General features: G+C 39.9%; 2 protein-coding genes and 1 long non-coding RNA gene across 6 annotated transcripts in view; 2 read left to right on the top strand and 1 right to left on the bottom strand.

Moving 5' to 3' along the window:
• Positions 1-7881: 7881 nt before the first annotated feature.
• LOC108553383 (titin-like) lies at positions 7882-53045 on the top strand. Its single transcript, XM_017908251.1, is given in 39 exon segments — positions 7882-7974; positions 8098-8149; positions 8234-8338; positions 8603-8791; positions 8889-9102; positions 9193-9262; positions 9485-10372; positions 10785-10851; positions 11370-11423; positions 14071-22965; positions 23547-24833; positions 25028-30130; positions 30133-34734; positions 35100-35125; positions 35225-40967; positions 41412-41459; positions 41577-41690; positions 41781-41933; positions 42110-42473; positions 42709-43024; positions 43173-43461; positions 43966-44034; positions 44146-44278; positions 44405-44841; positions 44934-45203; positions 45420-45798; positions 46007-46161; positions 46351-46641; positions 46739-46880; positions 46965-47234; positions 47360-47805; positions 47898-48197; positions 48297-48451; positions 48532-48682; positions 48957-49034; positions 49132-49236; positions 50909-51106; positions 51224-51529; positions 51801-53045. Coding segments are annotated over 39 exon segments (32688 nt in total). The 5' UTR covers positions 7882-7953; the 3' UTR covers positions 52004-53045.
• An 8878-nt stretch (positions 53046-61923) lies between these two features.
• On the bottom strand, positions 61924-62856 carry LOC108553393 (uncharacterized). Its single transcript, XR_001890629.1, has 3 exons — positions 62777-62856; positions 62499-62707; positions 61924-62403 (listed from the first exon to the last, which is right to left on the bottom strand). It is a non-coding gene; the product is annotated as an uncharacterized LOC108553393 (long non-coding RNA).
• Positions 62857-64363: 1507 nt separating this feature from the next.
• The window catches only part of Prp4k (Pre-mRNA processing factor 4 kinase), a 7220-nt gene continuing 6970 nt past the window's right edge, over positions 64364-64613 (top strand). For all 4 annotated transcript variants that reach the window (XR_001890627.1, XR_001890626.1, XR_001890625.1 and 1 more), the window contains exon 1: positions 64364-64442. Coding sequence is in view for 1 of the 4 variants with exons in the window: in XM_017908252.1 (XP_017763741.1) it covers positions 64438-64442 (5 nt within the window). In the remaining 3 variants the exon portion in view is untranslated. The remainder of the gene's footprint in view (positions 64443-64613) is intronic.

Genomic DNA, 64613 nt, shown 5'->3' with positions numbered 1-64613 from the left:
ACTCTGAAACCAATAAAGAAAGAGAAGCCAGAGGAAGAAAAGCCGGAAGTTAAATTGAAACCAGTTAGACGCTTGGAAAAACCAGAAGAGGAGAAACCTGAGGAAGTTACTTTGAAACCGGTTAAACTTCTTCCTAAGGAAGAAGAGGAGAAAGAAGAAGTGACTCTGAAACCAATAAAGAAAGAGAAGCCAGAGGAAGAAAAGCCGGAAGTTAAATTGAAACCAGTTAGACGTCTGGAAAAGCCAGAAGAGGAGAAGCCTGAGGAAGTTACTTTGAAACCGGTTAAACGTCTTCCGAAGGAAGAAGAAGAAAAGGAAGAAGTTGTTTTGAAACCAATAAGGAAAGAGAAACCAGAAGAGGAGAAACCGGAAGTTAAGCTAAAACCAATCAAACGTATAGAGAAACCGGTGGAAGAAAAACCAGAGGAAGTAACATTAAAACCCGTAAAGCGTCTTCCCAAGGAAGAGGAGAAGAAAGAAGAAGTAACTCTAAAACCAGTGAAGAAAGAAAAACCAGAGGAAGAAAAACCAGAGGTTAAACTGAAACCTGTGAAGCACATAGAAAAGCCAGAGGAAGAGAAACCTGAAGAAGTGATTTTGAAACCGGTCAAACGTCTTCCTAAGGAGGAAGAAGAAAAGGAAGAAGTTACTCTAAAACCAATAAAGAAAGAGAAACCAGAAGAGGAGAAACCGGAAATCAAACTGAAACCTTTTAAACGTCTGGAGAAACCAGAAGAAGAGAAACCTGAAGAAGTCACTTTGAAACCAGTTAAGCGTCTTCCAAAGGAAGAAGAAGAAAAGGAAGAGGTTACTCTAAAGCCGATTACGAAAGAAAAGCCCGAAGAAGAGAAACCAGAAGTCAAATTGAAACCTGTCAAACGGTTGGAAAAACCACAACCCGAAAAACCAGAAGATGTAATTTTGAAACCAGTTAAGCGACTTCCCAAGGAAGAAGAAAAACCAGAAGAAGTTACTTTGAAACCTACAGAAAAGAAGAGGCCGGAAGAAGAAGAGAAACCAGAAGTTAAACTAAAACCAGTCAAGCGTCTCGAGAAACCAGAAGAGGAGAAACCGGAGGAAGTGAAATTAAAACCGGTTCCAAAGCCGGTTCCTGAAAAAGTTGAAGAGAAACCTGAAGAGGAAGAAAAACTAGAAACCTCTATATTACCATGGCGCCGTGGCAAAAAGGCGAAGAATGTCGTCGATTTCCGAGAAGAAGTTACAGTGGTACCGATCGATCAGGCGAAAGTGGTTTCAGAAGTGCACGAAGAAGAAACAACGATCGTGGAACAGAAGGTTGAAGCGAAGGAAATAACCGAAATAGAAGTGAAAGAGCTCGAAGAGAAGCCGGAAGAAGCGCCAGCACTTCCGTGGAGAAGACCCAAACCAGTCGTCAAGGAAGTCGTAAAAGAGGTAGTCGAAGAGAAGATCGAAGTGGAAGAAGTAAAACCTGAAGTAATCCACAAGGAAGACAAGGTAGTCGAAGAAGTCACCGAAACATCAGAAGTTTCCTGGAGAAAGAAACGAAAACCAAAGAAACCGGAAGAAGAGAAAGAAGTAGTCGAGTTAAAACCAGTCAGGAAAATTGAAGAAACTGTAGAGAAGATAGAAGAAGTAGTTCTTAAACCAGTGAGAAAGGAGAAGGTACCCGAAGTAGTGGAGAAAGATGAGGTCCGTCTCAAACCTGTTCCCAAGAAGCCACAGGAAGAAGAAGTACCCGAAAAGGTAACTCTGAAACCTGTTAAGGTAAAACCTGAGGAGAAACCAAAGAAGGAAGAAATACCTGAACTAAAGCCAATAAAATTAGAGAAACCCGAAGAAAAAGAAGAGAAGGAAGAGACCGCCCTTGAAATGCCATGGCGGAAGCCCAGGAGGAAACCGGAAGAGGTACCTGTGCCCGTCCCGGTAGAAAAGGAAGAAATAACTGACGAAACCGTGGTTTCCACTCAAGATATACAAATTACTAAGAAAGCAGTCAAAGTAGAGAAGGTCGCCGAAGATATAGTCGAGGTTGAGAAGAAAGTGGAAGAGGAAGTCCAAGTCGAGGATCGTAAAAGAAAACGCAAACAGCGTACTCAAGTTGACATCTCTATCACTGACAAAGATAAGAAAATCGCCCCAAGATTTATTCAAAAGCTCCAACCCGTGATCGTACAGCCGGAAACCACCGCTAAATTCACATGCGCGGTGTTTGGCAATCCATTCCCAGAAATTAGCTGGTACAGAAACGAGCAGGAACTTCATGCTACCGAGAAGTATACGATGACCATGTTCAAAACAACCGCATCGTTGGAGATAACCAATGTGAAGGAAGAAGATGCAGGCATATACTCTTGCAGAGCATCGAATCCAGCTGGAGTAGCTACGACCACCGCGAATCTCGTGATATTCGGTACTAGATCTGTGTCTTGCGATGCCTGCGTGATTGTTTTTCGTCGTCGTTTAATGGCTTATGTATTTATTATTTCTTGGTGAGATGCTTAAACGTGCCTTTTCAGTGTGTTCTTTGCTACCCGCGTGTCTTACATCATATAGGCTAATGTATATTATTGTTTCAAAAATGAAAAATGACTTTTGCAAATCCCGAGTAACTTTTGTGAAATTTTAGGGTCTCTAACACCGATTTTGGATATTGAAATTAAGAAATTTCTTCTGGGTGCCGAATTTGCCTGTCTTGTGTAAAAACAATTATTATTTTCATTAATAATTATCGATACGCAGTGAGTGTAAAAGGTATTGATACATGCAACAAGGTATGATTGCTAGAACAAGTATAATAAAAAAAATATTATTGATAAATTATATTTTAGAGGAAATAGTTTATGGTACGAATACTTTCTACACTCACTGTGCATGCAAATTATTAATAAAAATAATGGTCGAAGTGTTCCACAACTTGTAACCACACATACAGAACCAGAAGTTGCGCAGCATACAAAAGTGCCTTGCATGTAGTTTTCTCGTTGTCGCGTGACTGGTTCCACCTTGCCGATGATTATAAACTCACGACAACGTTTGGTTTAACAGAAAAAGAAGAAGAAGGCGTGGCGCCACACTTCGCGACACCCATTAAACCACTGATGGTGGAAGAGCAGAAACCAGCTCTATTGGAGTGCGTCGTGACCGGCACGCCGGTGCCGGAAGTCAAGTGGTACCGCGGCGAGGAAGAGTTGAAGCCGCAGAAGGGCAGAGAGATCACCTTCAATCCGGAAACTGGAGAAGCGAAGTTGCAGATACTGGAGCCAACGCAGGAGGACGAGACGATTTATCGTGTGCGGGCTGTAAACAAATTCGGTCGTGCCGAGTGCAGAGCGAATTTGATTATCAGTCGCGTGGTGAAGGTGAGCAAACCGGAAATCCTGAGAGCGCCGAAGATCACGAAACCTCTACCGGCCTTGGTGGCCGAGCTCGGAAAGCCACTGACACTGTCGGCTGATTTCGAGAGCAAACCGACACCGGAAGTGAAGTGGTTCCGCAATGGAACCGAGATCGTGCCGTCTGATAAGCGCGTGATAAACGTCCAGGAGAGCACGACCGAGCTGTACATTCCAGAAGTGACGAAGAAAGATGGCGGGAAATATGAAGTACGGGTGCAAAATCCCATTGGCGAGGCGAGAAGCTCGGGATCTGTTACGGTGAAAGAACGCGAGGACAAGACGGACGAAGTGAAAGCTCCGAGGTTTATCGAGCCACTGCAACCACAGATCGTAGCCGAAGGAGAGGTCGTGATCATGGAAACACGTGTTGAATCCTATCCAACAGCCTCCTTCCAGTGGTTCCACGAAACTCGTCCTCTGGAGGTATTTCAGCTTTCTACTTTCGTATTCGTTTATATTTTTATATTTCCTCCTCCATTATCTGCTATTCGAAATTTTGTTAATTTAGATCGTTGCTTATTAATATTATATATGGCAGTGTTATTTTTATATACTTTATGACAGTTTGTTTCTATCATAGACAGTATAGATGATACATTATCATTCTACAGAATAATACCTTTTATATTCTTTACTTCTTGTAATATCTTAGATTTTATAATGTTTTGTACCATTTTGTTTGACTGTTTTTAATAATTCCTCTCCTTTCATAGTTTTTCATCACACGTCTTTTTACCTTTGCAACAATTTTTTACCTTCCTATCATTTTTAGAGTTCCGACTAAATAGTTTGAAAAAGATGGCAAATATTCTTAAATCCGTTTGAATAAAATATAATTAATTGTCAAAGAATCGCGAACGTGATACGATTTCCATTTGCATTTCTTTAGTCTACGCCACAAGTGAGGATCGTGACGCAAGAGAACAGATCGATCCTCATGATCAAGGAGATCAAGTCCGAGTTCGCGGGCACGTACACCTGTCGCGCCGAAAACGTCGGCGGATCTGTTACCTGTACGGCGACGATAAATCTGCTGGAAACACCGTGGGAAGAAACAGTCCAGCTGATTTCACCGACGTTTGTCAAACGATTGTCGCCTGTCAGGGTCATGGACGGTGAAAGCGCGAACCTGACGTGCGTCGTCCAAGGAAAACCGACGCCTAGAGTCGAATGGTACCACGACAACAAGCCGATCAAAGAAGGCAAGGAGATCACTATTATGCAAGACACGGAAGGTGTCTGCAGCTTGGCCATAACCGAAGTGTTCCCAGAAGATGCTGGAGAGTACACTTGTCGTGCTGTGAATCCCGTTGGCGAGGCCATTTGCACGTCGTCGCTTATCGTGGAAGGTAATCATTCGAACTGCATTAAACCTTTGACATTAACCGAATAAAAACCAAACTATTTTACAAAAGTCAGTCGAAAGTTTTCTAATTTGTTTATTATGTATTTAGTAAGTAATTATTAAAATTATAAAAAGGTTGGCATTTTACGAAATTTAAATATACACGAATTTTGTAGAAGTTCGGTTAATAAAATAGCATGGCTTTAATTTATATTTTTTATTATATATTATTGAATAAGAAAATTTGTAAAATATGGGATTATTAACTAATTGATGACAGAATTTCATTTCGTCAAATTATTGTTATTGGATAGCTGATAGTATTTAAAAAACTTTTCAATTTTTAGCATACGAGTATGTTCCTGATTCGGAAATTGCATCCTCGATCGTCGCGACGTCTCTTACTACAGGGCAGAGTGGTTCGGAAGAGGATCTATTATCTCCCAAGGTACTCTTATAAAAAGAACAACTTACATAAATTCTATTCTAATTTCTGTGTAAATACGACCTGATTATTCCCATTTTCAAATTCTAAATTGCGTCTTTTCTATTTAGGAAACACCATTGTTCGACACAGACACAGAAGAATCCGCACCGGAGATAATAAAGAAACTTCCTCAGTTAATTCCTATTAAAGTCGGAGAATTAACCAGGTAAGAATTCGCAAGATAAGTTTCAAGAATAAAACGTTCACAATAGGGAAATAAGAAAACTTAGAAACGAAGATAAAACACGATACAACTATATAGACGATACTAATGTGAACCGAAATTAAAGAAGATTTAAATCATTTTTGAATTACGAACGCAATTATCTTCTTCGTCACAGATTGGAAGTGAAAGCGAAAGGAAAACCGAAGCCAGAAGGAAAATGGTACAAGCAAGGTACAGAAATTGTGCCGTCAGAAGAATTCCAAATCGAAGAATTCGAGGATGGCACGTCGGTGCTGACGATCGCCGAAACTTATCCCGACGACACGGGTGAGATTGTGTTCGAGGTGCACAATCCGCTCGGTGTATCGACCACGACGACATACCTGTCGGTAGAAGGTAATGACTCGTTCATCCCGAACGAAGGATCTATATTAAAAAGTAGTGGAAGCTTCGCTAATCTGCTTGATACGAGTTCTTTTCAGCTGCGCTCTTCTTCGATTGGAATCATCAGCGAAAATCTCCGAACGCTGTCCTATATAAATGTTTCCTTCCTTATAAATATTTCAAAACTCACACTGAACACTCACATCCCATCACCGACACTTTTTTTATATTCTTTTATTAAGCGCTCTACTAGCTATACGGACCCTTTGAGTCCCATTTATTGGACCTCGAATCATTGTGTGAAATGAAGCACAAACTATCTGTAATAATAATAATAATAACCAAAGGTCGAGAAAATTTTGTAGCTTTTTGATAGATTCGAGATAGATGAGAGAATGTAAAAGAAATTCTTGGAAATAAAAGTTCTGCTTGACAGAGAACTTATAATACGTGAAAATAAATATTTGAGTGTGATAGGAATGGGTATTTTCCTGCCAAAATAAATAAACTTGAATTATTTCGCGCAATGAATCGAAAGTCAATAATAAAAAGAACGCTTTGATCCAAAATAAGGTCTTAAGAGACCTTTCGCCTCGCTTGAAGGATGGGACTGAAAGGGTCGAATGGTTGCACACGTTTCTAATAATCCTCTGTCGATCAGGAATCCTCGGAACGAAGGAGTACAGGAAACCAATATGGGTCACTCAGATGGAGGAAATGCAAGAAGCTCTGAGAGGTAAGAGTCGTCAGTCGCAGGCGATCGATTGCATGCTGAGTGAAGCGGAGTGCAGCTTTTCGACGGACAGCTTGGACGATCGCGCAATCAGAGACGAAGGTTCTCAACGGGACAGTTCGACGATGATCAGTGAATTTTCGTCGACGAGGACGCTGATGAACATCGACGACGAAGGTAAGAAGTGCTTCGAAGAGGAAGACGCCGCGCCGAAAGGATTCTTCCTGTCCAGAAGATCCTCCGAGTCCTTGGAAATCGAAGAAGAGATCGCCAGCACGGAATATTCCTGGGAGATGAGCGCGAATGAAACAGCCTCTGACCGTAAAGAGATCACTTCTGTGGAAAGCGTCGAAAATATCTCTGACAAACGAGACAAATGCGAAGTGAAAAGCGAACATAGAAGCATGGACAGGAAGACGAAGACCGAGAGGGTAAGTAAAGTGACGAAGAAGAAGAAACTGGAGAGTTTGGAGGAGAGAAGCGTGACGAAGAGGTGTACGGAAACGAAATCGCTTTCGACGACCGTTTCCGCGAAAAGTAGACGAGATGGGACTGGAAGTGGCACGAGTAAATCTTCTAATATGCAGAAGGTGAAACTGGCGAAGCCTTTGGTGCTGGAAAAGTCGACCTCGCCAATAAGGGGGACAACCACGATGAACGTGAAAGCTAGGTCTCCTTCGCCGGTTGGAGCCAAGTGTTCAAAGATCAACGATTCTGTTACGAGCGAGAAGCAGAGAAAAGTGACTGGCAAATCTAACTCTCCTTCACCGACAAGGTTGGAAAAATCCAGACAAATAAAGTCCACTGACAAATTAGTCACGGCGAAACTCGTGAAGAGCGCTAGATTGACAGAAGACGCTTTCGTCGGGGGCACGAGTAACAACGATATCGCTAACGAAACAATGACAAACGTGAATAGAGTATCGATAGAAAGCGACGAGACTACGGTAGAGTTATTGAGAAGTGAGAGGAGAAAAAAGATTGTGTTGGACTTCAACGAATTTCCACCACCAAGATCGGAGAAGAAGATCCACGTCCGCTCTGATCTCTCGAACGTCTCTGAAGCTGGCTTCTATCTGTCACCGATCGAAGAGAACAGTGAAGCTTCGACCGGAAGTGGACACAGCAAACTCGTTACCGAACAGTATGGAACTGGAAAAATTATGGAAACCACGTTGGAGTACGATCATGCGAGGAAATATCACACTTATCCGAAGTCTAGAATCCCTGTAGCCAGGTGGTCGAAGGAACGCCGTTTCGGGAACTTGATGATGGACCCAAAAATGTATCCCTTGGAGCCACGAGAAATCGATTTAGAGGCGTTCCAACAACTGCATACAGCGGACAGTCAAGAGGAATTGCAGGAATTTTTGTTATTGGAAAGTCAGTGCAGTGGAAACCTTGGCTTGGCTGGAAATATGTCCACGTCCGAGGTATCGTGCAGCGAGCACCATAGTGAGGATGAAAGAGGCACCATGTCAGGTATAATCGTCGATTAAGCTACTAACAATCTGAGATTAATTCAATTGCTTTTTATAAGATTGTTTCACTGCATGAATTTCGTTTTGTATGTGTGTTTTGTTCTTTTCTCGTTTGCCTAATCAGATTACTGACATCGGGGTCACGCGAGTCGCACAATCACCAATCAAGAGATCAGGTAAATGGCTTGCCAACAATTTTTAATGTATTTGTTCTTCTTTATAAAACTTATAGTTAATCGAGTGATATACTCTGATTTTAGCCACGCAATCTGTACCACGATTCATTCAAGAGATTACCGACGTTTATGTGAGGGAAGGTGAAGCCGCAGTGTTCGAATGCTCGTACTCTGGCAATCCTGTTCCAGGTATATTGATATTTTTAAATTCTTTCATTTATTTGTATCAGTTATTATCCAATAATAAAAACTGATAATAATTCAAGCTTTTTGAAGATACATACATATATATGTATATTTCAAATCTTTTGCTATAACTTTTGTGCATCCTTTTCCTTGTTCTTAAAATTTCCGAAATTTTCATCTAGTTCCTTATTTTCCTTTTAAAGTATTTGCAATTGATGCACGAATATTCTCGATATATGTATCTTATTCTTTTCTTGCGATTTTTAGATGTTGTATGGTACAAGAACGACAAGATGATCGTGAATACCCAGAACTTGAAAATACGTATCATGGATGAGGAGAAAAAGACAGTGCTTACAATTAAACACGCGACCGAAGAAGACGACGCTACTTATGTTTGCAAAGCTACCAGTGAAATAGGTTTGGCAACGACGAAAGCTAAATTACGCGTGACAGGTACTTTTATTTCCTTAAATCCAACTGCAGTGCTAATTTTCAAATGGTACCAATTTCGTAAATAATTTAACTTGATAATATGTGACATTTCTCTCAGACGTAACGGGTGAGAGGGGATTCCTAGAGGAAGAAGAGATCATCGAAGAACAGACGATAGAAGTGAAACCTAAGGAGAAGCCACACAAGAAGAAGAAGCCCGAGTTGAAGAAAGCTAAGGAGACGAAGGAAAAAGTGAAAGGTGAACGTGTGAAGGTAGACAAGAAGGAAGTGCGCGAAGAGAAGCTTGTTTCCATGGAACAGCCAGAAGAAAAGTCAGTGAAATTATTATTTACATATACGTTCATGATAAACATTATACATACACACGAATTAGATAATTATTTTATAAATTCTTCATCCAGGAAAATGGTCGACATTGAGGAGACACAGGTACTCGAAACGACGGAAATTATTGAAGAACAACCTACAGAGGCAAGTAAAAGAAAAGAATACATTATAAAACGGTAGATAATAAGAAAAAAAAATTCCCACGCAACCTGTACCATATAACTCAAAAATTAATTTAAAGTTATAGCAACCTGGTTATACAATATTTTCATCAACCGATGGATACTCCTCACCCTCCATCCACATCTCCCCACATTTACCACCCTAATTGTCATTAAACGTAAAAACGATCATCATTGAACGCAGGTATCACGAGCGAAGAAAGTAGTGCCGATTCAGGAGCCAGTAATGACGGAAGCAGTAGCGTCGTTAAAGAAGATCGACGATCAGAAGGCACGCGAGATGGTACCGACGTCTGAGGAACATGCTGAACGCGTGGTGGAGGAACGTAAAGGAGTGGTCGTGGTGTCTGAAGTGACCACCGAAGACATGGCGCGAGATTTCACGGTGGAATCGGTGGTGGATCGTGCTGAGATCACGTCGGAAACACTGGAGACCGTCTCTGTAACCGAGATACATACGGAGGCCAGCGTGCAAGAATTGAAACGAATGGACACGAAGCAAAGGAAGGCTAAGAAGACGGTGGTAACCGAACAAGAGCTATTCGAAGAGAGACCCAGGGAGGTCGTCACCGAAGAGAAGCCGAAGAAGAAGAAGAAGGATAAAGTAAAAATAAAGGAGGAAATCACTATCGAAGAAATCGTGGAGAGACAGAGAGAGAACATCGCGAGAGAAGTGGAGGAGATCATGGAGGTGCTCCATGCCAAAGAATTCGGCCCTGGAGAAGCTCCTCTTCGAGAGTTAGCCACCATAGGTTTCTTGGTACGCCAAGGTGTCTCCGTAAACGAGATCAACGAGAGTTTGTACAGAACAGACAACTTCCCTGCGCTGAAGACACCCGAGGCTCAAAATGCGCTGGTTCAACTGGTAGAAAGGGAAGGCCATGGTCCGTTAATCACGCAAGTCCTGACAGAAGAAACCACCACAGACGAGAGTGTCGTGGCTGCTACCGTTGGCTTCCGTGCCTTCATGAGGATGATCGAGCTACAACACGTCACTGTCGAAGAGGTGCTCACCCACTTCGCTCCGGAGGACTTCCGGCCGCGTGCTTGGGAGGTTACCGAAGCTACGGAAGTAAGGATTGTTTTCCAATTTTCCTTTCTCAAGCTACATACAGTAGAGCTTAAATTGAATTATAATTGTATAAGAATTTTTATCTGAATTCTTTCATCCGTTTAGGTTAATCAGATTTTTCTTTAGACAGTTGATTACGTTCTTGTACTTTGATTTTTAGCTGCTGCTTTTAGATAGTAGGTTCCTTGAAAGACGATAAATTAAATTAATTCTTTGACTTGCTTCTTTCAATCAGGTTCTTGACTAGGTTACGATTAAGTTCTTTTACTTTAACTTTCAGTTACTATTTTTGAAATATATTTGAAATATTTAAAAAATATTTTACACAATGGCAGATCTTTTGAAAGACACGGTAAATAAAGAGACGAAATTAAATTGAAATCGGAAGTATATTAAAAGCAATTATCTGCAGGTTGAAACGGAGGAACGAGTTACGGAACGAGTGGACGTCATCCATAAAACCGAGGTCCATTTCATGGGTAAGTCAAGAATGCGGTGTGACGTGAGGTTTGAAATACGAAAAGAGACACGAGAGTCTTTGTAAACCACGGAAAATGCAATGTTACAGTACTATTGCAGAGCGTGTTTTTTCCATTTTTAATACATTAAACATCTTACGTTTTGGTGTGTGCTTGCGTGGCTGCCTATACACATAACTTGTACATTTTCTTTTTTTAAATATTAATTTTTGTATATACTTCGCGGCTTGAAGACTACATATAAGCTCGGATAAGCATGCGTTTCTTTTTCCGTTTTTCTTTTTTTTTTCTTTCTTTCTTGTACATAATTTAACCGAACGAAGAAACCAAACATTTTTCTTCGTTGTCTTTTTTTTCTGCGTTATGTATTGTACATTGGAGATATCGAATAAAAATCAATTTTTTACCACGTGCCATAATACCCTTGTGTTCCTTTTTTTAATCTTTTTTGCTCTTTGCACTGAGAACTCCTTTTCCCGAAATTCCCACGAATGGAACAATGGATTTTCTGATTGCAGAGAGGAGGGACGAAAGAAAAGCCGTCCGCACGCAGGATATTCGTGACATTAAAGGTTTGAAGCAACGAGTTTCAGTGCATGCGATACACATTCGTATAATTCGCCATTCGACTCATGAATGGACAGCGCCAATAATACTATTTAATTCTCATTTCTCTGACGCTAAAAGATTTCTGTGTCCGGACAGTCGACACCACATCGACATTTCCACGCTATTATTGTTACTTTTATTTATATTTCCGTATTATAAATTTTTCTTTGCTTTCGAAGTATACTTAAACATTCTTTATAGATTCGATTTTCCGAATCGGCTTTTGTATTTACCTTTTATATCTCTATATTTTAATCGTAAAAGATTACGTATGAAAAGAAAATATATATATAGATAAAAGACTTGCGGGCTTTCGTAGATGATTCTGAAGTAAAATCACGATTAAGTTGACAGAATGTGGTAACTCTGAACGGATACCAAATTCTTCATCGAACATTCCGCCTTGACGAATCATCTTAATTATTCAATAAAAATTCATCACGTGTTTAAAGCTCACTCGCGCTGACTAATAATATCGTGGTACATCATTTTCTACCATAGAGACTATGTCGTTGAGAGAAAGTATGCGCGTGAACGATCATACGATACGGTCTCTACGTAATGATTATATTTTTATTATTCTTTCAGATGCATGAAGCTTTACTTGATCGAATAATAGCAGTAAAATTGTTCTGCTTATGCCGCTATGCTTTCCACGCGCCGTATCCCGTCACTCTGTTTCCCAGATCCCCGTAATTTAGTCACCTAAATTAAGACTCGTAAAAAAATTATTTGAACATCACCAAACCAAGTACAGCATCGAAAGCTTCTCGTTTTGAGCCTCGCTCTGCTAACCGCTGTTTCGATGTAAGTAAAATTTGCTTCGACGCTTCGATTCATGTATTTCATATGCATTTGGTAACGAGTTCAGTCATTTCTCTGTTTAATGTCATGTTCGCGTTATTTCACGTTTTTCGTCCAGTTGTATTTAATCGGAAACTATGAAATAATTTAGCGCTAAGTAGTAATTACATTGAGTCGAATTTTAAATAGAAATTCGATGATTACGATATACTTTTGTAAATGTTTAATATGTAATTTATTACGTATTTGCAATATTTAATATGTACATATTTAGTGTATTTCATAGTTTCTATGTAAAATAGATTTATTATGTTATCTGTTTGCAAGTTTATATTTTTCTAGTAATTGGTAATTGTAATGTTAGAATGCAATTTTGCTGGTTTTATTGTACTTCTTGTTACTGTTACACATTCAAGTTACACACTCACATGAAATCTCTATATAACAGTATTATCCTACATACAAGTTGACCAGCGATTAGGCGAAAGATTGACCTTCACTCCCTTTTGTTTTTTTTTTATTTTTTCCTTTTTTCTTTTTCTTTTTCTTGTTTTAACTCTTGGCACTGTAGAAAGCAAAGCACGATGTGTAACAGACAAGTGTCTCCTTAATTTCTCTATTTCATTTTTTTTCTTTTTTTCCTGTGTTCATGTTGGTTTGACTTCTGGCCGGCCTATACTATTTCTTTTCCACTGCCACTACACGAAATTTACACACGCATCACTTGTTATTAAACAACGCATGCCCCGGTGCCTGCGATTCAGCAATACCGCACACTACTCTTAGATACCGCAAACAAACATTCCAGAGACATCGTAATTCGATCAATTATTATTCAATATTCTCGTACTATGTATTACTCTCGAATACATAAGCAGAGAAACTTTACATAGAAACACTATTCAACAATTCATCTTCATCGCGAGTTGAATTATCGTTGACTCATTCAGGGCGATATACTTTACACAAAAATTATTTATTTTCTACTAGTTACTATTGTTATATCTTGTTTCATTTTTCTTTAAAATAGATTATAGAATATACCGATAGTCTGTCATATTTATATTTTGTGAACTGAAAATAGCATAGTGAGAATTAAAATAATATTAGGTTTAATAAAAAATACATTATATCTTCGTCCGCAGTTGCAATACTTTGCAATGAAAAGTAACAGTCTGACTTATAGCACTGCGATTTTCACATTCCATAAATTATTAATTAAAATTACTCTGCAAAAATATTCTATTTAAATCAAAAAATCAAGCAAAATCTCCATTTTCTGTTTCTGCATTTAATGTTTAAATACCTTCGCTCACAAAGGGTCAATGCTTCATATCAGCACTGAAAGCACAATGAAACGAAAGTGTACGATACCTTTGGAAATCGAGTAGAATGATGTAAAACACGCTGTTCACACTCTGTCCGCTGTACTCCAACTTTTCTCCTTTTCTTTCTCTATTTTTCTGTCTGTACGTTCCTTTTACTCTTGTCGCCTTCACACAAGCTCCGTCTGGCGTGCACTGCACGTATGTAGGTTTTGTCTCACTCCTTTCTCGTATTGAAGCACGTTGAATTCTGTTGTCTGAGCAAGCAGCATCCGCATCAATGGTTCGTCGCATGAAATCTGCACAGTATAAATAAATAAACCAAAAATGAGTAAACAAATATGCAAAGAAGTAGAATGAGATTTACGTCTAACGGCAAGTGAGAGCGAGCGAACGAACGAACGAGCGAAAGGTTAACGTGAGAGAGAGGCGAACAGTCGCGTTTGTGATTGACACGAATATTCTCACATACTTTCCACAGAATACGAGGACACACGGCAGGCACACACGACACTGCGCGAACGAAAAGTAACAAAACCGAAGGAACAGATCGAGGAGAGAAAGGAAGATAGGGACGAGGGGGTTCAGGTTGTAGAGATCGAAGAGATCGTGGATACGGAAACGGAGAAGAGGAAGAGAAAGGACGTCGAAGAGATCGAGGAGGAAATCGAGACCGTTATCGTTGAAACAGACTCGAAAGGCAAACTGACTCAAAAGCAAAAGAAACGCGATGATTTAGAGAAGCAGGTAGTGGAAGAGGAAGAAGAGGTTATAGAAAAAGTGAGAAAGGAGTTGAAACCTAAACGATCACAGATTAGTCGAGATGAGGTTGAGCTGGAAGAAATCGAAGAGTTCGAAGTGAAGGAGGATAAATCTATGCCTTCTGTAGTATTGAACGTCCCTAGCCAACGCCACCAGGTGGTGCCTTTGGATCGTACCATCGAGCAAGCACCTGGTAAACCAGAGTTAGAGAAAGCTAAGCTAACAATGGATACCATAATCCCATTGACAGAACACCTGGTTCCTGTTCAGGAGAAAGAAATCGATGACATTAGTCAGATTAAACCAGTTGAACGCAAAGCATCGTTGTCTATATCGTCAGTGGAACCTTATTCCATCACAGAGACGACAGTCCAGGCCTCTACCGGCGAATTTGCTGATACTTTCAAACCCACATCCTACGAAGCGACACCGGGTGTAGTTCCATCCGAAGGTTTGGTAGTCAGTGAAACGCTGACAAACGACGCTAGAGTGTCCAGCTTGACCATAGCTAAACAGGAAGTCAGTAGAACCGCTGACGTCACCATGACTCTCCAAGAAGCGACAACTGTGTACGAGACCCTGGTAAGCCAGAAGGAAGCTCCAACGGAGGATTTCGTGTCGCCATTAACTGCCAAGGCTGAGGATACTATATTACCTCAACTAGAACTATCCGTATACGAAGTTCAGGAAGGATTTGCAGAGGATAAATTAGAACCATTGAAGACAGTACCTACTAAACCCAGAATTAACGTCACAGTTGTTGAACCACTCATCATCGAAGAAGTTCGAACGGAGGATAAACCAGGAAAGTATTACCCTGAGCAGGTAGTACCAACGGAAGTTGCCACAGAGAGTGTGATTCCGCAACGCCAACGTGTCACTGAAGAAATGAACGCACCTGAGAAGGAAGGCGAGTATGTGCCAGGAAGGCTACCTCCAAGTCAGAAAGCACAAGTTGCAGCACCGTACGGAAACGAGACTGCGATCATCCAGCAGAACGTTGTTCAGGAAAGCGAAGGGGTATTCGTATCTGAAAGAAAAACTGACACATTCGAGGCTACTCCAAACGTGACTGTACTGGAAGGAGTCTCTGTGTCTACAGTTCAAACCCAAGATACAGAGGCTGATCTGACGATCGAGGAGGCGAAGAAAGTAGTGGCTGATTTGAACATTATCGAGATCCCTTCAGCTGTGACAGTCGAAACTGTGACATCTGAGAAGGAGAAGGAATATCAACCGGGCGATAAACCATCCACAAAGACAGCCGAGACGTCGATATCGTCATTGGAAATCGGTTCTATTGCAAGCACCATCGTTCAAGAGTCTGAGGGTGTCTATCATCCGGACCAGAAACCAACGAAAATGTTAGCAGAAACTTCGATTAGGCCTGAGGAGCACGTGATGGTATCTGAAATTCAGACCGCTGACTTCCCATCGGATTTCAAGGAAGAACTGAAATACGTTCAAGAAAGTGGAACTCTGGCCGTGCAACTAACAGAAGCTAAGATGATTCAGGAGATCATGACTCACGACAGCGAGGTGAAAATGGAAGAAATCGCGAAGCCAGAAGAACGCGTTGTGGAAACTAGCTACGATGCTATTAGAAGCGTTGAGATATTCCAGACTACGTCCATAGAAAAAGAAGCAGATCTGAAGATCTTCGAGATGCCAGAATCTCATCGTGGAAAAACTGTACCTACTCATCCTGTAGTCTCGTTAGAGATCGAAATGACTCAGCCGGAAGACAACCTAGGTGAAGTCAAGAAAGAAGTTCCATCATCTGGTATAGCCAAAATAGAGTCTATCAGTCTGCAGGAAACAGTGGTAGGCGAAACCGTGGTAGCTGAGGACGTGGCACCTGTCCAGAAAGATAAAGCTCCCGAATCCAAGACTGCTGAGGTCACGATGAACGAGATCGAGAGTGTGCACACCACTATGGTGATTGCCAGTGAAAAGGAAGCTGAATACACAGAGGTTTCCGAAGTCAAGGGAGCCTATGCTAGCACAGAGTTTGCCACACAGGTTGCTCCAGTGTTCGAAGAAGTGAGAACTCATTCGCCAACTGGAGAGTATGTACCAGAGGAGAGACCAGCTTCCGGTGTGGCTCAACCAGCACACGTTCCATTGGAGAGCATCACTGTCGCTTTGCAACAGTTAGCAGAGAAAGAAGACTTGTACAAAACTGATATTCAACCAGACCAGAAGACCGCTGTCATCGAATTGACTGAGCCTAGACCTGGTCCAACCGTGTTAGAAGTTATTCCTCACGACCGTGAAAATGTTTACAGTCCTGACGCTAAACCGCAGGATTATACTGCTCAACCATTGGTGTCTGGTCACACGGTCGCACTGAAATCGGAAACTCTGGTGGAACAGAGTACCGCAGATATGAGCATCGATAAACCCAAGTCGGGAATAGCAATTCCGCAAAGAGACGCTTTGGAAGAACTCATCGTAACGGAGACAACTATCGCGGAGACAGAGAAGACTAGAGAGACGGATATTCTACCGACCACTCAGAGTGCAGAAGTTCAGATCCAATCGAAGACCGAGAAACTGATGGTGACAGAAGTGACGAGTGTCCAGGAAGGAGAAAAATTGGAAGTGGAGGAAATACCAAAGGAAAGAAAGGTCACTATGGGAATTACCGAAGGACACGAGGTGGCTGAAATGCAAGAGACAATTCTTGCGAGCAACATCAACATCCTGAAGGAAGAGAAGACCAAGGAAGAGCACGCTAGTCAGCAACAGAGCGGATTAGAGGTGGTAGAACAAACAGAAGTATCCATCTCTGAAAAAGAATCTCCACTGCAGGAAGATGTAAAACCTGACACCAAGAACATCGACGTAACCTTCCAAGAAGGTGAAGGTATAGTGGTAGGTATCACCCACCCGGAAGACAAGGAGGGAACATTCACGAGGGAAGAGAAGCCGAAAAGCGTGGAGGCTACAGTAGACATCATTGCTCAAGGAGTAGCGTCTAAGTACGAGATCCTTAGTGACACAGGCTTGAGCGATTTGCCACGTGATACGGTTCAAGAAGTGAAACCAAAGACCACGATACTACCCATCGAAGCCGCGGTTGCTGAGGAAGTGCAAACCAGAGAGACAGAAGCACCCTTCAGCGAGATCAAACCATCTGACAAGAAAGCGACTCTCGAGTTCGTGACTGGTGAAAGTCTGATTGTCTCGGCAGTGACTACAGAGGACAAGGAGAGTTTGCTGCCGGAAGCTGAGAAACCAGAGACCAAATCGGCCAGCTTCGACATTCCAACCCACATAGTAGCTCAAACCAGCGAGACGACCACGACGGACAATCTGGGCGAGTTCACGCGAGAAGAAGCACCCACTGCTACAGCTACGACAGACCACATCACTTTCCGTAGCGTTATCACCTCTGAGACAGCTCCTGGTGATCTAGAGAAACCAATGGAAGACTTTGTGCAACCCGAGAAGAAAGTGGTCGACGTTTCCTTCCAGGAAGAAATAGGAGTTACGGTGATCGAGACGATCGCGTCAGACAAGGAAAAGGAGTACTTCAAGAAGTTAGAGATTCAAGGTGAACAGGCTACTCCTAGCTTTGATGCTCATAAGGTTGCTCAGTTGACGGAGATCAACCCAGCTGCGATTTCTGGAGATCTGACTATACCTGCTCCAGCCACAGTCGCTGCTAAAGAAGAACAAATACCATTCGAGAGCATCGTCCAAACTGAGACCATCGTGTCTGAGACTGAGAAAGAATTCAAAGACAAACCTGTAATCACTAACAAAGCAGATGTGTCTATCAGTGAGATCATCAGTGCTACGACTACCACTGAAATCCCAGCTGACAAGGAAGACATTCTTCAGATTCCTGAAAAACCGAGTGAGAAACAGGCTAGTGTTCAGTTTACTGGTCACGTGATCGCTGAGAAGACCGAGATAACCGTAGATTCCAGTGCTGGAAAATTGGAAGAGTTGAAACCTGTTTCTGCATCAGCTGCACCCTCAAATATCCCTCTGGAAGCTGTCATCAGCTCAGAGATACAAGCAACTGAAGCTGAGGGATTATTCACCAAAGACAAAGCACCATTGGAAGCTCTGGCTGACTTGTCTATGGTGGAAACACAGAGTATACAAGTATCAGCCGTAGTACTGGAAGATAAAGAGGAAGAATACAAGACTAAAGAATTACCAGAGATGAAGACAGCTGGGAAGACCTTGGTTTCTGGTCACGTGGTTGCAGAAACAACCATGCAAGTTGTAGACTTCAGCACTGGTGAACTTGTCCAAGAAAAACCATCAAGTGCCATCGCTGTGCCTGAACATATTCCATTCACACCTTTGATAGAGTCTCAGACTGTCGTTCAGGAAAGCGAAGACAAATTCGTTCCTGGTCAACTACCGGAGGATAAGACCGCCATTGTGGACCTGGAAGAAGGTAGGAAAATCGTGACAGTATCCCAAATAACTCCAGCTGACAAGGAATCCCTGTATATCACCGAAGAACAGCCGTCGAAACATGCAGCTTCGATTGGACTAGACACCACACACGGCATTGCTGAAACGACCACCATCTTAGTCGAGGATTCAGTAGCGGAAGTGAAGATAGAGAAACCAGACACTAAGAAGGCTTTAACTAGCCAGGAAGTATACCAGAGCGTAGTGGTCACGCAAGATATAGTCCAGGATCAAGAGAATATCTTCGAAGGAAAGTTCAAGCCAGCAATTCAGAAGGTAGAAGTGTCCATCGAAGAAGGCAAACGCGTGACTACCGTCACCGAAGTGAGTGCTGCAGACAAGGAAGAGATATTAAAGACTATCCAAGAAGAGAAGACACGATCGGCAGTACCAGCTATCGTATCTGGACACGAAGTTGCTGAAAGGTCGGAGATCATTCCACAACAGAGTACAGGAGAAGTAGACATCGTGAAGCCTGTTACAGCAACGGCACAGGTGGGCCAGAAACCATTCGAAACGATCGAAATGACTGAGCAAGTGCTGGCTGAGAAAGAAGTAGACAAGGTGAAAGAATTATCTTTGCAGAAGACTAGTGCTAAAGTAATTGTAGACGAGAACAGATTCATAGCTATCACCGAAGCTACCACAACTCAGGATGTTGAGACAGAACTGGAAGCCATGAAGAAACCTCGCGAGGAAGTAGCGAAACCAGCCATGGAGGGCAAAGAGGTTGCTGAACAGATGGAGGTGAGTCTTAAAGAAGGACTGGGAGACCTCCCAGAGGCACCACGACCAACCACCTTCGAGGCTCATCCCACGCAGACCACGTTAGAGAGCGTCGACATCAGTGAGACAGTTCCACAAGAGCACAGTGATCTATTCGAGGAAAAAATGAAGCTAGACAAACGCAGTGCGACTGTCAGCTTCGTGGAAGGAAAGAGCGTTACAGTATCTCACGTTATCACACAAGACAAGGAAGACGTGATGACGGTAAAGAAACGCGAAGAAAGCACTGCAGAAGTGACACTGACCAAGGTAGGAATGGACGTGGCGCAGAAGACACAAGTGTTCGTAGATCAGAGCACTGGATCTGTTCAACCGCTCGAAAAACACGAAGTTAAAGCACATCCTAAACAAGACGCCCTCGAACCTGTCATCATCGAAGAGACTCCTAGTGCTGAGAGCGAGGGAATTTTCGACAAGTATCCAAAAATGGTTACCTCTACAGCTATACCAACGTTCGAGGAAGGTCATGGAATATCTGTGACTGAAGTTACTTCGGCAGAAGTGGAGTCTGTGCTAAAGGAAAAGAAACTGGAGGCTTCTCAGACAGCTAGCAGTACTATCATTACGGAACGTAACATCGTTGAAACGACCATGGTCGAATCTCAGGTCGATATGCCAGATAAGGTACAGGAAGTGAGCTTCAAGCCTCAGGTAGCTATTCCTGGACAGGACACGTTCGAAAGCATCATTGTGAACGAAAATATAGTCGAAGAAAGCGAACGCACGTTCGAAGGTGTGTTCAAACCTCAGACTCAAAAAGCAGATATCGATATCCAGAAAGTAACACCACTCGAGGTCTCAGAAACTATTACAGAAGATAAGGAGAGTGCATTCGACGTGGTGCCTAAACGAGAAGGAGCCAGAGCTACTCAAGATATTAGTCTACACGAAACTGTCATTGGATCCATGGTGGAAAGCATTCAGAGTACTCAGGAGATTCAGGAAGAGAAACGAGTATCTTCTCAGGCCACGATGACCCAGACTGTCATAGAAACAGCCGTAAAGATGGAGACGACTGTGGCTGAACGCGAAGATACGTTCGAAGGAAAAGACTTCAAGCCTGAACAGCAAAAAGGCAAGCCTCAAATGGAGGGTCTTAGCACTGTCATGATCACCGAAGTGATCCCCAGCGAGATCGAAGACGTACTACCAGCAGCTGTCGCTCCCAAAGAACAACAAGCTCAGCCTAGTCTAACAGGCAGAGAAGTTCCCGAAGTAATGCAAGTGATCACCGCTGCAACTACAGAAGAATTCGAGAAAGTGACCCAGCTGAAAGAACAACAGGGCAAAGTGGAAGTAGAAGAACTGTCTTCCATAGCAATCAGCGAAGTAATTTCTCACGAAACCGAGGACGTCCTTGCTTCCAAGATCACACCTAAGGATCAGAAAGCCGACTTCAATATCACTGGCCGAGAGGCTGCAGAAACGTCTCAAGTGACTACCATAGCTGAAGCTGAAGAACTCTCGCTGAAACGACCCGAAGAACAGAAAGGAAAACCCAAATTAGAAGAATTGACTCCTCTTACAGTATCCCACGTGGTGTCTGGAGAAGCAGAGGAAGCACTACCAACTGCTGTCCGGAGAGACGTAGCTGAGACCATACAAGTGTTGACTATGGCCAGTGCAGAGGAACTCTTGGCACCCAAAGCACCTGAAGAACAGAAAGGTAAACCACAAGTAGAGGAACTATCGCCATTGACTATCTCGCAAGTAGTCTCTCAAGAAGCAGAAGGAACATTACCCGTACCAGAAGTGCCAGTTGAAAGAGAGGCTCAACCGAGTCTGACAGGCAGAGATGTAGCGCAGACAATGGAAGTGTTAACCATGGCGAATGTCGACACGTTGACCGAAGATAAGAAACCTGGCGAACAGAAAGGAATTCCTGGTTTGGAAGAGTTTGTCTCTTTATCCGTATCGCAAACGATTTCCACGGAAATGGAGGACGTGTTACCCAGTCCAGAGGTGCCTACGGAGAAAATGGCTCAGCCGAGTTTAACTGGTCGCGATGTGGCCGAGACTACGCAAGTACTGACCATGATTTCAGCTGAAGAACTGACAGCTGATCTTGCACCAGAGCAACAGAAAGGAAAACCAAATGTAGAGGAACTAACATCAATCACGGTCTCTCAAACAGTGTCGCACGAAGCTGAGGAGACTTTGGAGAAGCAGATAGCTCCGAGTACAGTTACAGCTAAGCCTGCGCTATCTGGAAGAGAAGTAGCTGAAACTAGTCAGGTTCTAACAGTGACTAACGTTGAAGAACTGGTGAAAGATGTGCTACCGGAGGAACAGAAAGGAAAACCACGATTGGACGAGCTGACGTCCATAACGGTATCCCAAGTGGTATCCAGCGAATTAGAAGACACCTTACCGTCTCCTGAAAAACCGAGCGAAAAGATTGCTCAGCCACAGATGATTGGCAGAGAAGTAGCCGAAAAGACAGAAATCCTGACAGTGACGAACGTTGAAGAACTTCAGAAACCCGAGAAACCAGAAGGCCAGAAAGGCAGACCAGACGTGGAAGAGTTGAGCTTCATCACGGTTTCAGAAGTGGTATCGACGGAAACAGAGAAGGAGCTTCCTACTCCAGAAGCTCCTAAAGAACGTAAAGCTCTGCCACAGTTAGACAGCATCGAAGTGGCAGAAACATCCGAGGTATTAACAGTAACCAGTGCAGAGGAGCTTCCAAAGCCGAAAGCACCGGAGGAACAGAAAGGGAAACCTCAACTGGAGGAACTGCTTCCGCTATTAGTTTCAGAAGTCGCGTTTGGCGAGACAGAAAAGGGTCTACCGACTCCAGACGAACCTACCGAGCAAACTGCCAAACCTAGTCTGTTAGGTATCCAGGTTGCACAGAAATCTCAGGTGATTCCATCAGCCACTGCGGGAGATCTACAAGAAGCAGAAAAACCGGATACCAAGCAGATAATTCCTGAACAAATTCCATTTGAAAGTATCGAACAACTGCAACCGGTGACCCAAGAAAGCGAAGGTACCTTCGCTGCAGAGAAAATAGTCAAATCAGCCACGGCTGAGATGTCGTTCCGGGTGTCTGAGAGCGTCGAAGTGACCCAAGTGACGGCTACTGAACAGGAATCGAAGGAAGTGATTAAAGGCATTGCCAAGGAAGTATCAGCTCAACCTGACGTGATCAAACGCGAAGTTGCGTTGAAAACTGAGATTCAGCCCGAAGATGTGGTGGCTGAGTTTAAAGTGACGAAACCGGAAAGTAAAATAGCCAAAGGCGTAGAAGAAATTCAGCAAGGTGTAATCGTGACAGAACACCTGAGCGCTGGTGAGCTTGAGTCAGAAATGCCCGAGTCTGTAATACCTTTCGCGAAGTTAGCAAGCGTTACTATCGAAGCAGAACACCTGGAACACGTTGTGGGTGAGTATTATTGTTATCAAGGTATACGATTGGCATCGACGGGACAGACGTGCACGTGGACGATTAGCAAAGGACCAGGAGACGCATTGACGATAGAGGTTCATAACTTGTTTGTCGAGAGATAGTAGGGGAGGCTCGATAGAAGAGGAAGAACGATCATCGCGCTAAATGTTTAAACGTGTCATCAGGCAGGTTTGATAGGGTCGTGAGATGTAGGATAATGGTGTAAGATACGAAAAGAAATCGTGCAAGGTAGGTATGAGTAGACAACACACAAAATCAGACACATTGTCGAGCAACGCATAGATACAACACAGGCTACCCTACCACACACACAGGACACATAACAGTTCACTTCATCAGACAAAGAACATACAATATCATTTGATGTAGGGTCGAGCGATTTTGTAAGTCACGAAGCGATAGCATAAACAATTTTACAAAACATCCCGAACCCGGTTTCGGCGAGCTATCGCGATTATGTGAGAAGTCAAACCAAAAGTAAAAGAAAAGCAAATAGTGCGAAACGATTCTATCACAACACGTTAATCATATCACACTTGTTCTTGTATACATTTCAGAAACTACAGAAGTACCAGCGCAACAACATCACATCACAATCACACAACACACAACAAAACACGATACGCCACAGCAACAGTTGATCGAATCAGACACAGAGGTAACAGAAGAATACACGACGAAATTCAGGCGCGGAAGTACAGAAGATGAGACTGCGGCGGTTAAAACAAAGAAAACGATTATACGTAAGAAAAGGCCTAAGACAAGAGAAGAGGAAGACAATGTCGTCGTCATTGAGGAAGAACTTGAAGACATTAAACCGAAAATACCATCGATACCAAAGAAACAATTCATGCCTATTGAAGAGATAACAACACCAATGGATGTCGAAGAAATTATACCAACGAGAATCGACGAAGCCGAAGAAACAACGCAGAAAGAAGAAGAAAAAGTAGAAGTGGAAGTCATTCAGGTTCAGGATAAGGATGAGAGAAAGAAAGTGACGAAAAAGCGAATAATACGTAAACGAGGAAAAACGCAACAGGTAACGGAGGAAACGACAGTCGAAGAAGAAGGAAAAGCACCACAGACAACCGTAACTGAAGGTCCTGTAGAAGAAGTGGTTGAAGAGACAGTGATACGTTTACCAGCACCAGAGTATGCTAAACCTTCGGAAGTGGAAGAAGTTCGCGAACAAGTCACGGTTACACAAGAAGTAACAAAATTAGGTAAACCGACGAAGACTACTAAAAAGAAAATCATCAAACGCAAAGGACAGGAACAACAAGTGACAGAAGTTATCACTGTAGAAGAAGAAGGTAAGAAACCGGTAACGACGGTGACTGAAGGACCAATAGAGGAACTGGTGGAAGAGACGATCAAACCACTGCCAGTCCCAGAGAAAATTAAGCCAACAGAAGTGGAGGAGGTAAGAGAGCAGGTGACAGTTACAGAAGAAGTGACAAAATTGGGCAAACCTAAGAAAACTATTAAGAAGAAGATCATTAAACGTAAGGGTAAAGAACAACAGGTGACAGAAGTGGTTACCGTTGAAGAACAAGGTAAAGCTCCTGTAACTACTGTAACCGAGGGTCCAGTGGAAGAAGTAGTGGAAGAAATAATTATGCCACTACCAACACCAAAGAAAGTTAAACCAACTGAAGTAGAAGAAGTTCGCGAACAAGTGACAGTAACTGAAGAAGTGACAAAACTAGGTAAGCCTAAGAAAACTATTAAAAAGAAGATCATTAAGCGCAAGGGTAAGGAGCAGCAGGTGACAGAGGAGGTTACCGTTGAAGAACAGGGTAAAGCTCCGGTAACTACTGTGACTGAAGGTCCTGTGGAAGGTAAAGAACAACAGGTGAAGTTCGCGAACAAGTGACAGTAACTGAAGAAGTAACGAAACTAGGTAAACCAAAGAAAACTATTAAGAAGAAGATCATTAAGCGCAAGGGTAAGGAGCAGCAGGTGACAGAGGAGGGTACCGTTGAAGAACAGGGTAAAGCTCCGGTAACTACTGTGACTGAAGGTCCTGTAGAAGAAGTGGTTGAAGAAATAATTAAGCCACTTCCAGCTCCAGAGAAAGTTGAACCAACGGAAGTAGAAGAAGTTCGCGACCAAGTGACAGTAACTGAAGAAGTAACGAAACTAGGTAAACCAAAGAAAACTATTAAGAAGAAGATCATTAAGCGCAAGGGTAAGGAGCAGCAGGTGACAGAGGAGGGTACCGTTGAAGAACAGGGTAAAGCTCCGGTAACTACTGTGACTGAAGGTCCTGTAGAAGAAGTGGTTGAAGAAATAATTAAGCCACTTCCAGCTCCAGAGAAAGTTGAACCAACGGAAGTAGAAGAAGTTCGCGACCAAGTGACAGTAACTGAAGAAGTAACGAAACTAGGTAAACCAAAGAAAACTATTAAGAAGAAGATCATTAAGCGCAAGGGTAAGGAGCAGCAGGTGACAGAGGAGGGTACCGTTGAAGAACAGGGTAAAGCTCCGGTAACTACTGTGACTGAAGGTCCTGTAGAAGAAGTGGTTGAAGAAATAATTAAGCCACTTCCAGCTCCAGAGAAAGTTGAACCAACGGAAGTAGAAGAAGTTCGCGACCAAGTGACAGTAACTGAAGAAGTAACGAAACTAGGTAAACCAAAGAAAACTATTAAGAAGAAGATCATTAAGCGCAAGGGTAAGGAGCAGCAGGTGACAGAGGAGGGTACCGTTGAAGAACAGGGTAAAGCTCCGGTAACTACTGTGACTGAAGGTCCTGTAGAAGAAGTGGTTGAAGAAATAATTAAGCCACTTCCAGCTCCAGAGAAAGTTGAACCAACGGAAGTAGAAGAAGTTCGCGACCAAGTGACAGTAACTGAAGAAGTAACGAAACTAGGTAAACCAAAGAAAACTATTAAGAAGAAGATCATTAAGCGCAAGGGTAAGGAGCAGCAGGTGACAGAGGAGGGTACCGTTGAAGAACAGGGTAAAGCTCCGGTAACTACTGTGACTGAAGGTCCTGTAGAAGAAGTGGTTGAAGAAATAATTAAGCCACTTCCAGCTCCAGAGAAAGTTGAACCAACGGAAGTAGAAGAAGTTCGCGACCAAGTGACAGTAACTGAAGAAGTAACGAAACTAGGTAAACCAAAGAAAACTATTAAGAAGAAGATCATTAAGCGCAAGGGTAAGGAGCAGCAGGTGACAGAGGAGGGTACCGTTGAAGAACAGGGTAAAGCTCCGGTAACTACTGTGACTGAAGGTCCTGTAGAAGAAGTGGTTGAAGAAATAATTAAGCCACTTCCAGCTCCAGAGAAAGTTGAACCAACGGAAGTAGAAGAAGTTCGCGACCAAGTGACAGTAACTGAAGAAGTAACGAAACTAGGTAAACCAAAGAAAACTATTAAGAAGAAGATCATTAAGCGCAAGGGTAAGGAGCAGCAGGTGACAGAGGAGGGTACCGTTGAAGAACAGGGTAAAGCTCCGGTAACTACTGTGACTGAAGGTCCTGTAGAAGAAGTGGTTGAAGAAATAATTAAGCCACTTCCAGCTCCAGAGAAAGTTGAACCAACTGAAGTAGAAGAAGTTCGCGAACAAGTAACAGTAACTGAAGAAGTAACGAAACTAGGTAAACCAAAGAAAACTATTAAGAAGAAGATCATTAAGCGCAAGGGTAAGCAACAGCAAGTAACAGAGGAGGTTACCGTTGAAGAACAGGGTAAAGCTCCGGTAACTACTGTGACTGAAGGTCCTGTGGAAGAAGTGGTTGAAGAAATAATTAAACCATTGCTTGCGTTGGAAGAAGTTAAGCCAACAGATGTAGAAGAAGTTTGCGAACAAGTGACTGTCACTGAAGAAGTGACGAAATTGGGTAAACCTAAGAAAACTGTAAAGAAGAAGATCATTAAGCGCAAGGGTAAGCAACAGCAAGTAACAGAGGAGGTTACCGTTGAAGAACAGGGTAAAGCTCCGGTAACTACTGTGACTGAAGGTCCTGTGGAAGAAGTGGTTGAAGAAATAATTAAACCATTGCTTGCGTTGGAAGAAGTTAAGCCAACAGATGTAGAAGAAGTTTGCGAACAAGTGACTGTCACTGAAGAAGTGACGAAATTGGGTAAACCTAAGAAAACTGTAAAGAAGAAGATCATTAAGCGCAAGGGTAAGCAACAGCAAGTAACAGAGGAGGTTACCGTTGAAGAACAGGATAAAGCTCCGGTAACTACTGTGACTGAAGGTCCTGTAGAAGAAGTGGTTGAAGAAATAATTATGCCATTACCAGCACCAAAGGAAGTTAAACCAACTGAAGTAGAAGAAGTTCGCGAACAAGTGACTGTCACTGAAGAAGTGACGAAATTGGGTAAACCTAAGAAAACTATTAAGAAAAAGATCATTAAGCGCAAGGGTAAGCAACAGCAGGTAACAGAAGAGGTTACCGTTGAAGAACAGGGTAAAGCACCTGTAACAACTGTGACTGAAGGTCCTGTAGAAGAAGTGGTTGAAGAAATAATTATGCCATTACCAGCACCAAAGGAAGTTAAACCAACTGAAGTAGAAGAAGTTCGCGAACAAGTGACAGTAACTGAAGAAGTAACAAAATTAGGTAAACCAAAGAAAACTATTAAAAAGAAGATCATAAAACGTAAAGGTAAAGAACAACAGGTGACAGAGGTGGTTACCGTAGAAGAACAAGGTAAAGCACCTGTAACTACTGTAACTGAGGGTCCTGTGGAGGAAGTGGTGGAAGAAATAATTAAGCCACTTCCTGCTCCAGAGAAAGTTGAACCAACTGAAGTAGAAGAAGTTCGCGAACAAGTAACAGTAACTGAAGAAGTGACGAGACTAGGTAAACCAAAGAAAACTATTAAGAAGAAGATCATTAAGCGCAAGGGTAAGCAACAGCAGGTGACAGAGGAGGTTACCGTTGAAGAACAGGGTAAAGCTCCGGTAACTACTATAACTGAGGGTCCTGTGGAGGAAGTGGTGGAAGAAATAATTAAGCCACTTCCTGCTCCAGAGAAAGTTAAACCAACTGAAGTAGAAGAAGTTCGCGAACAAGTAACAGTAACTGAAGAAGTGACGAGACTAGGTAAACCAAAGAAAACTATTAAGAAGAAGATCATTAAGCGCAAGGGTAAGCAACAGCAGGTGACAGAGGTGGTTACCGTAGAAGAACAAGGTAAAGCACCTGTAACTACTGTAACTGAGGGTCCTGTGGAGGAAGTGGTGGAAGAAATAATTAAGCCACTTCCTGCTCCAGAGAAAGTTGAACCAACTGAAGTAGAAGAAGTTCGCGAACAGGTGACAGTAACAGAAGAAACAACGAAGGAGGGCAAACCCAAGAAGGTGATTAAGAAGAAGGTGATAAAACGTAAAGGCAAGGAACAACAAGTAACAGAAGAAGTTACGGTAGAAGAAAAGGGTAAAACGCCAGTCACAACGGTAACTGAAGGTCCAGTTGAAGAAATAGTAGAGGAAATTATTAAACCAGAATTTATTAAACCAGTAGACGTAGAGGAGGTACAAGAACAAGTAACTGTTACAGAAGAGGTGACCAGAGAAGGTAAGCCTAAGAAAATTACAAAGAAGAAACTTATCAAACGCAAAGGAAGAAAGCAGCAAGTTACCGAAGTTGTTACAGTGGAGGAGAAAGGAATGGCACCCGTAACAACTGTGACAGAAGGACCAGTTGAAGAAGTTGTCGATGAAACAATAAAACCTTTACCAGCACTGGAATATGTTAAACCAGGTGAGGTTGAGGAAGTTCGTGAGCAAGTTACAGTCACCGAGGAAATCACTAAACTGGGCAAACCAAAGAAAACAACGAAAAAGAAGATCATTAAACGTAAGGGGCCAAAACAACAGATTACTGAAATTATGACTGTGGAAGAAGAAGGAAAAGCACCAGAGACAACTATTACTGAGGGTCCTATTGAAGAAATAGTGGATGAGAAGACACAGCCACTACCGTTACTGGAACGTATCAAGCCAACCGAAATTGAAGAAGTACGCGAACAAGTTACAGTTACAGAAGAAATAACCAAGGAAGGTAAACCAAAGAAAACAACAAAGAAGAAGATCATTAAGCGCAAAGGACAAGAACAGAAGGTAACTGAAATAGTAACAGTTGAAGAACAAGATAAGGCACCAGTTATCACTGTAAAAGAAACCCCAGTGGAGGAAGTAGTTGAGGAAACTGTAAAGCCTTTACCTGCTCCTAAACGTGTCAAACCATCTGAAGTAGAAGAGGTTCGCGAACAAGTGACTGTTACTGAAGAAGTGACAAGAGAAGGTAAACCAAAGAAAACTATTAAGAAGAAAGTCATCAAACGTAAAGGAAGGGAACAGCAAGTCACTGAAGTTGTCACAGTTGAGGAACAAGGCAAGGCTCCAGTTACAACAGTCACTGAAGGTCCAGTGGAAGAAGTAATAGAAGAGGTACTGAAACCACTGCCTGCACCTGAATTTGTAAAACCATCTGAAGTGGAAGAAGTTCGTGAACAAGTGACTGTTACAGAAGAAGTGACAAGATTAGGTAAACCAAAGAAAACTATTAAAAAGAAGATCATAAAACGTAAGGGTAAAGAACAACAGGTGACAGAGGTGGTTACCGTAGAAGAACAAGGTAAAGCACCTGTAACTACTGTAACTGAAGGACCTGTGGAGGAAGTGGTAGAAGAAATAATTAAACCACTACCTGCACCAGAACTTGTCAAACCATCTGAAGTAGAAGAGGTTCGCGAACAAGTGACTGTTACTGAAGAAGTGACAAGAGAAGGTAAACCAAAGAAAACTATTAAGAAGAAAGTCATCAAACGTAAAGGAAGGGAACAGCAAGTCACTGAAGTTGTCACAGTTGAGGAACAAGGCAAGGCTCCAGTTACAACAGTCACTGAAGGTCCAGTGGAAGAAGTAATAGAAGAAGTATTGAAACCGCTGCCTGCACCTGAATTTGTAAAACCATCTGAAGTGGAAGAAGTTCGTGAACAAGTGACTGTCACAGAGGAAGTTACTAAAGAAGGTAAACCAAAGAAAATCATCAAGAAGAAAGTAATTAAACGTAAGGGCAAAGAACAACAAGTAACTGAAGTTGTTACGGTTGAGGAACAAGGTAAACGACCTGTTACAACTATAACTGAGGGCCCAGTGGAAGAAATCGTAGAAGACATATTAAAATTCTTCCGATAATAGAATATGTAAAACCATCTGATGTTGAAGAAGTTCGTGAAGAGGTTACCGTTACGCAAGAAGTAACAAAAGAAGGTAAACCAAAGAAGACGACTAAGAAGAAGATAATCAAACGTAAAGGCAAAGAACAACAAGTAACTGAACTTGTAACCGTTGAAGAACAAGGAAAGAAGCCTGTCACGACTGTATCCGAAGGCCCTGTTGAAGAAGTAGTCGAAGAACTTCTGAAACCTATGCCAATTCCAGACTATGCTAAACCTGGTGAAGTAGAAGAAGTACGTGAACAGTTAACTGTAACTGAAGAGGTATCAAAAGAAGGTAAACCTAAAAAGATAACCAAGAAGAAAGTCATCAAACGCAAAGGAAAGGAGCAACAGGTTACCGAGTTAGTCACAGTTGAGGAACAAGGTAAAGCTCCTGTTACAACGGTAACTGAAGGACCTATTGAAGAATTAGTCGAAGAAATAATAAAACCATTGCCAGCACCGGAAAGAATCAAACCATCTGAAGTAGAAGAAGTCCGTGAACAAGTTACAGTGACTGAAGAGGTGACTAAAGAAGGTAAACCTAAGAAAGTCACTAAAAAGAAAGTCATTAAACGTAAAGGAAGGGAGCAACAGGTCTCTGAAGTTGTCACGGTTGAAGAACAGGGCAAGGCACCAGTTACTGTCATTACAGAAGGTCCAACAGAGGAAATAGTTGAAGAAACGATAAAAGCCTTACCTGCGCCAGAGCATGCAAAACCAGATGAAATAGAAGAAGTTAGAGAACAAGTTACTGTTACCCAAGAAATAACTAAAGAAGGTAAACCAAAGAAGGTCACAAAGAAGAAAGTCATTAAACGAAAAGGACAACAGCAACAGGTAACAGAAGTTGTCACAGTTGAGGAGAGAGGTAAAGCTCCTGTAACAACAATCACTGAAGGCCCTGTAGAAGAAGTACTTGAGGATGTACTGAAACCTCTTCCTGCTCCTGAATTTGTTACACCATCTGAAGTAGAAGAAGTTCAGGAACAAGTAACGGTCACTGAAGAAATAACCAAGGAAGGTAAGCCGAAGAAAGTCACTAAAAAGAAAGTGATTAAACGCAAAGGAAGAGAACAACAAGTATCTGAAGTAGTAACAGTCGAAGAACAGGGTAAAGCTCCGGTTACTTCTGTTACTGAAGGTCCTATTGAGGAGATTGTTGAAGAGAAAGTAAAAGTCTTACCTACACCAGAATATGCTAAACCAGACGAAGTGGAAGAGATCCGTGAACAAGTCACTGTTACACAGGAAGTTACCAAAGAAGGAAAGCCAAAGAAGACCACCAAGAAGAAGGTTGTCAAGCGCAAAGGCAAAGACCAACAAGTAACAGAAGTTGTTACCGTTGAAGAACAAGGAAAGGCACCTGTCACAACTGTTACTGAAGGTCCTGTTGAAGAAGTGGTGGAAGAAGTAATAAAGCCAATGCTTGCTCCAGAACGTGTGAAACCATCAGAAGTAGAAGAAGTTCGTGAACAGGTTACTGTTACTGAAGAATTGACTAAAGAAGGCAAACCCAAGAAAGTCACTAAGAAGAAGGTTACCAAACGTAAAGGAAAAGAACAACACGTAACTGAAATAGTTACAGTTGAAGAACAAGGCAAAATTCCAGTCACAACTGTCACTGAAGGTCCTACGGAAGAAATAATCGAAGAAACACTGAAAGCTCTACCGGCTCCAGAGTATGCTAAACCATCTGAAGTGGAAGAAGTTCGTGAACAGGTCACAGTGACTCAAGAGGTTACCAAAGAAGGCAAACCAAAGAAAATAACCAAAAAGAAAGTTGTCAAACGTAAAGGAAAGGAACAACAAGTCACTGAGGTGACTACAATTGAAGAACAAGGAAAAGCTCCCGTAACAACTGTAACTGAAGGACCTGTCGAGGAAGTGGTTGAAGAAATAATTAAACCACTACCTGCTCCAGAGAAAGTTAAACCATCCGAAGTAGAAGAAGTTCGTGAACAGGTGACTGTCACTGAAGAAATAACCAGAGAAGGCAAGCCGAAGAAAGTCACCAAGAAAAAGGTTACCAGACGCAAGGGCAAAGAACAGCAGGTCACGGAAGTTGTAACAGTCGAAGAACAAGGTAAACGACCTGTTACAACTGTGACTGAAGGTCCTACGGAAGAAATAGTTGACGAAGTACTGAAAGCGTTGCCTGCTCCGGAACACGCGAAACCAGACGAGGTAGAAGAGGTTCGTGAACAAGTTACCGTTACCCAAGAAGTGACCAAGGAAGGCAAGCCCAAAAAAGTTACAAAGAAGAAAGTCATCAAACGGAAGGGCAAAGAACAACAAGTGACAGAGGTCGTAACTGTCGAAGAACAGGGAAAAGCACCTGTCACGAGCATCACCGAGGGTCCTACGGAAGAAATAGTTGAGGAAACACTGAAAGCACTACCTGCTCCGGAACGTGTTGAACCCACAGAGGTAGAAGAAACACCTGAAGAAGTAACAGTCACCGAAATCGTTACAGAGAAAGGTAAGCCGAAGAAGGTTGTCAAAAAGAAAGTTCCTAAGAAAGTTCCTGTCCCTGGCGAGGAAAAGGTTGAAGCACCTGAAGCTCCAGAAGTCCCACGAGATGAAGCTAAAAAACCTGTCAAACTGCAGCGTCTCAAAGTTACCAAAGTCGAAGCGACAAAACTGGAAGTACAAGAAATATCTGTGGACAAACCACAATTTGCTCAAATTAAATTGCGCAAGACTCCAACGGCGAAACGTCCGGTAGAAAAGAAGGAGAAAATTCCACGTGTTCTTCTTCGAAGTCGAATCAAAGCCATAGAGTGGCCTCCATCGATCAAATACCCTAAAGTCGAGGAGCTCGAACCAAATGAAGTCCAGAATGGCATTCTGTCTCGCAATGTCGAGGAAGCCGCCACTCTACCGAAACCTAAGAAGAAGAAGATAAAGCGTTTGGAGAAAGAGATCGCCAAGCTGGAGAAACTAGATCAAGAGTTCGAGGAACTGAAGAAGGAACTACCACTGGAGAAACTCGAGGAGCCAATGCCAGAGGAGAAACCAGTGAAGAAACCGAAAAAGAAGAAACCTGTTGAGAAAGTTAAAGGTGCGAAGCCTGAATTGATGAGGATCAGCATTAAAGAACAGAAGCCAATCAAACCCAAAATCGAAGAACCAGCTACTCCTCTGTTCGCACAGATTAAACTGAAAAAAGCTCCAACCAAACCCAAGAAGAAGGACGACAAGGAAGAAACCAAGTTCCCCAAAATCCTGTTGCGCAGTCGCATTACGGAACACGAATGGCCACCTTCCATAAAGTACCCAATCATAACCGAACTCGAACCTAATTACGTACAGAATGGAATTCTGTCGCGTACAATGGAAGAAGCGCTGAAATTGAAGAAAGTGAAGCATAAGAAAGTAAAACTGCCAGAGAAGGAAATAACAGAGCTAGAGAAATTGGATCAAGAGTTCGAAGAACTGAAGAAAGTTCCGTTAGAAAAGGTTGAAGAGATAACACCATACGAACGTAAACCTAAGCCCGAAGAGCCTGAAGAAGAAAAACCAAAGAAACTGAAAATAGGCAAAGGAAAGCGTCGGCCTGAAGAGGTAGAGGAACAGGAGATTGTGAAATTGAAAAAGATACCAGAGAAGGTTCCAGATGTTTCGGAAGAACTAGCTCCTATTCCAAAGAAGAAAGGAGAAGAAGACAAACCGAAGAAAGAGAAAGAAGAGAGAGAGTATCCTGAACTGAAACCATTCGAACCGTACGATGTCGAACCCATTGAACTTGAGCTAGAAGAAAGAGAAAAGCCAGAGTATCCTGAGCCAGAGAAGAAGATACCCAAGAAGGTACCAAGTAAGAAGCCAAAGAAAGAACGCAAGGCTCCGGATCAAGAAATAGAGGCTGTTCCAATAGTACCAGGTGTTCCTAAACCGGAAGAGCCGGAAGAAGAGGATAAAATTAAGAGGAGAATTCCTGAAAGGGAAGCTCCAACGGAAGAGCCAGAAAAGATCAAGCTGAAACCTTGGAAGAAACCTAAGGAAGAGAAAGAAGAAGAAAAGAAACCGGAAGATTACCTGAAGTTTGTTCCCAAAGACGATGACATTGTCGAGACTGTCGAGGTCGTTACGACCGTGATCACGGAAGAAACACCAGAAAAGAAACAGAGAAAGATCAAAAAGAAGAAGACCACGACAAAGCGTGGCGATGAGAAACCAAAGGTTTTGGAAGAGACAACCGTGGAGGAAGAAGGCGTAGAGCCTGTAGTAACCGTGGAAGAATTCGTAGTGGATAAACTCGAAGCCGTGCCAGTCGAGTCGATCGTACAACCCGCGCCTGTAGAAGAGATCAAAGAAGAGATCGTAACGAGCGAGATCGTGAGTGAAGAAGGAACAAAGAAAACGGTACGCAAAAAGCGTATCACCAGGAAACGCGAAGGTAAAGAACAGGTCACCGAAGAGGTGACTGTGGAAGAAGAAGGTAAAGAACCATTAACAGCAACAACAGAAATCCACGAAGACACTACACCAGAAATACACGAAAAACCAAAACACAAAAGACCGACAAAACCAAAAGCTGACGAGAAAGTGACAGAAGGTAAGCCCATTTCTTACGTATTACTATCACCATCGATTAAACGTCTATCATATGTATATGTATTATATGTGCACACATATATACTACATATACACACGTGAGACCCGTACATATCATTTCTTCATATATCGCGCATAAATATACGAAATAAACAGAACAAGATACAAAGACATGGTGGACAAATATACTTGATCTTATACTGTATACATGATATGGTCAGCCTACACGTTGACAAGCTCTTGGATTATTCGCTTTTTATTAGTACCTCGTTTAATTTAAATGGTTTCCGCTATAAAAAGAGGCTTAGTATCGATACGAGGTTGTTGGTTCACGAGCAGATCTAAAGCATTTTATTCTTTTCGCAGATGTCACGGAGGAAGTGGTTGATGAGGTAAGACCTAGAATCGGTTTTATGGTTATTCGATTGTACAATAATGTGTGATGAGCATGGATATAATTTATTTCTTCTTCTTCTTTTTATAAATAATAGAAAATTATCGAGGAAATCGAGGAAGTTGAGGAAGTTGTGCCTACCAAGAAGATTATCAAGAAGAAGAAACCACGTACAACTAAGGATGAAGTGACGGAGGAAGTCGTGGAAGAAATAATAATAGAGCAACCCGAAGAACAGGAAGCGCGACCGATCGTGGAGGAAGTAGAGACCGTGACGGTCACGGAGCTCGATGTACGGAAAGCACCGAAGAAGAAGAAAGAGGTGGTCATCAAGGAGGAGGAAGAAATCTTCGAAACGATCGAAACACCTACCCACAAGATTATCAGGAAGAAGAGGCGTCCTATGAAGAAGGGCGAAGAAGAAATCGTTGTGGAAGAAATAATTCAGAAACCATATGAAGAAACTATCGAAATGGAGGAACAACGAATAGTGGAAGTAATAGAGACACCAACGAAGAAAGTTGTGAAGAAGAAGAAGGCGGTAGTGAGAGATGACGGTGTTCCTGAAGAAATCGTTGAAGAGATCGTTGTTGAAAAGCCACGCAAGGAAAAGGCAAAGCCGAGCGTTGTGGAAGAGAAAGAAAAGGTGAAAGTGACAAAAGTTGACCTGAAAAAAGCACCAAAGAAACCGGAAGAAGAAATAGAAGAAGAAGAGATCGTTGAAATCATCGAAACTCCAACGAAGAAGATTATTCGAAAGAAACCGAAAGACAAGAAGGAGAAAGTGGTGGAAGAAGTCATACAGAAGACAATTGAGGAAGCAAAGGCTATGGAAGAACGTGAAATTGTAGAAATCATTGAAACACCGACGAAGAAAATTATTAAGAAAAAGAAAGCGACTATTAAGGAAGGCGAAGCGCCTGTAGAGGAAGTTGAAGAAATCGTAATTGAGAAACCTGTTAAAGAAAAAGCCAAGAAGAAGATTTTGCCAAAGGAAGGAGTGGAAATCACAGAAATTATTACTGAAACATCTGTCGAAGAGTTGCCTGAAGAAAAGGCTAAACCGGAAGAAGCCAAACCCTTGGAAGAAGAGGAAGAAGAGAAAGCAAAGATCACACAGGTGGAAGTGAAGAAAGTACCGAAAAAGAAGAAGAAACCTGTTACTGCCATTGAAGCTGAAGAAAAGGAAGAAGTTGTGGAAGAAATAAAGCCTGAGGTACCAAAAGAGGAGAAGGTGAAACCGACTGTCACCGAAAAAGAGGGCGTTGAAGTGACCGAAGTGATTTCCGAAGTAACAACGGAGAAGCTTCCTGAAGAAGTGAAACCTAAAAAGAAGAAGGCTACTGAGATTAAAGAGACGGAGGAAAAGGTAACAACAAAGAAAGTAAAAGTAAAGGAAGCTCCAAAAGAAGCTGTGCCTAAGACGGAAGAACAGGTAGTAGAAGAAGTTGAGGAACTCGTTACTGAGAAGCCGAAGAAAACTAAAGCCAAGAAAGAAGTAACACCACAAGATAGTATAGTGACAACTGAAGTCATTCCTACGACTGCAGAAGAAGAATTACAAGTGGAAAAACCGGCAGAAGATAAAGCTGTTGTAGTGGAAGAAAAGGAAGAAAAAGCTAAAGTGGAAGAAAAGAAAGTCAGCGTGAAGAAGGCTCCCAAAAAGAAATTAACACCAAAGGAAGCTGAAGAGGAACAAGTGGAAGAAGTTGTGGAAGAGATAACACCGGAAGAGCCAAAGAAGAGGAAAGCTAAGAAGACTGTTCTTCCTAAGGACGAAATACAAACAACCGAAGTAGTGGCTGAAGTAACAACGGAAGAGATAACAGAGAAAAAGCCAAAGGAAGAGAAAGCTGTTCCCAAAGAGGAAGAAAAGGTGGAAGAAGAGGCAAAGGTTACCGAGGTTTCTGTAAAGAAGGTACCTAAGAAAAAGAAGGAGGAAATTGTGACGAACGGTGAGATAATCGAAGAAAAACCAAAGGTGAAAGAAATTCCGGAGGAGAAACCGGAAGTGAAAGAAAAACCAAAGGAAGAGAAACCAGAAGTAATAGAGAAACCAGGGGAAGAAAAACCAAAAGAAGTAAAGCCAAAAGCAGAAAAACCGACAAAGAAGAAAGTACCAGCAGAAAAGAAGCCCACAGTTGCTGAAGAAGAAGAACGCGAAGAAAAGGTAGAAGAAATAGTGGAGGAGAAGCCAAAGAAAGTCAAGGCTAAGAAAGAAGTTATTCTAAAGGATACTGTAGTAACAACAGAAGTTATTCCAGAAGCCGTTGCCGAAGAACTACCGACAAAAGAACCTGAGGAACAAAAAGCAGTCCCAATTGAAGAAAAACCGGAAGAAATTATAATCAAAGAAGTTCCAGTAGAAAAGGCTCCAGAGAAAAAAGAGGAAAAGATTCCGGAAGAAAAACCAACAGAAAAAGTTCCTAAGGAATCGAAGGAGACGAAAGTAGTAAAAAAGAAGAAGAAAGTGGTGAAGAAAGATGAAATCGAGGAATGGGTCGAACCAGAGTATGAACGACCTGTACTGGAACCTATGCCTGAAAAGATACAATGGGAACCAAAGAAGAAAAAGGAGAAAAAACCTTTGCCGGAATCATTACAGAAATTGGTTCCTCAGAAGATCGAAAGAAAAGAATTTAAACCCACGAAACTTCAGTACATGGAACCAGCAGAAGCCATCCAGTTCGCTGCGATCAAATTGAAAAAGGTACGGCTTCCAAAGAAGAAGGAAATCGAGGAAACCAAATTCCCGAAAGTCCTATTGCGAAGCACAATCAAATTTGTCGGGGATTATCCGCCTGACATACAGTATCCTACGATAACCGAATTAGAGGAAAATCCGGTTCAAACGGGTATTTTGTCTAGAAACACTGAAGAAGCTCTAGAAGTTTTAAAGAGGAAAGTGAAGAAGGTTAAACTTCCCAAGAAAGAAGTCACGAAATTAGAGAAATTGGATCAAGAATTCGAAGAGTTGAAGAAAGTACCTTTAGAAAAGGTGGAGGATAAATCGGTGTACGAACGTGCGCCAAAGAAACCCACCGAGAAGCCGGAAGAGCCTCAAAAGTTGCCGATTGGTAAAGGTAAGGTTCCGGAAGAAGAAAAAGTGGAACCTGAAAAGGTCAAATTGAAAAAGATTCCTGAGAAGAAACCGGAAGAAGTTGAAGAACCGCTGAAGAAACCAGCGAAAACGGAACCTGAGGAGGAAGCTAAGCCGGAAAAGAAAAAGAAACCAAAGATGAAACTGGAACACGAGGAACTGAAACCGTTGGACTTCGAGAGACCAGAGCTCGAGAAGTACGAACCTGAAGAACGTGAAGAACCAGAAAAACCAGCACCAGAACCAGTTCCAAAACCATACGAAAGAGAAGAGAAGAAGAAACCAGATCAGGAAATAGAACAGATTCCGTTGATCAAAGGAGAACCCAAACCACCAGAACCAGAAGAACAACCGGAAGTTAAGTTCAGAATACCCCAAAAGGAGAAACCACCAGAGGAGCCGGAGACGATAACACTGAAAGGCTGGAAGAAAGATAAACCTGAGGACGAAGGTGTGAAAGAGTTCCCAGTAAAGGAAGAAGAAGAAGCTCCTAAAGCACCCAAAGAAGAAACAGAAGAGGTCACCTTGAAACGTAAAGTAAAACCAAAGAAACCAAAAGAAAAGGCTCCTAAAGAAGAAGAGGTGACTCTGAAAAAGCCTGAAGAAAAGAAACCCGAAGAGGTACCAGAAGTGATTGAAGAAATTACTCTGAAAAAGAAACCGGAGAAGCCAGCCGAAGAAGCTCCAGCCGAGATTACAATCAAAAAGCCAGTTGTAGAAGAAAAAGAAGAAGTTCCCGAACAAGTAACTCTGAAGAAGAGAAAACCGAAGGAAAAACCTGTCCCAGAAGAAGTAAAGGAAGAAGTGACATTGAAGAAAGTGCCAAAAGAAAAGTCGCCTGAAGAAGTAACTGAACAAATAGAGATCAAGAAACCAAAGGAAAAGAAACCTGTAAAGGAGGAGGCCGCAGATGAAGTTACAATTAAGAAACCGGTGCCTGTTGAAAAAGAGGAAGAAGAGATTATAGAAAAAGTAACTCTGAAGAAGAAGAAACCGAAAGAAAAGCCGCTTCCAGAGGAAGTGAAAGAGGAAGTTACATTGAAACCTGTTCCAAAAGAAAAAGAAAAGGCACCAGAGGAAGTAACCGAGAAAGTGGAAATAAAGAAACCAAAGAAGAAGAAGCCAGTAGAAGAGGAAGCTGCCGATGAGGTTACCATCAAGAAACCTGTTCCTGTAGAAAAGGAGGAAGAAGAAATTATAGAAGAAGTAACTTTGAAGAAGAAGAAGCCAAAAGAAAAACCGGTTCCGGAAGAAGTGAAAGAGGAAGTTACGTTGAAACCTGTTCCAAAAGAAGAAGAAAAGGCGCCAGAGGAAGTAACCGAGAAAGTGGAGATAAAGAAACCAAAGAAGAAGAAGCCAGTAGAAGAGGAAGCTGCCGATGAGGTTACCATCAAGAAACCTGTTCCTGTAGAGAAGGAGGAGGAAGAAGTTGTAGAAGAAGTAACTTTAAAGAAGAAGAAACCGAAAGAGAAACCAGTTCCAGAAGAAGTGACTGAAGAGGTTACGTTGAAGAAGCCTGTAGGAAAAGAAGAAGAGAAGGCACCGGAGGAAGTAAGCGAGAAAATAGAGTTGAAGAAACCAAAAAAGAAGAAACCAGTATTGGAGGAAGCTGCAGACGAAGTAACCATCAAGAAGGTTGTCGTGGAGGAAAAAGAGGAAGAGGAGGCTCCTACGGAAGTCACTCTGAAACCAAAACCGAAAAAGAAACCAATCGTAGAAGAAGAACAGGAAGCTGAAGTGACTCTTGCAAAACCGAAACCAGCAGAAGAAGAAAAGAAACCGGAGGAGGTCGAGATATCATTAAAGAAGAAGCCAAAGAAGAAACCAACTGTCGAGGAAGAAGCTGCGGAAGTAACTATCACGAAACTGGTTCCCACAGAAGTGGAGGAAGAACCTGAAGAAGTTACCATCAAGAAAAAGAAGAAACCAGAAAAGAAACCAACAGTGACGGAAGAAGTCGAAGAAGCCGTGACCATAAAGAAAGCTCGTGCTCCTGAGAAGCCTAAAGAAGAAGAAGAAGTCTCAACCGACGTGCAACTGAAGAAGAAGAAACCACCACGCAAAGTGGAGGAAGTTGCAGCCGAAGAACTGACAATCCGGAAAATCGAAGAAGTAGAACAACCCGAAGAAGAAGAGGTCCAGGAATTCACGGTCAAACGGAAGCCTCCTAAACTACCTCCAAAGCCTATCGAAGAGATCTACGAAGATGTTACTCTCCGAAAACTACGTCCAAAGAAGAAACCAAGAACGGACATCAAGGAGGTGACGGAAGTAGAAAATGTAACTTTCAGACCACGCTCCACGAAAACGAAAGAGGATGTGGAACAGGAATTCAAGATCTCGTTGAACACCTACGAGGAAGAAGACATATCAATGTCCGGTAAAGTTCGACTGAAACCCAAGAAACGACCGATGACGTATTCCGAAGAAACGGGAGAAGAAACCATCAGGATCATGCAGGAGGTCGAAGATGATTCCGGTCCGATCATAGAAGAGATCATAGAATCGGACGAAGAAGGTAGAGACGAGTACAGTATCGAAGAATTGGAAACGGATGAGATGAGGCTACCACTGAGAAGAAGGAGAAAGAAGGTACCCAAGCCATACCAGGTGGAAGACATCGAGGAGGGTGACGTGAAATTGAAACTGAAACGCGACAGGAAGTACTCCATCGAGGAAGCTGACGAGACGCTAGCGTTGAAGCTGAAAAGCAAGAGACGAGTTTCTACCTTCGAAGAAGGTTCGAGAGGATTTCTCGATTATCGCTTTCGCAGATAACGTTTAATCTAACGTGCTTTCAGCTAATGTAGAATTTAACGCGCTTCGTCGGTGCATTTAGTGAGTATGTTTGCCCCTAATATCCCTGTGCCTCTGAAACGAAGCCTCGCCTAGAATCCCCTGCTTCTTAATCCAATTGCGAATGAAAAGCATATCGGTACTTCATATAACGTACTTCAACGGAATGGCAATAAAACGCTGTGTAACGAATTGCTAGCGACAATAGGTCAGCTAATGATATTTATGCTCGTGATAGGCGAGTATGGTCAATATTGTGAAATATATCGCAGCTTTCGACTTTGAGCATCCATTATATCGATAGTACATCCACGTTAATACATAGATAACAGCTTGTATCGTTAATGTTGCTTACCTTTATTATAATACTTTATTTGACGCGTTACAGAAGAGGCCTCGCTTAGTATCACCAGGGAAGAAGACATTTCAGAGGAAGGTGCGTTCGTAATAATTTTAATAGTTGTTTTAATCTCTTACTGTCGATTTATCTATCATCGATGATACGTTTGAATATCAATATATTATAATAAAATTTATCGAATTGGTCTTTCAGAAGATATCGAGTATGTTGTTCGCGACGGCGACACAATGTTCTCGATTTGCTCGTACGTGGCAGAAACTGACGAAGCTATTAACCTGGTCGAAGGAGAAAGAGTTTACGTCATCGGTAAGGCTATATTTTTTTACGATAACGGGGTATCTTTATGCCGCAGTAACTATGATAACGATACATTTATTATGTGCATGTTTCTTACAGACCACACTAACCAGGACTGGTGGTTCGTAAAGAAACACTTAACCGAAGAGAAGGGTTGGGTTCCAGCGCAATACCTCCTCAACGAGGTCCACTACACTCATTATCTGCAGCGCAAATTGCACGAGAAGATTGATAAATTACCAGTATTTGAAAGTACGTTCATCTGTTTTTCATTCATACAAATATATAATATTATAAAGAAAAAAATTGTAAAGCGATAAAAATAATTTTTCAAAAATGAAAAAGATTCCGTGAGTTGTTATTATTAATATATCTGATCAACATTAATGTATCTGATGAACTGAGGAAATAAATTTTTGGTATCGTAGAACCCATACCAGGTGAGAAGACATCAGCGCCCAGATTCATCGAGAAATTGCAGCCAATTCATACTCCGGATGGCTACACGATTCAATTCGAATGTCAAGTGGAAGGTTTACCAAGGCCTCAGATAACATGGTTCCGACAAACAGCCATCATCAAGCCGTCTCCCGACTTCCAGATGTACTATGACGATGATAATGTAGCAACTCTGATCATCAGGGAAGTCTTCCCTGAGGATGCTGGCACCTTCACCTGTGTAGCTAAGAACGCTGCTGGTTTCGCTTCCAGTACCACGGAATTGATCGTGGAAGCTCCTCTTTCTGATCATGGATCGGATCTGACTGGTCCATCCAGAAAGAGTCTCTCACGGTACTCTTCTTACATTTCATTTTTCATGATTTTTTTTTTATAATCTTCAAATTACTTCAATTCTATTACTCAATTATTTATTATTATTACATATTGTTGGCATATTTAATTATCATTTCTTCTTCATTGGTACACCAGATATTTTAAAATTAATTCAAGATGAATTAGAATTTCACAAACCCTTGTGTACATTTTCGGATGGATATTTTATGTAATTTTAAAAATGTATCTGCAGAGAATCATCCCTCGCTGACATCTTGGAGGGCATACCACCGACGTTCTCTCGAAAACCAAAGGCGAAGTACGTGAACGAGGGTGATGACGTGATATTGGAATGTCGATTGGTGGCAGTACCAGAACCTGAAATAACGTGGTATTACAAGAATACGCAGATCACATCCAAAGAGAACATCGCAGTTGCCACTGAAAGCGATATGCACATGTACTGCAGCGTAATTAAGATTACCAAAGTGCAGAAGAAACAGGAAGGAAAGTACACCATCGTTGCTAGGAACAGGGAAGGTGAAGCTACCATAGAGATTCCTATGAAGGTTTGTAATTAGATGATGATTATTATTATTATTATTTCGATAACATTAGAAACGCAATTAAATCATTATCTTCTATTTAAGTGTATAGTTCTAAAAATATTAATCCTGAGAAATTGACATCGCTAAGAATTTCTATTCGCTTAAACAGGTGAAGACTGGGAAGCACGAACCGCCAGAGATTCTAGAACCATTGCAGTCATACGTGGTACGAGAGGGAGAAACCGTGGTATTGTCAACTCAAATCGTTGGCAATCCGGCTCCGAAAGTGACTTGGAACAAGAACGGCAAACCACTGAAGGGCTTGACACCGAAACAAGATGGCCACGTGAATACCCTCACACTGATTCAACCTCAAGTATCCGACTCAGGAGAATATTCTGTAGTGGCTAGTAACGATCTAGGCACTGCTGAAACAAAGGCTACATTGACAGTTGAAAGTAAGAACACTATAAAATATAACCATATTTTGTACTAGATATTAACATTCTGCGATAAAAGCTTCTTTACGCGTTTGCTTAAAGTACATAATTAACCCACTGGTGTCTCCAATGGAGATAGATATAAACCGCAATTTGTCATTTATTTTCATTTTTACCAACAGAGATAAAAATACGAGTAAAATTACTGTGTATATAAATTTCATTTTCTTCATATTATTTTTTTTCATAATATTTATGAAGATACATATATATTTCTTTTCTTTCTTTAAATAAAGGTTCCGATTGCGAAATGTTTCCCATTGCAAAAGTATGATGAAGTTTCTGATTGATGAAATCAAGAATTTCTCGAAATGCAAAGGGTTAAATTAATTCGATTTATTTTACAGGGACCAATTATTTTAACACCAAAAAATCTCTGCTTAGCGCAAAATAGAACTTAAATAGTATTAAATCATGCTTGTATATTAATGCTGCGAAATGCTTTGCCATATCATTTTTCAGTAAACTTGAAGCCTTCGCTGACCATTAGCTTCCAGCAGCACGCATTCGAACACTACGCTGTAATAGATGGTAGGATACGCTTCTGCTTGCATTGATTTATTGGAGATATTTATATGTAATCAAATACCCATATTAATTGAATAATAGCGGAATGTAACAAATACTTACCTGATTTTGTAGAAATACCAAGTGGAGCTCCAGAACCGCCACTCTTCACGGAACGGTTCCAAGAACTTACTGTTCCACAAAAAGGTACATTCAAGTTGGTGGCAAAGGTTACTGGAAACCCCGTACCAGAAGTCACGTGGTTAAGGTACTGTTAAAATTTCTCGTTTCCACAATTACTGACTACATAAGAACGTATATACATATACGATAATTCTGGCAATAATGAAGCAAACATGTATGACATGTTTTGATAATTAATTTCTTAAAACAGGAACAACAAGCCCTTGGAAAAATCACCGAATATCACAGAAACCTACGACGGCGAGAACATCGTGCTAGAGATCAGAAACGCAGATTCAGAGGTAGATGCTGGTGATTACAAGTGCATAGCCAGCAATCCAGTTGGAAAAGCGTCCCATGGTGCCAAAGTTACCGTAGACGTCGAGAAAGTAACATTCACGAAGAATCTGGAGGAAGAAGTTGTCATCGACGAGTACAAAACTCTAGAATTAACTTGCGAAACGTCTCACACTGTTTCCACAAAATGGTGGCACAATCACAAAGAAGTCAGTGGAATGGATCATCGTGAGATCATTCAGGAAGGACGGGTTCACAAACTGGTGATCAAGAGAGTAAGTCCCACGGACGAGGGAACTTACGAATGTACTGTGAAGAATCAATCTACGTCCAGTAAAGTGACTGTGAAAGGTAAAAATCTCAATCGATTGACATCTCTAATATTTTAAATTTATTTGCGTAAATTCATCTACATAATTTCACGTGATCTGTCAAAATCACAGCCACCAAGCCAGAATTCGTGAAGAAATTACAAGACTGCGAGGTGAAGGAGCGTGACGTCGCTATCTTGGAAGTCGAGATCACGTCGCAGACGGCGGATGTTAAATGGTTCAAAGATGGCGAACCTTTGGGACCAAGTAAAGAGAAACTAGAATTCGTAAAAGACGGCACTGTTAGGAAATTATTCATTAGAAGCACATCCGTCCATGATGAAGGAGAGTACACCTGTAGCCTCTTGGATCAAAAATGCACAGCAGAAGTCACTGTTATCGGTAAGCATTAAAATCAAAATAAAATTTTTAACTCCAAAAATTTCATTATTGAATGTATTTGGACTATTAATTAAATAATTTATGATACGATTATTAAATTATAATTTAAGATATTATAATGCGCTATATAAATACAACTATCGCGCATAAATATTATAAATATTTAATTTCAATATTAAATATTATTAACCAATTTTCTCTAATATATTATTCTAGAACTACCACCGGAAATCATTACAAAGATGCAAGATGTAACAATAGCAAGAGGCGAGAGAGCAACATTCGAGATAGAACTCACAAAGGGAGACGCGTTGGTACGATGGTTCAAAGATGGACAGGAGTTACAATTTTCTGAGCATGTTCGATTATCGATTGATGGCAAGAGACAGAAATTGAAGATCTACGATACGGAAGCAGAAGACGCCGGCGTTTACTCTTGCGAAGTTGGTCAGCAGAAATCATCGGCTAAATTGACTGTTGAAGAACCTGGCGTGGACTTCGTCACCAAATTACCGGATGTGACTCTTGTACCATTGAACGCTGATGCCGTTTTCACCATTGAAATATCACGCGATGTTCCAGTTACATGGATGAGGTAAAAAATTACATTTCATAAGAAAACACTTTACTCCATTGGTGATCACAGCAATAATACTTTACAAATGAAGTATTGCAACAGTGGTCCTGGGATCTTTTTTATTATGGATTACATATATGTATAAAATAAATGTCTACGTTATAATTCTAGATAAAATAAAATTTAAATTAAATAAGAAATAAATTACATCGTGACGATGTTACAGAAAAACGGAAGTTATTAAAGAATCAGAGAAATATTCCATCATCGACGAGGGTACTGTGAAGAAACTAATCGTGAGAAAATGTACCACCAAGGATATTGCGGAATACACGGCTGCAGTGACAAATGTGAAAACGTCATCGAAATTAAGAGTCGAAGGTAATACAATAAATCCTCTCACATTATTCCTTTTAGTCCTTTTTTTATATCGTCTATGCATTACTAAATAATTAAATGCATTTTATTAGATTAATGATCTTAATTTAGACTCTAATACTTTTAGAAGTTTAGTCGATTGCAATTTACGATCAATAATATTCTATCATTGTTATCTTTTTAAATTTTTAGTCATTGAGATACCTCCAAAAATTAATCCGGACACGCCTAAGAAGTACAAGGTAAGAAAGGGCGAAGACGTCGAAGTAATCGTGAAATTCAACGCAACACCGAAACCGAATGACGAATGGACTGTGAATGGCCGTGTAGTAACAAAATCGAAACGAATTATGCCGTCGATTGACGAAGAATCCGCAGTCTTAACAATCAGGAAGATCCAAGAAGAAGATGTTGGTGATTACACTCTGAAACTGGTGAACAACGTCGGAGAGGCTAGCATAGGCATTAACATCGTTATCGTCCGTGAGTATACTGTTTGAAATATTTCTTCTTTCCATTTAGACCAAAAATTATATAACGTCCGGGAAATTTCTTATATAAACTATATTTATGCTTGCAGAGGTACCAAGTGCACCTGGAGCACCAGAACCATTGGAAGTAACTGATAATAGTGTAACTCTTCACTGGAAAAAACCTGATTCAGATGGAAACTCGCCCATTGTCGAGTACATTCTGGAATACCAAGAAAAGACCGAAACTACGTGAGTATATTAATTACTTCATTACTCTTACTGTCAATATAAATGCGAATATAAATTACAATGATTATTTGTTTCGAATCGAAGATGGACCAAGATTACAGAGACGATAACAGAAACGACTCATACAGTAACAAAACTCACCACGAACAAAGAGTACACCTTCCGAGTAACAGCTGCAAATGAAGCTGGACCAGGTGAAACATCACCAACTTCTCCATACATAAAGATATCGAAACCATCAGCTGCAGAACCACCTGCTATCCTAGAACCTCTGAACAGCGTCGTCATTGGCCTTGGAGAAACCGTCACCCTATCTTGCGTTATTGGAGGATCTCCGACACCTGAAATTACCTGGTACGAATCTTCACTTATGTCGAATTCATTTTATGCATTTTTCTAAATAAATCTCTTTAATAAATTATATAAAGATTTAAAACAATAGTAATAGAAAATAATTTTAACCACCTATTTTTCATCAGGTTGAAGAATGGCGAGACCTTCGAAGACAGCACCATCACGTACGAAAATCGCTTAGCTAAGTACACTATCACGAAGGCAACGGAAACGTCATCAGCAACGTTCACGGTAAAAGCGAAGAACAACGTAGGAACAGCGGAAACAACGTGCGAACTGAAAGTGCAAGAGGCACCTAAGATCATTTATGATGAGACTCTGACTAGCCAGAATCTTCCAGTGAACACTCAATGGAAGATCGAGATTCAGATGAGCGGCTTCCCGAAACCAGAAGTGACATGGACGAAGAGTAACAAGAAGATCGTCGACAAACGTGTATCCATTCAGACAGAAGAAAAGACCTCTATTATTTCTATTTCTTCTCTTGTCAGAGAAGACACAGCCACGTATACAGCGAAGGCAGTGAATGAAGCTGGCAGTTCCTCGGTTGACTTGAATCTTAGAGTCATAGGTACTATTATCATGATCATTAACCATTATTAAATGAATCATAAGTTTTTATCAAATTGGTTTTCACTATTGTGAATCCTTCGAATCTTTTAGATAAACCTGGCAAACCACAAGGACCGGTGATTTTCAAGGAAATCAGGCAGGATCGCGTCACTATCGAATGGCGACCACCAGAAGACGATGGTGGAATCGAGTTAGAGAAGTATACCATCGAGAAATACGAACCGGGCAAGACATGGATGAAAGTGGTTGACATTGACAAAGAGGTGGAAAGCTTCTGTGTGCACAAACTGCAACAGAATGCTGAATACAAGTTCAGAATCATCGCCAGAAACGCAGTCGGAGCGTCAGAGCCACTGGAGTCTGAGACGGTCAAGATGAGAACTTCCTTCGGTAAGTTGGATTCTTATATTTGCTGACTATTGTTAAAATTATTAAGATTAAAAAATTTTTGAAGTTATTCAAATTATTGTAATTAATGTACTGTTCCAGAACCACCTGGACCACCAAGAGGACCACTAGAAGTATCGGGAATGACGAAGACATCCTTCACGATAAAATGGCAGCCTCCAGAGAACGATGGTGGAACACCAATAACAGAATTTATCATCGAGATGAAAGAAGAATCGAAAAAGGCTTGGCAGAAGGTCGATAAGAGACATTTTAAGAATGTTTCCATGAAAATTAAGATTCGATCCCGTTAATCATATCGAAATATTTCTTACAGATCGGCAGCACAAAGCAAGAAATCACACACTTCATTGTATCTAACTTAAAGACGGATGTACCATACAACTTCAGAATAACAGCAAAGAACAGTGTTGGCACTGGTCCTCCATACGTAGCTGAAGAACCAATTGCAGCAGGCAAACGAATCAGTAAGCAAATTAATTGATTCCTATTAATCGAGTACGATATTAATTGCTTAAATTTATTCGCGATAATAATTCAACAAACTTGGCGATTCAAATTTCAAACTATGACTCAAAATGATAACTCGAATGATGACTCGGTTAACAACTATGTTGCTGCGAAGCTTCTAAACATTTGCATTCCAAAGCTTTTAAATATTGGCATTCTAATGTATTTATACATAAATCATTCTTATTTTAACACCTTCTTCGCTTATTTACTGCTTTCGCTATGGCTTAGAAATAACAAAACTTACCGAGAGCACCATGTACGCACTGCTGGGCATATTTCCTCCAACGAAAGTAATCATCAGCAAAAGTAAGTCCTGCTGCTTTCATAGTTCTGCTTACACTTTGCTTCCTGTCGCTAAACACTTCTCCGTCGGATATATAATAATATATCGTGCAATTTATAGCACCACCATCGAGTCCACAACACGTACAAGTAACAAACGTCACCAGCAGGAGTGTGACTCTCAGCTGGTCTCCACCAGCCAGCAATGGAGGCACAGAGCTCACAGGTAACTCTTAATAAAAATGCATAATATCTCGAAGATATAAAGAATATATTAACAACGAATAAAATAAAAATTGGATACATTGAAGCTGGCAGTTCCTCGGTTGACTTGAATCTTAGAGTCATAGGTACTATTATCATGATCATTAACCATTATTAAATGAATCATAAGTTTTTATCAAATTGGTTTTCACTATTGTGAATCCTTCGAATCTTTTAGATAAACCTGGCAAACCACAAGGACCGGTGATTTTCAAGGAAATCAGGCAGGATCGCGTCACTATCGAATGGCGACCACCAGAAGACGATGGTGGAATCGAGTTAGAGAAGTATACCATCGAGAAATACGAACCGGGCAAGACATGGATGAAAGTGGTTGACATTGACAAAGAGGTGGAAAGCTTCTGTGTGCACAAACTGCAACAGAATGCTGAATACAAGTTCAGAATCATCGCCAGAAACGCAGTCGGAGCGTCAGAGCCACTGGAGTCTGAGACGGTCAAGATGAGAACTTCCTTCGGTAAGTTGGATTCTTATATTTGCTGACTATTGTTAAAATTATTAAGATTAAAAAATTTTTGAAGTTATTCAAATTATTGTAATTAATGTACTGTTCCAGAACCACCTGGACCACCAAGAGGACCACTAGAAGTATCGGGAATGACGAAGACATCCTTCACGATAAAATGGCAGCCTCCAGAGAACGATGGTGGAACACCAATAACAGAATTTATCATCGAGATGAAAGAAGAATCGAAAAAGGCTTGGCAGAAGGTCGATAAGAGACATTTTAAGAATGTTTCCATGAAAATTAAGATTCGATCCCGTTAATCATATCGAAATATTTCTTACAGATCGGCAGCACAAAGCAAGAAATCACACACTTCATTGTATCTAACTTAAAGACGGATGTACCATACAACTTCAGAATAACAGCAAAGAACAGTGTTGGCACTGGTCCTCCATACGTAGCTGAAGAACCAATTGCAGCAGGCAAACGAATCAGTAAGCAAATTAATTGATTCCTATTAATCGAGTACGATATTAATTGCTTAAATTTATTCGCGATAATAATTCAACAAACTTGGCGATTCAAATTTCAAACTATGACTCAAAATGATAACTCGAATGATGACTCAGTTAACAACTATGTTGCTGCGAAGCTTCTAAACATTTGCATTCCAAAGCTTTTAAATATTGGCATTCTAATGTATTTATACATAAATCATTCTTATTTTAACACCTTCTTCGCTTATTTACTGCTTTCGCTATGGCTTAGAAATAACAAAACTTACCGAGAGCACCATGTACGCACTGCTGGGCATATTTCCTCCAACGAAAGTAATCATCAGCAAAAGTAAGTCCTGCTGCTTTCATAGTTCTGCTTACACTTTGCTTCCTGTCGCTAAACACTTCTCCGTCGGATATATAATAATATATCGTGCAATTTATAGCACCACCATCGAGTCCACAACACGTACAAGTAACAAACGTCACCAGCAGGAGTGTGACTCTCAGCTGGTCTCCACCAGCCAGCAATGGAGGCACAGAGCTCACAGGTAACTCTTAATAAAAATGCATAATATCTCGAAGATATAAAGAATATATTAACAACGAATAAAATAAAAATTGGATACATAAGAGCAAGCAATCCTACATTTCCCACTTTTTAATAGGATACATAATCGAAAAGAGGCCACTAATTGGAAAAGGAGCAAGGTGGACGAAAGTTGTCACTCTAGACGCTACCACTCTTCAATATTGCATAGAGAACTTGAAAGAGAGCGAATTCATCTTCAGAATATTTGCAGAGAACAACATGGGACTAAGTTTACCTACGAACTCAGAGCCGGTTACCCTCATGACACATGCCAGTAAGCGTTCTTTGTTTCCTTCGGGATATGTCTGAATTTTATATATAAATTTTTGCTAATCTCAACATTTTGTGAACATAAATGAATTGTGATTAAATTTAATACAACTTTTCGCAGACGTACCATCACCACCAACAGCACCACTGGAAATCAGGCAGATCGCAGCGAACACCGTTGTTATTTCTTGGGGCAGACCAGAATCCGATGGTGGTGCACCACTGGAAGGTTATAAAATTGCAATCAGGGATGCGAAGAAAACCATGTGGATGGAAGTAGGCAGAGTAAACGCCGATGTTCAGAAATTGAACATCAGAGATCTGCAGGAGAACCACATGTACCTGATCAGGATCTTCGCCAAGAACGAAGTCGGCCTTAGCGATCCTTTAGAGTCTGATGAACCGGTTAAAATTATACCAGCTACCGGTACGCCATTTTTATTTTACTATCTTTTATTTATTTATTTTTGCTTCAAGCTTCAAGCTCTATAATTTCTATATTTTTAAATTTCTTTAATTTTATATTCTTTAATTTTTATTAACTTAGAGGCTTGAATTTTTAATTTAACTTTGGAAGCTTTCAACTTGGAACTCGAAGGATTCGATGCACTGTTCTCGAGTTTCAAGAATGCGTTTTATAAAAATCGTTGCTATTAGGTCTCAAGATTTTATTTCGTGTTTTATTTCTTTTAATTTAGAATTAGCCGTAGTGGAGCCAATCGCGGAAGCCACCGAGAAGGGCGAAACCGCATCGGTGAGTTTCAGCACAGAAAATACGAGTTCTTGGCTACGCGAGCACAATATGGACGCCGACATCCATTCGTACGCAAGAGCAAGGCTGCTCAGACAAGATGAGTACTTCTTCCGCATTTGGCATTACGCTAAGAAACTCTTCGAATAAGCATTTTTACGATTTAATGGCGGAAAAAGCGATGGACAAATTTACATTCGTTTTTATCGAGGACCAGAAGAATTTAATGCGTTAGTAAGACAAAGAAACAAAAGAGACAATAAGGAACAGCTTTAATACTAATTTCATACGTTATCAAGATTTGATTCTTTTCCTTTCTTTAGCTATCTTTAACCAAATTTCAATCGTATTTGTATAATATTTCAAACGGTTTAGTTAATTATCTTTCTCTTCCACGAATTTTTTATTACACAGTTAGAAGACAATTTCTGATCATTTCGATGTTTGATCTCTCACGCGAATACTGTCATACATAAAACAATGAAAGATTAATGACACTATCGAATCGTTCCTCTCTTCGAAGCACACGTATAGGGACTAGATTTAATCTAAGGATCGATACTGGATGGGTGTAGAATCTAGTCAATGTAGTGTAATATATTTCTCTTTTTTTCTCTTTTTTTTTCGATTTTCATCTTTTAACGGACCAAGACTTCCTCACGCATACTTGAAATCGAAACAAGCGGAAGAGATATTTTTCTGTTCTTCCGGTTCACGAAATAATTACCACGCTTTGGTGATCGTGTCACTGAAAATTCGTGAAAGAAATAAAATAAGAAACTTTGGGGAGAAGCCAAGAAACTTTATCGATAATCTTTATGGTACACTTTTATCTTAAAGCATTTCAAATTAAATTATAAATGACGTTAACTATTACCAATGGCGTAAAGATTCTGTATAACGTTTCTTCGTTTCTCGATTACCTTAAATTGATATTATAAAACAACTCGATTATCGCAAAGGATCGAATTTCGAACGAATTTTCAGTTACTCGAATAGGCATTATTTAAGTACATACATTGTATTTTATGAATGAAACATCCTGAATTCCTCGAGAAATTCCTTTCGATAAAGGAGAGCGCTATTGTCAACAGATCTGACAAGAAAATTGTAAAACCCCCGAGACTCGAATCGTCGAAGAATGTGATAAACGATCGGGATCGATCGAGTACCTTGTGTAAAGATGCGATTTAGAAACGATTAAGAATACCCTCCTTGAACACTCAACCCTATCCTAAGGTCATCCTATCCACCCTTGTTACACCATTCACCCCTTTGTATTTATATTAACGCGAACGGAAAGCAACGTTCGGTTACTCACCCAAGTTTGCGAGGATTACTTTTAGTATTTATTCGTAATGTATAATATTATATTTAATTGTTACTCGTTACCATTGCCGTTATAATTAATAATAATTGTTCGTAATGATCGGCATCGGAGCCGATGCCCGTGGCGACTGGTCACTAAGACTAGAAACGAAACGAAGGAATGCCACGCGTTGTTGGTGTCGCGAGACGTAAAAATATAGGTGCAAGAACAACAGCAACATTCACCAACAATGTGTCGCATACTTCGCGTTATATTGTAAGACATTTTGCGAATTAAATTATTGCAAATATTACGTTGATATCTAATTATTTTATAAATGATTCCTTTATCCCCTGCTATGCCCATGCTATCTTAAAACGATAAGCAAAGAGATAGGATATTATCAACGAAAAAAGTGAACTTCTCCCCTTTTATTATCTACCTCAGCTCCATCATTCTGAAACTTAACACATTCGCGATGACTGTTGACTTTGACCACGGATAACAATATTTATGTAGATCAGGAATGCAACATACCTTTCAATCTCAATGTATTCTCTAAATCTTGTTCTTGAAAGAGGACATTGCCTGAATCAATTTCATCCCTTTTATCTGCCTAAAACATCTCCCTCTTATGAATCTTTATTTGACCATTAAAGATCTCTATCTCGTATATTGTCACATGGTTAGCTGACCTAGAATCCAATAGATATGTCAATCCTTATATATTTTTAATACTGCTTAAAATTTTTCTGGCTATGAAATATAATTCTTGGCATCTCATGGCTCACCATGAGTCCAATATTTTTCTACTGTTGTACATGCCTACTTATTTCAACGGAATATTGTCTTGTATACACATATAAGAGGTTATATAGAAGAAAAAAAACCTAATCCAAAAGCCTAACCTCGAAAAAAGAAGCGAAAAAAGTAAATTGCGCAGTACGATTTCACAGCCACTGACACTTTTCCCACTATTTCTCGAAAAGGCACGCACCAAACCGAAAAAAAATAATCAATCCCGTTACGGAAGAGTTCGCTCTACGCGGATATATAGAACAAGCCTAATCAAAAAGCCTAATTTCGCAAATAGAAGCCAAAAAAGTCTATTACGCGGCACGATTTCAGAGTCACTGACACCTTCCCCACTATTTTTAAAAAACGTACCCTCGAAACCGAAAAAAAATAATCAATCCCGTTACAGAAAAATTCACACTACGCGGATATATAGAACAAACCTAATCAAAAAGCCTACTTTTCGCAAACAGAAGCCCAAAAAGTCTATTACGCGGCACGATTTCACAGCCACTGACACTTTTCCCACAATTTCTCGAAAACGCACGATTGAAACCGAAAAAAAAATAATCAATCCCGTTAAAGAAGAGTTCGCTCTACGCGAATATATAGAACAAGCCTAATCAAAAAGCCAACTTTTCGCAAATAGAAGCCCAAAAAGTCTATTACGCAGCACGATTTCAGAGCCACTGACACTTTCCCCACTATTTTTCAAAAACGCACGGTGGAAACCGAAAAAAAATAATTAATCCCGCTACAGAAAAACTCACACTACGCGGATATATAGAACAAGCCTAATCAAAAAGCCTAATTTCGCAAATAGAAAGCCAAAAAGTCTATTACGCAGCACGATTTCAGAGCCACTGACACTTTCCCCACTATTTTTCAAAAACGCACGGTGGAAACCGAAAAAAAATAATTAATCCCGCTACAGAAAAACTCACACTACGCGGGTATATAGAACAAACCTAATCAAAAAGCCTACTTTTCGAAATAGAAGCCAAAAAAGTCTATTACGCAGCACGATTTCAGAGCCACTGACACTTTCCCCACTATTTTTCAAAAACGCACGTTCGAAACCGAAAAAAAATAATTAATCCCGTTACAGAAAAACTTACACTACGCGGATATGTAGAACAAACCTAATCAAAAAGCCTACTTTTCGAAATAGAAGCCAAAAAAGTCTATTACGCAGCACGATTTCAGAGCCACTGACACTTTCCCCACTAGTTTTCAAAAACGCGCGCTCGAAACCGAAAAAAAAATAATCAATCCCGTTACGGAAAGACTCATACTACGCGGATATATAGAACAAACCTAATCAAAAAGCCTACTTTTCGAAATAGAAGCCAAAAAAGTCTATTACGCAGCACGATTTCAGAGCCACTGACACTTTCCCCACTATTTTTCAAGAACGCACGCTCGAAACCGAAAAAAAATAATTAATCCCGTTACAGAAAGACTCACACTACGCGGATATATAGAACAAACCTAATCAAAAAGCCTACTTTTCGAAATAGAAGCCAAAAAAGTTTATTACGCAGCACGATTTCAGAGCCACTGACACTTTCCCCACTATTTTTCAAAAACGCGCGCTCGAAACCGAAAAAAAAAAATCAATCCCGTTACAGAAAGACTCATACTACGCGGATATATAGAACAAACCTAATCAAAAAGCCTACTTTTCGAAATAGAAGCCAAAAAAGTCTATTACGCAGCACGATTTCAGAGCCACTGACACTTTCCCCACTATTTTTCAAAAACGCGCGCTCGAAACCGAAAAAAAAAATCAATCCCGTTACAGAAAGACTCATACTACGCGGATATATAGAACAAACCTAATCAAAAAGCCTACTTTTCGAAATAGAAGCCAAAAAAGTCTATTACGCAGCACGATTTCAGAGCCACTGACACTTTGCCCACTATTTTTCAAAAACGCGCGCCCGAAACCGAAAAAAAAATAATCAATCCCGTTACAGAAAGACTCATCCTACGCGGATATATAGAACAACCCTAATCAAAAAGCCTACTTTTCGAAATAGAAGCCAAAAAAAGTCTATTACGCATCACGATTTCAGAGCCACTGACACTTTCCCCACTATTTTTCAAGAACGCACGCTCGAAACCGAAAAAAAATAATTAATCCCGTTACAGAAAGACTCACACTACGCAGATATATAGAACAAACCTAATCAAAAAGCCTACTTTTCGAAATAGAAGCCAAAAAAGTCTATTACGCAGCACGATTTCAGAGCCACTGACACTTTCCCCACTATTTTTCAAGAACGCACGCTCGAAACCGAAAAAAAATAATTAATCCCGTTACAGAAAGACTCACACTACGCGGATATATAGAACAAACCTAATCAAAAAGCCTACTTTTCGAAATAGAAGCCAAAAAAGTCTATTACGCAGCGCGATTTCAGAGCCACTGACACTTTCCCCACTATTTTTCAAGAACGCATGCTCGAAACCGAAAAAAAATAATTAATCCCGTTAAGGAAGAATTCACTCTACGCTAATATATGGAAAAAATCTAACCGTAATAGGTAATTTTAGAAATATAAGCTATGAAAGTAAACGGTGTAGCAAGATTTCACAGGCACTTGCTTTTCCGTCACTTTGTTGCGTAAATGGACCTTCAATCGTAAAATAATTGCCCTACTGGTTGGAAAGCAATCTATTCTGTGCAGTAATAATGAAATATCCTAATCCGCAAACGAAGTTTAGAATGTATTTGCGATAATACGTAGCTACTTTGTAATTCAACGTCGAGATGGAAGAAAAATTGGTAAAACTGTTAACAAGTTGCCTATTCAGAGTAATAACATTCAAATATATTGCTGGACAATTGAAGTCTAGAATTTACAACAGTCGACGATTGGGGACTATGCGGAGTATTATACGATTCTCACTCACATTACTTCATTTTGCATATGTATCGTTATGCGATTTTTACTATGTCACATCACATTTTTCTACACGTAGTATATTAGCACCAAAGAAATGTTTGCAGTTAGTAATCTTGAACTTTGTAAATTTCTCACAATTTCTTAAACTTTTGCTGTTTTATTCGTAAGTATTACGATAATGTTGCAAACGTAACCAACAACTGCAATGTCGCGAACTAATATCCGATACTTCGCGTTACAGATCTTAAATATGTGTTTCCTCAATTGTAGCTATTAAAACTTCAATCAGTGATATCACTACTTTACGATATGTTTTATGGAAATCCTTAATGCTTCTCTTTGACGCACGAAAATATTCCAGTATTCGTTACCGTTCTGTTCGTTTGTCGCGGAACTGATGATGACTGACCTAGGACAATCTATGCATTTTTCTCGCGGGAAAATGCTGCGTCTTTGAAATAGCCATGTACTAAAGTATCGATGTGGAATATCAAACAACGTTCCTTATATTTATTCATATCAATGAAGCAAATACAAATATGTTCCTCTTACGAAAATGACATATAAATAAATGCTTAATTTTCACTGCAAAAACGCTATAAATTAATAAAAATGACTACAGTTAATAATAAAAATAAAATACATGGTAATACAAAATATATATATATTAGTTACAAAATTTTATAAATGAGCATTATAATCACCTTTGTTAACAATGCTTCTTCAGAACATTAAATTCTTATGTATAAATTGTTAAAACTACTTTTTCAACGAAAGTATTTAGTCAGACCTGTCCAAAGAAAGTACCTATCACTCGGTTATAATAAAGCTACAAATATTTTTCCCATTGCGAATAAGATGGTTTTACGTTCAGTTTCAAATATATTTAAGACAAACGTGAAATGTTATTATTAAAACTGAGGTTGATTAAATAGTGCTTTTAATAAGAGTTTACCTAATCTATGCCATGTTGGGTAGGAGAAATAAAACAATAAAACAATATAAATAACTATGACACATTCTCCTCTCTTCTTTTTATTCTCTTAACACCCCCATAAAGTATTTTACATTCTTTAACAAATTTGGAACATTCAGTGGTTTAGTTAGACAATCAGCATTCATTTCTTTATCTGGCACGTAACAAATTTGCAAGTTCTTAGTTTTTACTACATCTCGTATATAACTACATTTTTCTGTGTAAGAGCATAGATTTAATTTTCTACATTTATCGCATTCAATCTGTCCACATCACAATCCTTCTTCTTTTTTCAGTCTGACTTCACATATCTGTCTATATATCTGCACAGCACATTCCATTGGCTTCTGTTCCTTTTCCAAATTCAAGACAATGCTGAACTTGAAATATCTATTCCTAAATATCCCCTTCAATCCATTCATGTCCATTATTTTTGGACCATGGTTCAACTATGACAAACATCTTACTCCAAAAATGTCTGGATAGCCATAAGTATTCAAATACATGAGTTTCCCTAATAATTCTTGATACTGGTTTATCTTCCACCTTCTGTTGTTCCCATGGTCATCCATACTGACATACACATCTATTGGGGTTGAATCTGCATTGCATTCTCTCATTACATAGCATTCCCAAAACTGCTATAACTTCCCTGGATAATTTTAATATCCATTTTCCGTTCTATTACCTCCATGTTTTTCCTTTCATATTCTTGATTGATTGCTATTATAACCATGTAAGTGTATTCCATAGTATAGAAATTTAAGCTTTTGCACTTTACAAATTTAACATGGGTTCTCCTTGGACTGGTGTAACCCTTTTTTGATTAATATATCAGTAAGATATATGTCCCAATATTTTTCTGCCTGTTTTAATCCATGAATCCAACAATTTCTAATTTATCATTCTTCTTATGTCTATTCTCGTCTTCATTCTTCAATACCTGAGCCCCATTCATTGTTTTATTGAATTGCACATCACATTCATTCCTCACGTGATCCTTTTCTGGTCAGTATGTTCTATATGTAATATTTGATACATATCCTGAAAATATTTCTTTGTAAGTTTGTGGTCCAAATTAGTGTACTAAACCCCCTTTTCGCATCAAACTTTTTTCGAATACCTTATGTTAGACTTTTTCTCCTGCTAAACCGCATAAGAAGTTCTTCAATGGTTAGCTAACTTTGTGCAGTTTTTTATATGGACAGCTGTACTCTGCTTCTGCCCAAAAATATATTAGCAAGCCTGAATTCATCATAAGTGCTCTTGCCATCTCTCTGATGGATCTGTTCTTCCTTTCAGCAACTCTGTTGCAGTGAGGCTATCCTGGCTGGAATCAAATCATGTTTTATTTCCTTTTGATATAACCAAACTTGAGGTCTTGCCCCGTAAACTCACCTCCATTGTCTCAGCATATAAGTACTTTTCAATTTCTTGACAGATTGATTTTTTTTCAATGTTACCAATTTTTCATTTCCTCAGCTGTCTAATCTTCTTCCTATAAGATCAAGACCAACAATTACATTTGTATAATCATTAATAGATAAGATGTACATTTTACCTCCTTTTAACATTGGCTTCAATGTTCCAACCAAGTACATCTGTGACAGCCCCATTCCTGTTGCTGTTTTTGTAGTTTCCAAGTTCCTATGCGTGTTTCTACAGATTTTTGCTTTAAAGCAACAATCACACTCTATATTCAATTTCTGTTTAGTTTCCAAAACTATTACCAATTCTTCTTTCTCCATCTCATCAATGGTCTTCATATTTGCATGTAGATGCCATCTATCTCTGTCCATAAATGCGCTGCCCCTTTTCTATATCTTGATTCCATATAATATACATTTTCTCTTCTCAGTGCTTTCATTCAAACTTCTCTCCTGTCTCTATCTACCACAACACCATCATTCTGAAACTTAACACATTACCATTGATCAGTGACTTCAACCACTGATATTAATATTCATTCAGTACAAAAATATAACATACCTTTCAATCTCACTGTATTCTGTACATCTTGTTATAGGAGGCCATAATCTAAATTACTTTTATTCCCTTTTGACTTAATCATGAAATATTTCTGTCTTGTCATTCAGTTCGCCGACCTAGAAACCAATAGACATATCATACCTTACATATTTCTATTACTGCTTCAATTTTTTTTTACCTCAAAAAATAATTATTGGCATCTAATGGCTCTACGTTGATGATATTCCATTAATCCAATATCTTTCCCCTGTTGCACATGCCTGTTTATTTCAACAGTATATTATTACTTTACAACCAGGTTCTGCTGTCACTAATAAAAGATGAAAAAACAATAGTTTATGTCTCACACTATTTATTTACAACTGAAGGTTAGGTTTATATAAAGGCTTACATTCTTTTCCGTGATGTAGGAATAGCTCGATGGACACAACAATGTTTCTCCCGTTTTTTTGCAATCTTCTTCTTGTTTCCCATGCACTCTCCTGCTCACTTAGAGAGAAATTAACAAATTACTGAATTTTTGTGATTAATTTATGATCTTTTATATTTGCATTGAAAAGGCGTACCCTTCCAGACTTATAATGTGCTAGGTAAAGAAGCGAATGCTGATTGTCTAATTGAAACCACTGCTTAGGTTGAACTTATTAAAAAATTTAGAAAACTTTATGAGGTTCTTAAGCGAATAATAAGAACGGAAGAGAATGTGTATTAGTTATTTAGATCGATATATTGTTATCTTTATTCCGCCCTTCATGTAATATGGTTATAAATGCTCTCCTGGCGCCATCTGTACTCGTCTTACCGAACCTGAGGTTCTTAATAAATCAATTCGGCTATGGAAATTTAACAAATTACACTATTTCTGCGTTTAATTTATGAACTTTTATGACTTCATCGTAAAGGCATGTCCTTGGCGAACTTTCTCATATAACTTTCGATAATAATTTCTTTTTAATTAATTTATTATTAATAATTATTCCATGGCGTGTTTGAAATGTTGCCGAATATCTCAATGGTTTCTCATTAATAACTATCTCTCAAGTGATTAATTTTTTACTTTTATGAATTCATTATAAAAAGAATATTCTTGCGCATCTTCTCATATAACTTTCGATCATAATTTTTTTCTAGTTTTGAACGTAATAAAATATTTTTATCAACATCCTCGGTCGTTACTTTTATCAAATTACCCACGCCGTCAAATAATTATTTTTAACACATTAATTAACAAAAAGTTATGTACGAAAGTAGCATCAAAATGTTGCTCAGGGTTTCAGCTTTGCGATAAGGCTACAAAAGTTCATAAATTACACGCCAGAATTGAGTAATTACTTAATATTCTTTGCCGGAGCCTTTCTGTCTTTTTCTACCCATTTTCCATCCTTATCTAACCACGTGACGAGGATTAGACGACCTCTTTGTACATTCTATGTTCCTATCACTTTTCTCATCATTTGGTCCAGAATCATAGATGGCGCTGATCGAAATAGCTGAATCGAAAATCACGTGACACGTAGGGTGGGAGAAATAAAACAACAAAAAGACATAAATAAGTATAACACATTTTCCTATCAACTTTTTATTCTTTTAACATCCTCATACAGCTTTTTACATTCTTTAACAAATTTGGACCACTCAGTGGTTTAGTTAAACAATCAGAATTCGTTTCTTTATCCGGCACATGATAAATTAGCAAGTTATTAATTTTTACTACATATTGGGTTTAACATATTTCTTTGTAAGAACTTAGATGTAATTGTCTACATTTATCGCATTCAATCTGTCACACATTACAATCTTTCTTACTTCTTTTTCTAGTCTGACTTCACATATCAGTCTATATATCTGCACAGCACATTTCATTGGCTTCTGTTCTTTTTTCAAATTCTAGACAATACTGAACCTGAAATATCTATCTCTAAATATCCCCTTCAATCCATTCATGTCCATTATTTTTGGACCATGGTTCAACTATGACAAACATCTTACTCAAAATACGATGTCTGGACAGCCATAAGCATTCAAATGAATGAGTTTCCCTAATAATTCTTGCTAATGGTTTAGCTTCCACCTTCTGTTGTTCCCATGATCATCCATACTGACATTCACATCCATTGGGGTTGAAATTGTATTGCATTCTCTCATTCCACAGCATTCTTAAAACTGTCCCAGCTTCCCCCAATAATATTAATATCCATTTTCCATTCTATTGCCTCCATGGTTTTCCTTTCACATACTTGATTCCTTACTATTATAACCATCCAAGTGTATTCCACAGTATAGAAATTTAAGCTTTTGCACTTTACAAATTTAACATGGGTTCTCCTTGGACTGGTGTAACCCTTTTTTGATTAATATATCAGTAAGATATATGTCCCAATATTTTTCTGCCTGTTTTAATCCATGAATCCAACAATTTCTAATTTATCATTCTTCTTATGTCTATTCTCGTCTTCATTCTTCAATACCTGACCCACATTGTTTTATTGAATTGCACATTAAATTCATTTTTCACCTGGTCCTTTTCAGTATGTTCAGTATGTTCTGTATGTAATACTTGGCACATATCCTAAAAATATTTCTTTGTAAGTTTTTGACTCAAATTTGTGTACTAAATCCTCTTTATTCAACCTATAGACAATGCTAATAAATCTTGACATATACCTTATGTTTAGCTTTCTCTCCTGCTAAACTTCATAAGGAGTTCCTTGATGGTCAGCTAACTTTGTTCAATTTTTTATACGGACAGTTGTACTCTTTGCTTCTGCCCAAAAATACATTGGCAAATCTGAATCTATCATAATTGCCCTTGTCATCTGTGTAATGGATCTGTTCTTCCTCTCAGCAACTCCATTGCACTGAGGGTTTCCTAGCTGGAATGAAATCATGTTTTATTCCTTTTTCATGTAATCAAACCTGGAGATCTTGTCCCAAAAACTCACCTCCATTGTCTCAGCATATAACTTTTCAATTTCTTGACAAATTGATTTTCCTTCAATGTTACCAATATTTTTATGTCATCAATAGATAAGATGTACCTTTTATCTCCTTTTGAAATTGTCTTTATTGTTCCAACCAAGTCCATGTGCCATAGCTCCATTCCTCCTGCTATTTTTATAGTTTCCAAGTTCTTATGCGTGTTTCTACGGATTTTTGCTTTAAAGCAACATTCACATTCTATATTCAATTTACATTTACTTTTCATAACTATTACCAGTTGTTCATTCTCCATCTCTTCAATGGTCCTCATATTTATATGTAGATGCCACACATCTATTTCTGTTGATACATGTGCTATCTTTTTTATGTTTCTTGATTCCACATAGTATGCATTTCTTCTTCTCACAGCTTTCACTTTCACTTCTCTCTTTTCTTTATATATTGCAGCTCCATCATTCTGAAACTTAACAAATTAGCGATGATCAGTGACTTTGATCACTGATATCAATATTTATTCAGATCAGGAACACAACATACCTTTCAATCCTACTGCATTCGCCATATCTTGTTATTATAAGAGAACATCATCTAAATTTATTTTATTCTAGAACCTATAATCGAGACTGTGTACCTACGTAATATCTTTATACGATTTGCGTCACTTGATTTTACACATGACTTTATGTATGTACTATTTAACCTCACTGTATTCCACATGTGATATATTGTGATGCAACAAATGTTGGTACTTAGATTTCTTGATATTGTTAAAGTTTTCTCAATTTTTCAGTCTTTTGCTGTGGCCCATTGGTAAATATTCCGACAATGTTGTGAACGTAACCTACAATTCTAATGTTTCGAAATGACAACTGATACTGAGCATTACTGTTCTTGAATAAATATTTCACTGGTTGCAACAATTAAAACGTCTATCAGTGATAACACAACTTCACGAAACGTTCATCGAAACATAGAAAACTTCACTTATGCGTACGAAAATATTCCACCGCGTGTTATCGGTACGTTCGTTGCGGCATGGGATAGAAGGTGGCAGTGTTGTTCAAGCTATGCATTGCTGACGCGGGAATATACTTCATCTTTGAAATAGCCATATGCTAAAGTACCGATGTAGAATATCAAACAATGTCTCTTATGTTTATTAATATCAATGAAGCAAATACAAATATGGTTTTAGACGACCTCTTCGTGCATTCTATGTTTCAGTTATCTAACGCGAGCTTTGAGTCCAAAATCATAAATCGCTTAAAAACTTTAAATTTATTGGACAATGCAATCTATTGGCTCCTTATTCCGGTTCCCTTATATTGTTTTACTATTATGATTCTTAAACTAAAATTGAAATAGTACTTGCTGAATAACAAAAGCTTACTATGGTGTAATAAAATTAGTTTAAGTTTAATAAAAAATAATGAAGTGAAGTTATAAACAATGAAATCGTTTGAACATACTTTCGCACATTATGAATATATACAACCGGAAATTATTCTACCTTATCGATAGTTCAATATGTCATCGAGATATCTCGAAATAACATGATCGAACATATAAGATGGCGGCCCATTAAAGAATTCATGTGTGCGTGTAGTTGTTTTGTGAAGTGATTCTATTGTTTTTTCTTAACAATAATTTTCAAACTCTTATCATGGGGTAAGTCAAAAAATTCAATGAACTTTATTATGCAATTGAAGGAACTTTTGATTTTGATATATAAAAGGATGTATAAGCTACTCTGTTTACATCGTATGTACTTATTAAGACTTTTGTTTATTTTCGAAATATATTTAGCATATTTTTAACATATACCTCAATTTTTTAATT

The sequence above is a fragment of the Eufriesea mexicana genome, unplaced genomic scaffold (genome assembly GCF_001483705.2).
Source record: "Eufriesea mexicana isolate 0111107269 unplaced genomic scaffold, ASM148370v2 scaffold10344, whole genome shotgun sequence".
In the NCBI taxonomy this organism is placed as follows: domain Eukaryota; kingdom Metazoa; phylum Arthropoda; class Insecta; order Hymenoptera; family Apidae; genus Eufriesea; species Eufriesea mexicana.
Note: the sequence above shows the minus strand (reverse complement) of the source record. Positions and strands in the feature narration are given on the sequence as shown.